Source organism: Pleurodeles waltl, chromosome 3_1, assembly GCF_031143425.1.
Source record: "Pleurodeles waltl isolate 20211129_DDA chromosome 3_1, aPleWal1.hap1.20221129, whole genome shotgun sequence".
Lineage (NCBI taxonomy): Eukaryota > Metazoa > Chordata > Amphibia > Caudata > Salamandridae > Pleurodeles > Pleurodeles waltl.
Genome location: NC_090440.1, coordinates 781028982 through 781101070, shown reverse-complemented (window position 1 = coordinate 781101070; position 72089 = coordinate 781028982).

Below are 72089 nucleotides of genomic sequence, written 5' to 3'. Positions count from 1 at the left end.
TCTGCTGTGCAATTGGACTGAGGGTGCCGAATAGTTTAGTCCCAGGCCCAAAAGGTTGAGCACACCAGTTGGAAACACATGGCCCGTCTAAAACAATTTGATCCCAGATGATCTGTGACACATAACACATCCCATATTGTCAGGAGGAGCAGTCTATCCCCAACTCAGTCACCTATGAAAGGGTCAGGCATGAATTTGCATTGTACTCACCCCCTTGTGGATGTTGTGCTTCCCTCAAACGCCCATCCAACTTTGGGTTGGCCACCGCCAAAATGTGGTCCAATAGGGTGGGTCATTGTTCGATGAGCATCCCGTTCTTGTTGGGAGGACAGCCCCAGCTGGGCCTCTGTGGTCCTCCAGGCCCAGTGTCTCAGGTCCTCCCATCACTTCCGACAGTGGGTGTTCCACCAGCTGTAGACCCACAGAGTCCAATCCTTCTTGGCGATAGCTCTCCAAATCCCATTCTTCTGATGGGTGTTCAACTTCATGGATGCAAATGACAAGACAGCATATTATGTCCACAAGTCCCATACAAAATGGCTGATCACATACATGTCAGAGCACTAAGCTAATAACATCCTATCTTGACCATCTTGTCAGGGACATGACTACAAACACTCCCCAAGAGGGTGTCCTACATACCCCTCAGCTCAGGCCCTGCATTGACCAGGCAGGCCAACTGTAACTTTTGTGGGACATGAGCTAGCCACATAACATTGACCAGGAACACAATGGAACATATCACACAAAGTGGCAAGTGACAGGTAACCCACTCAGCAAAGAACTTACACAAACATCCGCTATCTATGAATGCCACTCGCTGCATACAGTCTCTAGAAGTCACAGTCAGCCTAAAGACTAACCCATTGTGCTTGGACCACAATAAAGGGAGTGTTGAGCACACAAAGAGTCAAGACTGTCCATTTGTGGACATTTGCAGATACAGATGTAGCCACCTGCTACTTCAGGGGGTGGGGGTCTGTATGTCACTTCAAAATAACAACACACACTTCAACACATGTGTGTTCCCGAAACCTAGAGTCCCTTAACCTGTTGAGTGCGGGTGTGGGCCGCACTACCTTCCTGGTGCAGGTCACGACCAGTGGCTGACACCAGGGAGGGGGTTAGAAGATCCTCCGGTGGAGTGGAGGACTTTTTAAAATTTAAAACCCCATTGTGAGAAATGGAAGAGCTTCTGTGTCTCCCCCGCACCTCTACCTGCGCCTTCGCACGTGCTGGCGTCACAATCTGTTTTCCCCACCGGAGCAGGAATCGGAGTTAAGGGCGCTTCCTGCTCCAGTGGGAAAAACGGGCTGCCCCACCATTCGGGAAGGCCTTGTTTGAAAGGGGAGATTCTCCCCTTTCAAACAAGGGCTTCCTGAAATGGTTTACTGGCCCTCGATCGCAGTGCATCTGCGATCGAGGGCCAGAAAACCCCACTAGACACCAGGGATTTGACTAGGAGGGGTCAGCCCCCTCTGGAAATGGGCCACTTGATCCACTCCTAGTGCCTGCGTCAGGAGTGAATCACCCCAGGTTCAACAGTTGCCCTCAAGTAAGGACTAACATTGAGGGTTGTGTGATCCATTCCTGACACGGGCACTAGGCCTACCCACACAAGAGAGGTACCATTTTTATCGGGACACTTGGGGGACTGCTTGGAGGAAGGAAGTTTGTGGCTCCTCTCAGATTCCAGAACGTTTCATCACCGAAATGTGAGGAAAAGGTGTGTTTTTTGTCAAATGTTGAGGTTTGCAAAGATTCTGGGTAACAGAACCTGGTGAGAGCCCCACAAGTCACCCCATTCTCATTTCCCCTAGGTGTCTAGTATCTAAAACTATTTAGGTTTGCTACGTTTCCCTAGGTGCTGGCTGAGCGAGATGCCAAAATCCACAGCTTGGCACTTTGCAAAAAACAGCTCTGTTTTCTTTGGGAAAATGTGATGTGTCCACGTTGTGTTTTGGTAAGTTTTCCTAGGAACCAGCTGAGCTAGAGACCTAAATCCACAGCTAGGCACTTTCCAAAAAACACGTCAGTTTTCAGTGTAAAAATTTGATGTGTCCATGTTGCGTTTTGGGGCATTTACTGTTGGTAGTGACGGCCAGAGGTCTGTGAATGACACACAACAATAACAAAAAGGTTTTTTCATGAGTAAGAAAACAAATTAGCAAGTGATGAATTTGGGAAACAATAGGAAATAGTGACTATGTGTTCCATACATTAATCTGGTGAAGGGAAAAGGTAGATTGAAAACGAGTAAACAGTTTGTACCCATAAAGTTAGATGCATTAGAGCAGTGAGGAAATTGAAAGCTTTGAATGGTTTGAACAAGATGTAAATATCAGTATTGAAGAGATTACCATGGAGGAGAGAAAATAGAAAAAATGCTGTCAGAGACTCCCATGTAATTAAAAGAAAATATGGTGAGGAGCATCACCACACAATAACAAATTAGATCAGACATCCAGATGTACATCGATGCTTCAGTAAAAGAAATAACGTTTTTGACAAGCAAAACTAAAACCACCAAAAATTGGAATGAGTTGTAAAATTATTACGTCAAAAGGAACACAGGATTGGCACTTGAAATCAGTATGGGGATAGTGGTTTGTGCCTATCTAGACCAGAATGCACCAAGAAAGAAGGGGGGGTCGAAATGAAATAATCACCGGAAAAACATGATGAAATATAATTTGTGAATGCTTTGGGCAAAGTGCAAAACCAGTGCCTCAGTAACTAAGGACAAGAGGTGAAACAGGAAAAACAATTCGATATGGACAAACACTGTTTGAATCTTTTAAATGTAGGGTCACTGTCAATACAAAGTGGCACGTAATGAGCACCATGGTGTTTTAAACATTGAGGAAGGACTGTGTAATCATCTGTGAGCAAGGTCCAGAACAGACCGAAACATGTCAGAGGGTTTTACTTTTCGCTGCCCGAATGAAATAATGAAACACTAATAAAACAAGATTACTGTATCCTGTGTGACTTGAAGTTAGCTGTTGGGAACAATACAAAAGGAATATATATATATATATATATATGTATATGTATATATATATATATATATATATATATATATATATATATATATATGTATTCCAAAACAAACGTTTGATAACAAGTTATTATCAACTGTTTGTTTTGGAATTGTTTGGAGGAAAGGTCCATTCCTCATGACAGCACCAGCATGAATTATTATTGTAAAATTAAATCAACTCTACACATTTGCTGATGACACTCTTCTGGCTACAGTGGAAAGGGTGCGACGGGTGCAGTTGCACCCGTCGCGATTTTCAGTGTCTGCTATGCAGACACTGAAAATCATTAGGGGGCCCTGTTAGGGGGCCCCTGCAGTGCCCATGCCATTGGCTCCACGACACCCGTTACCGCCATCCTGTTTCTGGCGGTGAGAACCGCCAGGAACAGGATGGCGGTAAGGGGGTCGGAATCCCCATGGCGGCGCTGCAAGCAGCGCCGCCGTGGAGGATTCCCTAGGGCAGCGGGAAACCGGTGGGACACCGCCGGTTTCCCGTTTCTGACCGCGACTGTACCGCCGCGGTCAGAATGCCCATTGGAGCACCACCAGCCTGTTGGCGGTGCTCCCGTCATTTTAGCCCTGGCGGTTGTCGACCGCCAGGGTTAGAATGACCCCCTGAATCTTAGAGACCTTTTAAACTAAGTAACTGTGAATGGTCTGCTTCATGGAATATTTTACTGCATAACTCATCAATGTCCCTACTATCAGTATCTGTTAAAGTAATTGTAAGGAAATGCCTCCTTGGCATGGTTACCCCCTGACTTTTTGCCTTTGCTGATGCTAAGTTTTGATTTGAAAGTGTGCTGAGGCCTGCTAACCAGGCCCCAGCACCAGTGTTCTTTCCCTAACCTGTACTTTTGTTTCCACAATTGGCACACCATGGCATCCAGGTAAGTCCCTTGTAACTGGTACCCCTGGTACCAAGGGCCCTAATGCCAGGGAAGGTCTCTAAGGGCTGCAGCATATCTTGTGCCACCCTGGGGACCCGTCACTCAGTACAGACACCCTGCTTGCCAGCTTGTGTGTGCTAGTGAGGACAAAACGACTAAGTCGACATGGCACTCCCCTCAGGGTGCCATTCCAACCTCACACTGCCTATGTAGTATAGATAAGTCACCCCTCTAGCAGGCCTTACAGCCCTACGGCAGGGTGCACTATACCATAGGTGAGGGTATAAGTGCATGAGCACTATGCCCCTACAGTGTCTAAGCAAAACCTTAGACATTGTAAGTGCAGGGTAGCCATAAGAGTATATGGTCTGGGAGTCTGTCATGCACGAACTCCACAGCACCATAATGGCTACACTGAAAACTGTGAAGTTTGGTATCAAACTTCTCAGCACAATAAATGCACACTGATGTCAGTGTACATTTTATTGTAACATACACTCCACAGGGCACCTTAGAGATGCCCCCTGAAACCTTAACCGACTATCCGTGTAGGCTGACTAGTTTTAACAGCCAGCCACACCCCAGACATGTTGCTGGCCACATGGGGAGAGTGCCTTTGTCACTCTGTGGCTAGTAACAAAGCCTGTACTGGGTGGAGATGCTTATCACCTCCCCCTCCAGGAACTGTAACACCTGGCGGTGAGCCTCAAAGGCTCACCCCCTTTGTTACAGCACCCCAGGGCACTCCAGCTAGTGGAGTTGCCCGCCCCCTCGGGCCACGGCCCCACTTTTGGCAGCAAGGCCAGAGGAGATAATGAGAAAAACAACGAGGAGTCACTGGCCAGTCAGGACAGCCCCTAAGGTTTCCTGAGCTGAGGTGACTCTAACTTTTAGAAATCCTCCATCTTGCAGATGGAGGATTCCCCCAATAGGATTAGGGATGTGCCCCCCTCCCCTCAGGGAGGAGGCACAAAGAGGGTGTACCCACCCTCAGGGCTAGTAGCCATTGGCTACTAACCCCCCAGACCTAAACATGCCCTTAAATTTAGTACTTAAGGGCTCCCCAGAACCTAGGAACTCAGATTCCTGCAACCTAAGAAGAAGAGGACTGCTAAGCTGATAAACCCTGCAGAGAAGACGGAGACACCAAATGCTTTGGCCCCAGCTCTACCGGCCTGTCTCCCCACTTCTAAAGACACTGCTCCAGCGACGCTTTCCACAGGGGCCAGCGACCTCTGAAGCCTCAGAGGACTGCCCTGCATCTAGAAGGACCACGAACCCCCGAGGACAGCGGCTCTGTTCACCAAAGACTGCAACTTTGAAACAAAGAAGCAACTTTGCAACAACTTGCGTTTCCTGCCGGAAGCGTGAGACTTGACACTCTGCACCCGACGCCCCCGGCTCGACTTGTGGAGAACAATCACTTCAGGAAGGACTCCCGGGCAACTGCGAGACCGTGAGTAGCCAGAGTTGCCCCCCCTGAGCCCACACAGCAACGCCTGCAGAGGGAATCCCGAGGCTCCACCTGACCACATCTGCCTGCTTCTAAGATCCGACGCCTGGTAAAGACTCTGCACCCGCAGCCCCCAGGACCTGAAGGATCCGAACTCCAGTGCAGGAGTGACCCCCATGCGGCCCTCTCCCTTGCCCAGGTGGTGGCTACCCCGAGGAGCCCCCCCCCTTGCCTGCCTGCATCGCTGAAGAGACCCCTTGGTCTCCCATTGAAACCTATTGAGAACCTGACGCATGTTTGCACACTGCACCCAGCTGCCCCCGTGCTGCTGAGGGTGTACTTTCTGTGTGGACTTGTGTCCCCCCCGATGCCCCACAAAACCCCCCTGGTCTGCCCTCTGAAGACGCGGGTACTCACCTGCTGGCAGACTGGAACCAGGGCACCCCCTTCTCCATTGAAGCCTATGCGTTTTGGGCACCACTTTGACCTCTGCACCTGACCGGCCCTGAGCTGCTGGTGTGGTAACTTTGGGGTTGCTCTGAACCCCCAACGGTGGGCTACCTTGGACCCAAAGTTGAACCCCGTAGGTGGTTTACTTACCTGCAAAAACTAACAAACTCTTACTCCCCCCAGGAACTGTTGAAAATTGCACTGTCTAGTTTTAAAATAGCTATATGTGATTTATGTGAAAACTGTATATGCTTTTTTGCTAATTAAAAGTTCCTAAAGTACCTACCTGCAATACCTTTCATTTGAAGTATTACATGTAAATCTTGAACCTGTGGTTCTTAAAATAAACTAAGAAAATATATTTTTCTATACAAAAACCTATTGGCCTGGAATTGTCTCTGAGTGTGTGTTCCTCATTTATTGCCTGTGTGTGTACAACAAATGCTTAACACTACTCCTTTGATAAGCCTACTGCTCAACCACACTACCACAAAATAGAGCATTAGAATTATCTCTTTTTGCCACCATCGTACCTCTAAGGGGAACCCTTGGACTCTGTGCATACTATTCCTTACTTTGAAATAGTGCATACAGAGCCAACTTCCTACAGTAATTATTCAAAAAATGCAGATTCTTAAAACCAAGCTACAAAAAGAATTGGAACATTTAAAGAACACAAAATGTTACTCTGAAGTGGCACACATACTGCAGAGGATTGCAGAAGTAAAAAAAGATCACAGCAAGGAATGCTTTTAAAATTGAGTCTGCAAAAGTGAAAAGAGACATGTTAAGATTTCATATACCTCCTCTCCCAAATCACCACTTTATAAATCATTCTGTTTTTGGAGATTCACTTGTCAGTGTATGTCCAGTGGGTAAACAGCATAAAAAACCTGAAGATTTCTAAGACAAAAAAGAATGCACAGAATCAGTCAGCTACAACCTTTCCAGACATCAGATACAGTTATTGAGTTAACTGGAGGGCGGCTGTCACCAGGTGAATTAAACTTCTTGAGCAAAGGCCTCTATTTCTGTCCTTTACCTAAGGAGCATAATACAGTCAACATGAAAAGAGACCTAAAAACCTTTGAGAGAAGATGCAGACTTACAGAATACTTTAACAATAATTATAATGTTGATCTGCCAAGCTACCTTCCAGATCCTTTTAAGAAGTTTCGCCATCCCAAATCATGGACTCCTCTATGTGGTAGAAATCCTGTACTTGATACGTAAATTTTGTCCATTAACAAACTCATCAAAGAATCAACACCTAAAAGGATTTTTGACAACATTACCAGAGAGGAAAGAAAAGCTCTCCACCACCTTCAACAGAGAACAGATGTCATTATAAAATCGCAGACAAAGATGGTAACTGTATGTGATTATATCGAGGAGGGAATGAGACAACTGATGGATACCAACACTTACAAATCCTTAGAAACTGATCCCACAGAAGACTTGAACAAAGAAATCAGGAACATGGTTGCAGAGTAAAGGAGCTTAAACCTGATTGATGAAACAACAGCAGATATACTTGTTCACCCCAAACCAAGGCCTGGGAGATTTTATATGCTTCCCAAAATTCACAAAATAAACAATCCTGGCCGCCACATCATCTCTGGCAATGACACAGCCACTGAGAGACTATCTTTATTTGTCGACCTCCAACTCCAACCCATTGTCCAAGAACTTCCATCATTTGTTAAGGACACCAGTCACTTTCTTCAGATCATTGAAACATTAAATCAAACTAACACATTTGATGATGACACTCTTCTTGCTACATTTGATGTTACATCATTGTACACCAATATATCACATGATGATGGGCTTATGGCATTATCTGAAGCTCTTAATAAAAGAACTGTGAAAAAACCATCAACAAATGTGCTTACCAACTTTGCAAGAGTTATCCTTAAATCCAACAATTTCACCTTCAATGGTAAACACTATCTGCAGATACAAGGGACATCCATGGGCACTCGGATGGCTCCTTCCTATGCAAATATCTTCATGGACAAAATGGAGGACTATATACTTGCGAGTACTAACAACAAACCACTGGTATGGCTACGATACATTGATGACATATTTATAATATGGAATGCAGGAAGCAGAACACTGGAGCAATTTACACCTTTTATCAACAGTATCCATCCTACCATCAAATTCACTGGCAGTAATACTAAACAGAAGAGTCATCTCCCTTTTCTGGATGTGTTAACCACCATTCATGAACAAAAAATTATAACTGATCTGTACCACAAGCCTACAGATGCTCATTTGTATCTAAACTGGACTTCATGTCACCCATGCCACACTAAACTCAGCATCATCTACAGCCAAGCACTCAGAATAAGACGCATCTGCAGCAATGAAGACACTTGTAGAGACCATCTACAGGAGCTTGTTACATTACTTAAAAAGCGAGGCTATCCTCTGCATATTATTCTGCAACAAATTGACAAGTCTTTGCAGTTACCCAGGGAAGCACTTATTTGGAATACCAACAGAAGAAACAAAAGTGACAGAATACCATTTGTGGTTGACTATCATCCATCAGCTCCCAGCTACAGAAATATAATACAAACAACTTTGACCTTACTATACACTTGTGAAAAATTGCAAAAGATTTGTCCAAAACCGCCAGTCATTGCTTACCGCAGAGCTCCCAATTTACGATCGGTTATTGTGAGAGCTGAACTTAAGCAAACTGTAACAAATGCAGGTATTCATTGCTGTGATTCTAAAAGGTGCATCACATGTGAATATCTTTTACAAACATCATCAGTAACTAGCTCTGTTACAAGAAGGACCTATGGAATAAGACAGCATCTTACATGTCGATCAACACGCATTATTTATGTGATTCAGTGCCAATGCCAAAGCTGTAAAAAACAATATGTAGGCCAAACAGTGAATGACCTCGGTACACGATTCAGGAACCACAAATCATCAGTAATTAACAAGAAACTTGAACAGCCTGTAGCCAATCATTTTCACCTTGTGGACCATTTACTATCAGATTTGAAGATTTTCGCTGTGGGACATGTTCTAAAGGAAGAACTACTGCACATCAGAGATAACTTCTGGATGCACCGTTTACAATCACTGCATCCAGATGGACTGAACATCACTGACAATACCACATGATTTTTGCATATCTGAAGAGATCTTAGGACTGCATTGATTCCACTTTCCAATTGGAATCTTCACTCATGATGCTGTTTGAAAATCCAGCAGTGTCAGCTGTGCAGCCACTGCGCAAACCATCTTTTACTACCTGAGGAAGGCGGAAGCTGAAACGTTGTAGTAGAAATATATTTTTGTTCTTTGGTAAGATCATCTGTTTGATTCAGTACTTTCTTGGATATTACATTTTCTTGTGACTCATTGCATCCTTTGGGATCCAGATTTTTGCACTGGCTGGCTGTTGTTTTCTTGTGATCCTTCATGTTCTAGTGTACTGTTTTTGGGATTACAAACCTGTATCCTCCATGGATCCGACGCTCAAGCCAGAAGCAACCACCATGTCAAGAACAAATCTACATCCTAGATATGCACTGCTCATCCAGGAGAAAATCAGTAAGTGCCAATTTACAATAGCACATTTACAAATCTATAAGAAACTTAACATCTATTCCATGGGGTTGGAGATTAAGGCCCTGATTCCAAACGCCAAGCGGGAACCGCCAGAAGACCGTCCCGCGGTCAAAAGACCGTGGTGGTCATTCTGAGTTTCCCGCTGGGCTGGCGGGCGACCGCCAGAAGGCCGCCCGCCCGCCCAGCGGGAAACTCCTTCCCACGAGGATGCCGGCTCCGAATGGAGCCGGCGGAGTGGAAAGGGTGCGACGGGTGCAGTTGCACCCGTCGCGATTTTCAGTGTCTGCTATGCAGACACTGAAAATGATTAGGGGGCCCTGTTAGGGGGCCCCTGCAGTGCCCATGCCATTGGCTCCACGACACCCGTTACCGCCATCCTGTTTCTGGCGGTGAGAACCGCCAGGAACAGGATGGCGGTAAGGGGGTCGGAATCCCCATGGCGGCGCTGCAAGCAGCGCCGCCGTGGAGGATTCCCTAGGGCAGCCGGAAACGGGTGGGACACCGCCGGTTTCCCGTTTCTGACCGCGGCTGTACCGCCGCGGTCAGAATGCCCATTGGAGCACCGCCAGCCTGTTGGCGGTGCTCCCGTCATTTTAGCCCTGGCGGTTGTCGACCGCCAGGGTTAGAATGACCCCCTAAATCTTAGAGACCTTTTAAACTAAGTAACTGTGAATGGTCTGCTTCATGGAATATTTTACTGCATAACTCATCAATGTCCCTACTATCAGTATCTGTTAAAGTAATTGTAAGGAAATGCCTCCTTGGCATGGTTACCCCCTGACTTTTTGCCTTTGCTGATGCTAAGTTTTGATTTGAAAGTGTGCTGAGGCCTGCTAACCAGGCCCCAGCACCAGTGTTCTTTCCCTAACCTGTACTTTTGTTTCCACAATTGGCACACCCTGGCATCCAGGTAAGTCCCTTGTAACTGGTACCCCTGGTACCAAGGGCCCTGATGCCAGGGAAGGTCTCTAAGGGCTGCAGCATATCTTGTGCCACCCTGGGGACCCGTCACTCAGTACAGACACACTGCTTGCCAGCTTGTGTGTGCTAGTGAGGACAAAACGACTAAGTCGACATGGCACTCCCCTCAGGGTGCCATTCCAACCTCACACTGCCTATGTAGTATAGATAAGTCACCCCTCTAGCAGGCCTTACAGCCCTACGGCAGGGTGCACTATACCATAGGTGAGGGTATAAGTGCATGAGCACTATGCCCCTACAGTGTCTAAGCAAAACCTTAGACATTGTAAGTGCAGGGTAGCCATAAGAGTATATGGTCTGGGAGTCTGTCATGCACGAACTCCACAGCACCATAATGGCTACACTGAAAACTGTGAAGTTTGGTATCAAACTTCTCAGCACAATAAATGCACACTGATGCCAGTGTACATTTTATTGTAACATACACTCCACAGGGCACCTTAGAGATGCCCCCTGAAACCTTAACCGACTATCCGTGTAGGCTGACTAGTTTTAACAGCCAGCCACACCCCAGACATGTTGCTGGCCACATGGGGAGAGTGCCTTTGTCACTCTGTGGCTAGTAACAAAGCCTGTACTGGGTGGAGATGCTTATCACCTCCCCCTCCAGGAACTGTAACACCTGGCGGTGAGCCTCAAAGGCTCACCCCCTTTGTTACAGCACCCCAGGGCACTCCAGCTAGTGGAGTTGCCCGCCCCCTCGGGCCACGGCCCCACTTTTGGCAGCAAGGCCAGAGGAGATAATGAGAAAAACAACGAGGAGTCACTGGCCAGTCAGGACAGCCCCTAAGGTTTCCTGAGCTGAGGTGACTCTAACTTTTAGAAATCCTCCATCTTGCAGATGGAGGATTCCCCCAATAGGATTAGGGATGTGCCCCCCTCCCCTCAGGGAGGAGGCACAAAGAGGGTGTACCCACCCTCAGGGCTAGTAGCCATTGGCTACTAACTCCCCAGACCTAAACATGCCCTTAAATTTAGTACTTAAGGGCTCCCCAGAACCTAGGAACTCAGATTCCTGCAACCTAAGAAGAAGAGGACTGCTAAGCTGATAAACCCTGCAGAGAAGACGGAGACACCAACTGCTTTGGCCCCAGCTCTACCGGCCTGTCTCCCCACTTCTAAAGACACTGCTCCAGCGACGCTTTCCACAGGGACCAGCGACCTCTGAAGCCTCAGAGGACTGCCCTGCATCTAGAAGGACCACGAACCCCCGAGGACAGCGGCTCTGTTCACCAAAGACTGCAACTTTGAAACAAAGAAGCAACTTTGCAACAACTTGCGTTTCCTGCCGGAAGCGTGAGACTTGACACTCTGCACCCGACGCCCCCGGCTCGACTTGTGGAGAACAATCACTTCAGGAAGGACTCCCGGGCAACTGCGAGACCGTGAGTAGCCAGAGTTGCCCCCCCTGAGCCCACACAGCAACGCCTGCAGAGGGAATCCCGAGGCTCCACCTGACCGCATCTGCCTGCTTCTAAGATCCGACGCCTGGTAAAGACTCTGCACCCGCAGCCCCCAGGACCTGAAGGATCCGAACTCCAGTGCAGGAGTGACCCCCATGCGGCCCTCTCCCTTGCCCAGGTGGTGGCTACCCCGAGGAGCCCCCCCCCTTGCCTGCCTGCATCGCTGAAGAGACCCCTTGGTCTCCCATTGAAACCTATTGAGAACCTGACGCGTGTTTGCACACTGCACCCGGCTGCCCCCGTGCTGCTGAGGGTGTACTTTCTGTGTGGACTTGTGTCCCCCCCCAGTGCCCCACAAAACCCCCCTGGTCTGCCCTCTGAAGACGCGGGTACTCACCTGCTGGCAGACTGGAACCAGGGCACCCCTTCTCCATTGAAGCCTATGCGTTTTGGGCACCACTTTGACCTCTGCACCTGACCGGCCCTGAGCTGCTGGTGTGGTAACTTTGGGGTTGCTCTGAACCCCCAACGGTGGGCTACCTTGGACCCAAAGTTGAACCCCGTAGGTGGTTTACTTACCTGCAAAAACTAACAAACTCTTACTCCCCCCAGGAACTGTTGAAAATTGCACTGTGTCTAGTTTTAAAATAGCTATATGTGATTTATGTGAAAACTGTATATGCTTTTTTGCTAATTAAAAGTTCCTAAAGTACCTACCTGCAATACCTTTCATTTGAAGTATTACATGTAAATCTTGAACCTGTGGTTCTTAAAATAAACTAAGAAAATATATTTTTCTATACAAAAACCTATTGGCCTGGAATTGTCTCTGAGTGTGTGTTCCTCATTTATTGCCTGTGTGTGTACAACAAATGCTTAACACTACTCCTTTGATAAGCCTACTGCTCGACCACACTACCACAAAATAGAGCATTAGAATTATCTCTTTTTGCCACCATCGTACCTCTAAGGGGAACCCTTGGACTCTGTGCATACTATTCCTTACTTTGAAATAGTGCATACAGAGCCAACTTCCTACAGTAATTATTCAAAAAATGCAGATTCTTAAAACCAAGCTACAAAAAGAATTGGAACATTTAAAGAACACAAAATGTTACTCTGAAGTGGCACACATACTGCAGAGGATTGCAGAAGTAAAAAAAGATCACAGCAAGGAATGCTTTTAAAATTGAGTCTGCAAAAGTGAAAAGAGACATGTTAAGATTTCATATAATTCCTCTCCCAAATCACCACTTTATAAATCATTCTGTTTTTGGAGATTCACTTGTCAGTGTATGTCCAGTGGGTAAACAGCATAAAAAACCTGAAGATTTCTAAGACAAAAAAGACTGCACAAAATCAGTCAGCTACAACCTTTCCAGACATCAGATACAGTTATTGAGTTAACTGGAGGGCGGCTGTCACCAGGTGAATTAAACTTCTTGAGCAAAGGCCTCTATTTCTGTCCTTTACCTAAGGAGCATAATACAGTCAACATGAAAAGAGACCTAAAAACCTTTGAGAGAAGATGCAGACTTACAGAATACTTTAACAATAATTATAATGTTGATCTGCCAAGCTACCTTCCAGATCCTTTTAAGAAGTTTCGCCATCCCAAATCATGGACTCCTCAATGTGGTAGAAATCCTGTACTTGATACGTACATTTTGTCCATTAACAAACTCATCAAAGAATCAACACCTAAAAGGATTTTTGATAACATTACCAGAGAGGAAAGAAAAGCTCTCCACCACCTTCAACAGAGAACAGATGTCATTATAAAATCGCAGACAAAGATGGTACAGTGGTTGCCATGAAAGTATGTGATTATATCGAGGAGGGAATGAGACAACTGATGGATACCAACACTTACAAATCCTTAGAAACTGATCCCACAGAAGACTTGAACAAAGAAATCAAGAACATGGTTGCAGAGTAAAGGAGCTTAAACCTGATTGATGAAACAACAGCAGATATACTTGTTCACCCCAAACCAAGGCCTGGGAGATTTTATAAGCTTCCCAAAATTCACAAAATAAACAATCCTGGCCGCCACATCATCTCTGGCAATAACACAGCCACTGAGAGACTATCTTTATTTGTCGACCTCCAACTCCAATCCATTGTCCAAGAACTTCCATCATTTGTTAAGGACACCAGTCACTTTCTTCAGATCATTGAAACATTAAATCAAACTAACACATTTGATGATGACACTCTTCTTGCTACATTTGATGTTACGTCATTATACACCAATATACCACATGATGATGGGCTTATGGCATTATCTGAAGCTCTTAATAAAAGAACTGTGAAAAAACCATCCACAAATGTGCTTACCAACTTTGCAAGAGTTATCCTTAAATCCAACAATTTCACCTTCAATGGTAAACACTATCTGCAGATACATGGGATATCCATGGGCACTCTGATGGCTCCTTCCTCTGCAAATATCTTCATGGGCAAACTGGAGGACTATATACTTGCGAGTACTACCAACAAACCACTGGTATGGCTACAATACATTGATGACATATTTATAATATGGAATGCAGGAAGCAGAACACTGGAGCAATTTACAGCTTTTATCAACAGTATCCATCCTACCATCAAATTCACTGGCAGTAATACTAAACAGAAGAGTCACATCCCTTTTCTGGATGTGTTACTCACCATTCATGAATAAAAAATCATAACTGATCTGTACCACAAGCCTACAGATGCTCATTTGTATCTAAACTGGACTTCATGTCACCCATGCCACACTAAACTCAGCATCATCTACAGCCAAGCACTCAGAATAAGACGCATCTGCAGCAATGAAGACATTTGTAAAGACCATCTACAGGAGCTTGTTACATTACTTAAAAAGCGAGGCTATCCTCTGCATATTATTCTGCAACAAATTGACAAGTCTTTGCAGTTACCCAGGGAAGCACTTATTTGGAATACCAACAGAAGAAACAAAAGTGATAGAATACCATTTGTGGTTGACTATCATCCATCAGCTCCCAGCTACAGAAATATCATACAGACAACTTTTCCCTTACTATTCACTTGTGAAAAATTGCAAAAGCTTTTTCCAAAACCACCAGTCATTGCTTACCGCAGAGCTCCCAATTTACGATTGCTTATTGTGAGAGCTGAACTTAAGCAAGCTGTAACAAATGCAGGTGTTCATTGCTGTGATTCCAAAAGGTGCATCACATGTGAATATCTTTTACAAACATCATCAGTAACTAGCTCTGTTACAAGAAGGACCTATGGAATAAGACAGCATCTTACATGTCGATCAACACGCATTATTTATGTGATTCAGTGCCAATGCCAAAGCTGTAAAAAACAATATGTAGACCAAACAGTGAATGACCTCCGGACACGATTCAGGAACCACAAATCAGCAATAATTAACAAGAAACTTGACCAGCCTGTAGCCAATCATTTTAACCTTGTGGACCATTTACTATAAGATTTTTTGCTGTGGGACATGTTCTAAAGGAAGAACTACTGGACATCAGAGAAAACTTCTGCATGCACCGTTTACAATCACTGCATCCAAATGGACTGAATATCACTGACGATACCACTTGATTTCTGCATATCTGAAGAGTTCTCAGGACTGCATTGATTCCACATTCCAATTGGAATCTTCACTCATGATGCTTTTTGAAAATCCAGCAGTGTCAGCTGTGCAGCCACTGCGCAAACCATCTTTTACTACCTTGAGACCTTGAGAAATGCGGAAGCTAAAACGTTGCAGTAGAAATATATTTTTGTTCTTTGGTGAGATCATCTGTTTGAGTCACTTCTTTCTTGGATATTACATTTTCTTGTGACTCATTGCATCCTTTGGGATCCAGATTTGTGCACTGGTTGGCTGTTGTTTTCTTGTGATACTTCATCTTCTAGTGTACTGTTTTTGGGATTACAAACCTGTATCCTCCATGGAGCCGACGCTCAAGCCAGAAGCAACCGCCATGTCAAGAACAAATCTGCATCCTAGATATGCACTGCTCATCCAGGAGAAAATCAGTAAGTGCCAATTTACAATAGCACATTTACAAATCTATAAGAAACTTAACATCTATCCCCTGGGGTTGGAGATTAAATCTAAGAGACCTTTTAAACTAAGTAACTGTGAATGGTCTGCTTCATGGAATATTTTACTGCATAACTCATCAATGGCCCTACTATCAGTATCTGTTAAAGTAATTATTCAAAAAATGCAGATTCTTAAAACCAAGCTACAAAAAGAATTGGAACATTTAAAGAACACAAAACGTTATCCTGAAGTGGCACACATACTGCAGAGGATTGCAGAAGTAAAAAAGATCACAGCAAGGAATGCTTTTAAAATTGAGTCTGCAAAAGTGAAAAGAGGCATGTTAAGATTTCATATACCTCCTCTCCCAAATCACCACTTTATAAATCATTCTGTTTTTGGAGATTCACTTGTCAGTGTATTTCCAGTGGGTAAACAGCATAAAAAAACCAGAAGATTTCTAAGACAAAGAAAACTGCACAGAATCAGTCAGCTACAACCCTTCCAGACATCAGAGACAGTTATTGAGTTAACTGGAGGGCTGCTATCACCAGGTGAATTAAACGTCTTGAGCAAAGGCCTCTATTTCTGTCCGGTACCTAAGGAGCATAATACAGTCAACATGAAAAGAGACCTAAAAACCTTTGAGAGAAGATGCAGACTTACAGAATACTTTAACAATAATTCTAATGTTGATCTGCCAAGCTACCTTCCAGAACCTTTTAAGAAGTTTCGCCATCCCAAATCATGGACTCCTCAATGTGGTAGAAATCCTGTTCTTGATACGTACATTTTATCCATTAACAAACTCATCAAAGAATGAGCACCTAAAAGGATTTTTGATAACATTACCAGAGAGGAAAGAAAAGCTCTCCACCACCTTCAACAGAGAACAGATGTCATTATAAAACCGGTAGACAATCAATCAATCAATCAAGAAATGTACATAGCGCGCTACTCACCCGGAGGGTCTCAAGGCGCTGGGGTGAGGGGGACCGCTACTGCTCGAACAGCCAGGTCTTGAGTTGCTTCCTGAAGGAGAGGTGGTCTTGGGTCAGGCGGAGGTGGATGGGGAGGGAGTTCCAAGTCTTGGCTGCCAGGTAGGAAAAGGATCTTTCTCCCATGGTGGCTTTTCTAATGCGTGGCACGGCGGCGAGGGCGTGGCTGGTGGATCGTAGCTGGCGGGTGGGAGTGTAGAAGGTCAGGCGGTTGTTGAGGTACCTGGGGCCCAGGTCGTGGAGGGCCTTGTGTGCGTGGGTGAGGAGACGGAACGTGATTCTCTTGCTGACGGGGAGCCAGTGCAAGTCTCTCAGGTGTCCGGAGATGTGGCTGTGACAAAGGTGGTGCAGTGGTTGCCATGAAAGTATGTGATTATATCGAGGAGGGAATGAGACAACTGATGGATACCAAAACTTACAAACCCTTAGAAACTGATCCCACAGAAGACTTGAACAAAGAAACCAAGAACATGGTTGCAGAGTACAGGCGCTTAAACCTCATTGATGAAACAACAGCAGATATACTTGTTCACCCCAAAACAAGGCCTGGGAGATTTTATATGCTTCCCAAAATTCACAAAATGAACAATCCTGGCCGCCCCATCATCTCTGGCAATGACACAGCCACTGAGAGACTATCTTTATTTGTTGACGTCCACCTCCAACCCATTGTCCAAGAACTTCCATCATTTGTTAAGGACACCAGTCACTTTCTTTAGATCTTTGAAAAATTAAATCAAACTAACACATTTGATGATGACACTCTTCTGGCTACATTTGATGTTACATCATTATACACCAATATACCACATGATGATGGGCTTATGGCATTATCTGAAGCTCTTAATAAAAGAACTGTGAAAAAAACATCAACAAATGTGCTTACCAACTTTGCAAGAGTTATCCTTAAATCCAACAATTTCACCTTCAATGGTAAACACTGTCTGCAGATACAAGGGACATCCATGGGCACTCGGATGGCTCCTTCCTCTGCAAATATCTTCATGGGCAAACTGGAGGACTATATACTTGCGAGTACTAGCAACAAACCACTGGTATGGCTTTGATACATTGATGACATATTTATAATATGGAATGCAGGAAGCAGAACACTGGAGCAATTTACAGCTATTATCAACAGTATCCACCCTACCATCAAATTCACTGGCAGCAATACTAAACAGAAGAGTCATATCCCTTTTCTGGATGTGTTACTCACCATTCATGAACAAAAAATCATAACTGATCTGTACCACAAGCCTACAGATGCTCATTTGTATCTAAACTGGACTTCATGTCACCCATGCCACACTAAACTCAGCATCATCTACAGCCAAGCACTCAGAATAAGACGCATCTGCAGCAATGAAGACACTTGTAAAGACCATCTACAGGAGCTTGTTACATTACTTAAAAAGCGAGGCTATCCTCTGCATATCATTCTGCAACAAGTTGACAAGTCTTTGCAGTTACCCAGGGAAGCACTTATTTGGAATACCAACAGAAGAAACAAAAGTGACAGAATACCATTTGTGGTTGACTATCATCCATCAGCTCCCAGCTACAGAAATATAATACAAAGAACTTTTCCCTTACTATCCACTTGTGAAAAACTGCAAAAGCTTTTTCCAAAACTGCCAGTCATTGCTTACCGCAGAGCTCCCAATTTACGATCGGTTATTGTGAGAGCTGAACTTAAGCAAGCTGTAACAAATGCAGGTGTTCATTTCTGTGATTCTAAAAGGTGCATCACATGTGAATATCTTTTACAAACATCATCAGTAACTAGCTCTGTTACAAGAAGGACCTATGGAATAAGACAGCATCTTACATGTCGATCAACATGCATTATTTATGTGATTCAGTGCCAATGCCAAAGCTGTAAAAAACAATGGGCCAGATGTAGCAAAACGCCAATTTGCGACTTGCAAATTGCGAGTCCCTGCGACTCGCAATTTGCAAGTCGCAAATTGGTATGCAGTACGGTGTCTCAGACACCGACTGCGACTCGCTATGGGGTCGCAATGACCCACCTCATTAATATTCATGAGGTGGGTCGCAAATTGCGGCCCCATAGCGAGTCTAGGCACTCGCAAACATGGAGGCCTGCTGTCGTCAGCAGACCTCCATGTTCGTGACTGCTTTCAATAAAGCAGTTTTTTTTTTTTTTTTTAAGTGTAGCCCGTTTTCCTTAAAAAAGGAAAACGAGCTGCACTTAAAAAAAAAAAAAAAACCTTTAGTTTCGGTATTTTTTCAGGGCAGGGAGTGGTCCTTTGGACCACTCCCTGCCCTGAAAAAATATTTTTGGGTCCATTCACAAAGTGGAAGGGGTCCCATGGGGACCCCTTCCAATTTGCGAGTGGGTTACCATCCACTTGAAGTGGATGGTAACTGCGATACCATTTGCGACCGCGTACGCGGTCGCAAATGGTATTGCATACCACTCAGACTCGCAAATAGGAAGGGAACACCCCTTCCTATTTGCGATTCTGATATGCATATTGCGAGTCGGTACCGACTCGCAATATGCATTTCTGCATTGGGAAACGCGTTTAGCGAGTCGCAAACGGCAATTTTTGCCGTTTGCGACTCGCTAAACGTTTCCTACATCTGGCCCAATATGTAGGCCAAACAGTGAATGACCTCCGTACACGATTCAGGAACCACAAATCAGCAATAATTAACAAGAAACTTGACCAGCCTGTAGCCAATCATTTTAACCTTGTGGAGCATTTACTATCAGATTTTTTGCTGTGGGACATGTTCTAAAGGAAGAACTACTGGACATCAGAGAAAACTTCTGGATGCACCGTTTACAATCACTGCATCCAGATGGACTGAACATCACTGACAATACCACTTGATTTCTGCATATCTGAAGAGTTCTCAGGACTGCATTGATTCCACATTCCAATTGGAATCTTCACTCTGATGCTTTTTGAAAATCCAGCAGTGTCAGCTGTGCAGCCACTGTGCAAACCATCTTTTACTACCTGAGGAATGCGGAAGCTGAAACGTTGTAGTAGAAATATATTTTTGTTCTTTGGTAAGATCATCTGTTTGATTCACTACTTTCTTGGATATTACATTTTCTTGTGACTCATTGCATCCTTTGGGATCCAGATTTTTGCACTGGCTGGCTGTTGTTTTCTTGTGATCCTTCATGTTCTAGTGTACTGTTTTTGGGATTACAAACCTGTATCCTCCATGGATCCGACGCTCAAGCCAGAAGCAACCACCATGTCATGAACAAATCTACATCCTGGATATGCACTGCTCATCCAGGAAAAAATCAGAAAGTGACAATTTACAATAGCACATTTACAAATCTATAAGAAACTTAACATCTATCCCATGGGGTTGGAGATTAAATCTAAGCCACCTTTGAAACTAAGTAACTGTGAATGGTCTGCTTCATGGAATATTTTACTGCATAACTCATCAATGGCCCTACTATCAGTATATGTTAAAGTAATTATTCAAAAAATGCAGATTCTTAAAACCAAGCTACAAAAATAATTGGAACATTTAAAGAACACTAAAAGTGACGCTGAAGTGGCACACATACTGCAGAGGATTGCAGAAGTAAAAAAGATCACAGCCATGAATGCTTTTAAAATTAAGGGGGTCATGCAACGGGCGAGGTGCCGATCCCGGGTCCGAAGCTCCCGTCGGGGAAGAAACCCGATACCCCCGGGGCACGGAGGAGGATTCCCCTAGAATGACGTATGACGCGGAGGGCGTCATAAAGAGGAAATGAGAAGACGGACGAAGAGAGAGGTTGGAGGAAAAGGAGGAGCCGAGAACGCGGAGAAGCCGAGGAGAGGAAACCACCACCATCCAGGAGCCGGAGGAAGAGCGAGAAAACACTGTGGCAGGAGAGCAGAGCACGAAAAGAGAACCCACCTTCACCCAGGAGCTAAAGGGAGAGGAAGACACCGCCAGCAAAGTGATCGAGACGGAGGGAGAGACCCGGAAGGCGGGATGCCTCGAGGACAGGAAGAACCAGTGGGCGACCCCCAACCCGACCGAAGAGAAATCGGGGGACCACCTACTTGCCGGCCGCGCCCCTGGAGGGACGTGGCCCTCCCAGGTACGACTACACCCTGCCTGGCAGACTCTGTCAGGTTGGCTCACAGGGAAAAAAGGGGGGGGGGAGAAAAGGGAGGACGGGGAGGTTTCTTTAAAGGAAGGGCATAGACCTGCAGAGAGAGGGGAAACCCGTTTACTTAACCCACGGACTGGGACACCTCCGGAGAAACCCTAGAAAGAAGGGGTTGACCGGGACACAGGGGAGAGAAGGCACAATAAATAAATAGAGAAACCCACCACAACCAGCACCGCCACCCTACCTGTTTCACCACCTTTGAAACTAAGTAACTGTGAATGGTCTGCTTCATGGAATATTTTACTGCATAACTCATCAATGGCCCTACTATCAGTATATGTTAAAGTAATTATTCAAAAAATGCAGATTCTTAAAACCAAGCTACAAAAATAATTGGAACATTTAAAGAACACTAAAAGTGACGCTGAAGTGGCACACATACTGCAGAGGATTGCAGAAGTAAAAAAGATCACAGCCATGAATGCTTTTAAAATTAAGGGGGTCATTACAACATTGGCGGTAAAAGCCACTTAACACCGTGCAGAAGACCGCCAACACACCGCCGTGGCTGCGGAATTCCACCACAGCTATTATGACCCACATCTCGAAATCTGACAAAATTCAGACACCCACACAAGTCCGCCACACCAAAGGTCAGTGATAAACTGGCAAAAACAAAACCTCCACCGTCACACCAACAGAAATACGCCCACGCTATCACAACCCACGAATCCACGCGGCGGTCTTTCAGCCGCGTTATTCCGTTGGCGGTACACACCGCCGCGCTCAAAATACACACACTTCTACAAATCACCGCCACATTAGACAATTCCAAATACACACACCTGATACACATACACACACCACTCCCACACACCCAATACAATATAAAACACACACCCACTTCACCCACAAACCCCTACTACCAAAAATTCAGAAAGAAGGCCAGAGAGAGACACCACCATCCACAAACTAGCAGCCACAGGCATCAACACCATCACCCACACAACGTCCATGCACAAAACACTACACACCACTACATATCACCACACTTATCACCACACACACTGCCCCACACATCACCCACACCACCCCATGGCATGGCAAAGACACCCCAGGATCTCGGAGGAGGAGCTCAGGGTCATGGTGGAGGAAATCGTCCGGTTAGAGCCACAGCTATTCGGATTACAGGTGCAACACACCTCCATAGCTAGGAAGATGGAGCTATGGCGAAGAATAGTCGACAGGTTCAACACAGTATGACAGCACTCAAGAAATCGGGACGACATCAGGAACAGGTGGAACGACCTACGGGGGAAGGTGCGTTACGTGGTCTCAAGACACCACCTGGCGGTACAGTGGACTGGCGGCGGACCCCCACCTCCTCACCCACAACTAACAACATGGGAGGAGCAGGTCTTGGCGATTGTGCATCCTGAGGGCCTCGCAGTAGTCGGTGGAGGAATGGACTCTGGTAAGTCAAACCTTTAACTATCATATCCCCCACCCTACCTGCATGCTATCACAGACCCCCACCCTCGCCCCCTCCCCTATCACTCCAACTCCTCACAAATGTCCTAATAACACAAACCACACATCCCAACACCAAGCCCTGCATGCAACAACAAAGCATGGACACCCATCACTAAAGCATGCCCACTGCACATTCCCATAATACCCCCCTCAGCCATCATCACACAAGCCCCCACACAGGAATGCTAGCACTGGGGTACACGGTCACCCACCCATTGCACACCATGACACACACAGATGCAATAATCATGCTTTTACACCCCTGCAGGACCACTACCCAACATCACCAGACAGGAGGGTCCAGACATCTCCACCCCACCCACAGAAGAGGCCCACAGTGATGACAGCAGCTCTGTCCAACTGGATCCAGATGACCATCCTGGATCATCGTGGGCCTCAGGACAGTTGGTTCCCCTCACACAGGCACAGCCCACCACAGACCTTCCACCCTCTGGTAACACCAGCACAGCACCCACCCAGCAGGCCCATACCTCCGTGCCCAGGACACGTCAATCAGCTGTGTGTCCACCACTACAGGGAACCCAGGATAACCCAACAACAACAGGGACCTGGGGGCAGTGGCAGTGGGCACACGGTCCAGGGGACGGAGGCACAGGAACACAGGGGAACTGGGAGGGCTGCCATGCGACAGGGGACGGACAGGCCAAGGGAACCCACTCTCCACGATGCCCTCTCCTTCATCATTGGAGCCTACCACCACTCCCAGGAGACGATGGCAACGGTCCTAGCCAAGTTTCAGGAGACCCAGCGCATGCAGGAGGAACAGTATTTGGGCTTCAGGGAGGAACTCAGAACCATCAGCTCCGCCCTGGGCACCATCGTAGGGGTGCTGAAGGAAATACGTAACACCAGGAGGGACACTGTGGCACTACAAGGGGCCCCTGACACTAGCATGGACGATGAACTGCCCACCACCTCCGCCGGCGCTAGTGGACAGGAGGCACCGCCACAGGACCACCACACCAGCACCCCACCCACTGCAGACGGAGAACCACCCCGCAAGTGGACCCTGAGATCCAGGAACAAGACAGAGCATGATTCCAGGACCCCCGCCAAGAAATGAGGCCACCCTGATTGTCAAACCACTGTCCCACTTTGTAACCCTGTCTATATTGGAACTGCCCCAGCTCCACTTCCTATGCCCATATGGGCAATGCACCTGTGAGACTAATAAACTGGACTCTGCCATGGACATTCCTCCACCATCCCCCCTCACCATTTTACAACTCCCTCCAATATTGAGCACTTCAATAAACACCCTTGAAGCACAAAACAATCTGGAGTCAGTCTGTGATTTCGAAATTGTGTATTAGCAATGACAGTGACAAAATGCTTTTTCAAATGTAATGTCAACATACCAATGTCACACATCTCAAGTCCATGAGGTATCTAAGCAGATGACACACGTTGGAAACCACACCTGTGAAACCGTAAGGGGAAATGACAACTCAGTGACCATACACTGGTTGAAATTGACAATCAGGATAGAGGTAGAAGTGTTAAAGTACTTGTAGTAGGCAGGAATGTTTTCTCATCTGTGTGTCACTGGAAATATTGCCGGATGACTGAGTCCCTGTTGTCAATGTCTTCTTCCTCTGCTTCCTCCTCATCACTGTCCACAGGCTCCACAGCTGCCACAACACCACCATCTGGACCATCCTCCTGCAGAAAAGGCACCTCTCATCGCAAAGCCAAGTTGTGATGCATACAGCAGGCCACGATGATCTGGCACACCTTCTTTGGTGAGTAGAATAGGGAACCACCTGTCATATGGAGGCACCTGAACCTGGCCTTCAGGAGGCAGAAGGTGCATTCGATCACCCTCCCAGTCCGCCAATGGGCCTCATTGTGGCGTTCCTCTGCCCTGGTCCTGTGATTCCTCAGTGGGGTCAGTAGCCATGACAGGTTGGGGTAACCAGAGTCCCCTAATAGCCTAATAACACGGTGCCTCTGGAGTTGACCCATCACATAAGGGATGCTGCTATTCCGCATGATGTAGGCGTCATGCACTGAGCCAGGGAACATGACATTCACATGGGAGATGTACTGGTCTGCCAAACATACCATTTGTACATTCATGGAATGCTGTAGGACATGTTCTTAAGGAAGAACTACTGGACATCAGAGAAATCTTTTGGATGCACCGTTTACAATCACTGCATTCACTGCATCCAGATGGACTGAATATCACTGACAATACCACTTGATTTCTGCATATCTGAAGAGTTCTCAGGACTGCATTGATTCCACATTCCAATTGGAATCTTCACTCATGATGCTTTTTGAAAATCCAGCAGTGTCAGCTGTGCAGCCACTGCGCAAACCATCTTTTACTACCTTGAGAAATGCGGAAGCTAAAACGTTGCAGTAGAAATATATTTTTGTTCTTTGGTGAGATCATCTGTTTGAGTCACTTCTTTCTTGGATATTACATTTTCTTGTGACTCATTGCATCCTTTGGGATCCAGATTTGTGCACTGGTTGGCTGTTGTTTTCTTGTGATACTTCATCTTCTAGTGTACTGTTTTTGGGATTACAAACCTGTATCCTCCATGGAGCCGACGCTCAAGCCAGAAGCAACCGCCATGTCAAGAACAAATCTGCATCCTAGATATGCACTGCTCATCCAGGAGAAAATCAGTAAGTACCAATTTACAATAGCACATTTACAAATCTATAAGAAACTTAACATCTATCCCCTGGGGTTGGAGATTAAATCTAAGAGACCTTTTAAACTAAGTAACTGTGAATGGTCTGCTTCATGGAATATTTTACTGCATAACTCATCAATGGCCCTACTATCAGTATCTGTTAAAGTAATTATTCAAAAAATGCAGATTCTTAAAACCAAGCTACAAAAAGAATTGGAACATTTAAAGAACACAAAAAGTTATTCTGAAGTGGCACACATACTGCAGAGGATTGCAGAAGTAAAAAAGATCACAGCAAGGAATGCTTTTAAAATTGAGTCTGCAAAAGTGAAAAGAGGCATGTTAAGATTTCATATACCTCCTCTCCCAAATCACCACTTTATAAATCATTCTGATTTTGGAGATTCACTTGTCAGTGTATGTCCAGTGGGTAAACAGCATTAAAAAAAACAGAAGATTTCTAAAACAAAGAAAACTGCACAGAATCAGTCAGCTACAACCCTTCCAGACATCAGAGACAGTTATTGAGTTAACTGGAGGGCTGCTATCACCAGGTGAATTAAACGTCTTGAGCAAAGGCATCTATTTCTGTCCTGTACCTAAGGAGCATAATACAGTCAACATGAAAAGAGACCTAAAAACCTTTGAGAGAAGATGCAGACTTACAGAATACTTTAACAATAATTCTAATGTTGATCTGCCAAGCTACCTTCCAGAACCTTTTAAGAAGTTTCGCCATCCCAAATCATGGACTCCTCCATGTGGTAGAAATCCTGTTCTTGATACGTACATTTTATCCATTAACAAACTCATCAAAGAATGAGCACCTAAAAGGATTTTTGATAACATTACCAGAGAGGAAAGAAAAGCTCTCCACCACCTTCAACAGAGAACAGATGTCATTATAAAACCGGTAGACAATCAATCAATCAATCAAGAAATTTGTATAGCGCGCTACTCACCCAGAGGGTCTCAAGGCGCTGGGGGAAGGTGGACCGCTACTGCTCGAACAGCCAGGTCTTGAGTTGCTTCCTGAAGGAGAGGTGGTCTTGGGTCAGGCGGAGGTGGATGGGGAGGGAGTTCCAAGTCTTGGCTGCCAGGTAAGAAAAGGATCTTTCTCCCATGGTGGCTTTTCTAATGCGTGGCACGGCGGCGAGGGCGTGGCTGGTCGATCGTAGCTGGCAGGTGGGAGTGTAGAAGGTCAGGCGGTTGTTGAGGTACCTGGGGCCCAGGTCGTGGAGGACCTTGTGTGCGTGGGTGAGGAGACTGAACGTTATTCTCTTGCTGACGGGGAGCCAGTGCAAGTCTCTCAGGTATCCGGAGATGTGGCTGTGACAAAGGTGGTGCAGTGGTTGCCATGAAAGTATGTGATTATATCGAGGAGGGAATGAGACAACTGATGGATTCCAACACTTACAAACCCTTAGAAACTGATCCCACAGAAGACTTGAACAAAGAAACCAAGAACATGGTTGCAGAGTACAGGCGCTTAAACCTCATTGATGAAACAACAGCAGATATACTTGTTCACCCCAAACCAAGGCCTGGGAGATTTTATATGCTTCCCAAAATTCACAAAATGAACAATCCTGGCTGCCCCATCATCTCTGGCAATGACACAGCCTCTGAGAGACTATCTTTATTTGTTGACGTCCACCTCCAACCCATTGTCCAAGAACTTCCATCATTTGTTAAGGACACCAGTCACTTTCTTTAGATCTTTGAAAAATTAAATCAAACTAACACATTTGATGATGACACTCTTTTGGCTACATTTGATGTTACATCATTATACACCAATATACCACATGATGATGGGCTTATGGCATTATCTGAAGCTCTTAATAAAAGAACTGTGAAAGAAACATCAACAAATGTGCTTACCAACTTTGCAAGAGTTATCCTTAAATCCAACAATTTCACCTTCAATGGTAAACACTGTCTGCAGATACAAGGGACATCCATGGGCACTCGGATGGCTCCTTCCTCTGCAAATATCTTCATGGGCAAACTGGAGGACTATATACTTGCGAGTACTAGCAACAAACCACTGGTATGGCTACGATACATTGATGACATATTTATAATATGGAATACAGGAAGCAGAACACTGGAGCAATTTACAGCTATTAACAACAGTATCCACCCTACCATCAAATTCACTGGCAGCAATACTAAACAGAAGAGTCATATCCCTTTTCTGGATGTGTTACTCACCATTCATGAACAAAAAATCATAACTGATCTGTACCACAAGCCTACAGATGCTCATTTGTATCTAAACTGGACTTCATGTCACCCACGCCACACTAAACTCAGCATCATCTACAGCCAAGCACTCAGAATAAGACACATCTGCAGCAATGAAGACACTTGTAAAGACCATTTACAGGAGCTTGTTACATTACTTAAAAAGCGAGGCTATCCTCTGCATATCATTCTGCAACAAACTGACAAGTCTTTGCAGTTACCCAGGGAAGCACTTATTTGGAATACCAACAGAAGAAACAAAAGTGACAGAATACCATTTGTGGTTGACTATCATCCATCAGCTCCCAGCTACAGAAATATAATACTAATAACTTTTCCCTTACTATCCACTTGTGAAAAATTGCAAAAGCTTTTTCCAAAACCGCCAGTCATTGCTTACCGCAGAGCTCCCAATTTACGATCGGTTATTGTGAGAGCTGAACTTAAGCAAGCTGTAACAAATGCAGGTGTTCATTTCTGTGATTCTAAAAGGTGCATCACATGTGAATATCTTTTACAAACATCATCAGTAACTAGTTCTGTTACAAGAAGGACCTATGGAATAAGACAGCATCTTACATGTCGATCAACATGCATTATTTATGTGATTCAGTGCCAATGCCAAAGCTGTAAAAAACAATGGGCCAGATGTAGCAAAATGCCAATTTGCGACTTGCAAATTGCGAGTCCCTGCGACTCGCAATTTGCAAGTCACAAATTGGTATGCAGTACGGTGTCTCAGACACGGACTGCGACTCGCTATGGGGTCACAATGACCCACCACATTAATATTCATGAGGTGGGTCGCAAATTGCGGCCCCATAGCGAGTCTAGGCACTCGCAAACATGGAGGCCTGCTGTCGTCAGCAGACCTCCATGTTCGTGACTGCTTTCAATAAAGCAGTTTTTTTTTTTTTTTAAGTGTAGCCCATTTTCCTTAAAGGAAAACGAGCTGCACTTAAAAAAAAAAACGAAACCTTTAGTTTCGGTATTTTTTCAGGGCAGGGAGTGGTCCCTGGGACCACTCCCTGCCCTGAAAAAATATTTTTGGGTCCATTCACAAAGTGGAAGGGGTCCCATGGGGACCCCTTCCAATTTGCGAGTGGGTTACCATCCACTTGAAGTGGATGGTAACTGCGATACCATTTGCGACCGCGTACGCGTTCGCAAATGGTATTGCATACCACTCAGACTCGCAAATAGGAAGGGAACACCCCTTCCTATTTACGATTCTGAAATGCATATTGCGAGTCGGTACCGACTCGCAATATGCATTTCTGCATTGGGAAACACGTTTAGCGAGTCGCAAACGGCAATTTTTGCCGTTTGCGACTCGCTAAACGTTTCCTACATCTGGCCCAATATGTAGGCCAAACAGTGAATGACCTCCGTACACGATTCAGGAACCACAAATCAGCAATAATTAACAAGAAACTTGACCAGCCTGTAGCCAATCATTTTAACCTTGTGGAGCATTTACTATCAGATTTTTTGCTGTGGGACATGTTCTAAAGGAAGAACTACTGGACATCAGAGAAAACTTCTGGATGCACCGTTTACAATCACTGCATCCAGATGGACTGAACATCACTGACAATACCACTTGATTTCTGCATATCTGAAGAGTTCTCAGGACTGCATTGATTCCACATTCCAATTGGAATCTTCACTCTGATGCTTTTTGAAAATCCAGCAGTGTCAGCTGTGCAGCCACTGTGCAAACCATCTTTTACTACCTGAGGAATGCGGAAGCTGAAACGTTGTAGTAGAAATATATTTTTGTTCTTTGGTAAGATCATCTGTTTGATTCACTACTTTCTTGGATATTACATTTTCTTGTGACTCATTGCATCCTTTGGGATCCAGATTTTTGCACTGGCTGGCTGTTGTTTTCTTGTGATCCTTCATGTTCTAGTGTACTGTTTTTGGGATTACAAACCTGTATCCTCCATGGATCCGACGCTCAAGCCAGAAGCAACCACCATGTCATGAACAAATCTACATCCTGGATATGCACTGCTCATCCAGGAAAAAATCAGAAAGTGACAATTTACAATAGCACATTTACAAATCTATAAGAAACTTAACATCTATCCCATGGGGTTGGAGATTAAATCTAAGCCACCTTTGAAACTAAGTAACTGTGAATGGTCTGCTTCATGGAATATTTTACTGCATAACTCATCAATGGCCCTACTATCAGTATATGTTAAAGTAATTATTCAAAAAATGCAGATTCTTAAAACCAAGCTACAAAAATAATTGGAACATTTAAAGAACACTAAAAGTGACGCTGAAGTGGCACACATACTGCAGAGGATTGCAGAAGTAAAAAAGATCACAGCCATGAATGCTTTTAAAATTAAGGGGGTCATGCAACGGGCGAGGTGCCGATCCCGGGTCCGAAGCTCCCGTCGGGGAAGAAACCCGATACCCCCGGGGCACGGAGGAGGATTCCCCTAGAATGACGTATGACGCGGAGGGCGTCATAAAGAGGAAATGAGAAGACGGACGAAGAGAGAGGTTGGAGGAAAAGGAGGAGCCGAGAACGCGGAGAAGCCGAGGAGAGGAAACCACCACCATCCAGGAGCCGGAGGAAGAGCGAGAAAACACTGTGGCAGGAGAGCAGAGCACGAAAAGAGAACCCACCTTCACCCAGGAGCTAAAGGGAGAGGAAGACACCGCCAGCAAAGTGATCGAGACGGAGGGAGAGACCCGGAAGGCGGGATGCCTCGAGGACAGGAAGAACCAGTGGGCGACCCCCAACCCGACCGAAGAGAAATCGGGGGACCACCTACTTGCCGGCCGCGCCCCTGGAGGGACGTGGCCCTCCCAGGTACGACTACACCCTGCCTGGCAGACTCTGTCAGGTTGGCTCACAGGGAAAAAAGGGGGGGGGAGAAAAGGGAGGACGGGGAGGTTTCTTTAAAGGAAGGGCATAGACCTGCAGAGAGAGGGGAAACCCGTTTACTTAACCCACGGACTGGGACACCTCCGGAGAAACCCTAGAAAGAAGGGGTTGACCGGGACACAGGGGAGAGAAGGCACAATAAATAAATAGAGAAACCCACCACAACCAGCACCGCCACCCTACCTGTTTCACCACCCCTACTAACCCCTATCTGACCCCTTACCTTAGCCCTACTTCATTTTCACTTACCTGATTATTTTTATTTTCTTTTCTTTTGGGGAATACGGGCGACCGGAGGACGGGAAACCAGACCGCCTCAAGACGGAGCCAAGACACCACCAGAGCCTGGAAAGAGAAAAGAAAAGGGGCTTTGAGGAAATAGAAATTAGGGCTGATCTTGTGAAGAGGAACAAGAGAGGACTGGCCAAGATATAAATAAAACAGTATTATTCCCTCAAATAGCAGTGCCTGTCGTATTCTTCCAATATCTTGCATACGTCAGATAACGAACCCATTTACAGTGGTGTCAGAAGTGGGATATTGGAACAAGCGACAGGAGAATTCTAGAAGATGGAGGGTGCACCCACAATGGCCGACATGATGCAGCAACTGGCTGAGGGCCAACGCCATCTGCAAATTGTATGGGAGGAACAACAGAAGGCTGCCAAGGTGGAAAGGGAGGCTCTGCAAAATGCACTTAAAAGTCAGGCCACTATCATGGCCAACAATCAGTTGGTACATGACAACGCCATAAAAACTTTGACTGATACCATTGCCGCAACTAGGGTACATCCAAATGTACCGAGTTCCGTTTTGCAGAGATATCAGGAAGGCGAAGATCCCGACGCCTTCTTTACTAACTTTGAACGCGTTGCCCTTTCAGCCACCTGGCCGCAGGACAGATTGGGTCAATATATCGCTCCCTTGTTAACCGGGACACTTCAAGCAGCATATCAAGCGGTTAACCCAGAAGGAACAACGCCCTATCCGGACATCAAGAAGAGTATCCTAGAAAGGGTCGGTTTTGATACAGAACATTATCGGGTTCGCTTCCGGAAGGCCAAGTGGGGCCCCGCTGAGAACCCTCGAGCCTTATATTTCCGGGTCAAAGACCTAGGGCTCAAATGGCTTGGACCCATAGGGACGAATAGGGAAGACGTTATCGAGGCCGTCCTCCTAGAACAATATTTAGATGCCCTACCCACCAATACTCGCCATTGGATCAAGCAACACCCAAACCCCGACACGAATACTACTATTGAGCTGGCCTGCGCTTTCCACCGCTCCCTCGAATTCAAAACACCACTCCCGCGGTTGTTACCTCAACCTGTTAGGCAAAACCCGGGACAATCCGCAGCCACAGGGAAAAGGCTAATAGAGGAACCGGGAAGATTACGAGGGATGGAAAAGCCATATGGGCAGCAGCCCCAATGTTTTAGTTGTGGGGAATGGGGACACATTGCCCGCTTTTGTCCTTTGAAGGCCGGGAAACCCGAACCCATGGAAATAGGGGTTACGAGAGGCCGGGTATTCTACACCGGGGGGAAAGAAACTCAATACAAAAAGATAGTGTCCATTAATGGAAGGGATACGTTGGCGCTCATCGACTCCGGATGTAGCCAGTCCGTAATTAGAGAGGACCTAATTACTGAGCATAACCTTGATCCGGATTTCACGGTATCCATATGCTGCATTCATGGGGAAACAAGGGAATACCCCCTAATATGGACTACCCTTTTTTGGGAAGGAAAAGAGACCCCCATACGGCTGGGGGTAGTTGAAGGTTTGGTGGAAGAAGCCATCATAGGAACAGACTTTAAAGACTTTCCGATCCTCTTAGACAGCACACAGAGTAAGAATGACCTGGATGCCTGGTTGGGAAGCGCCCCTTTTTCTGAATTAACCATACCTACCCCGGTGATCCGCTATAAACCCACTAAAAGAGAGAAACGAGAAGCCAGGAAGTCCTATGAAAGAGGAGATATGAACCACGATAGTCTTAATGCACAGGTACTCGCCCTCGTTGGTCTTCCACCCTTCCGATGTAGTCAAAGAGACGATCCCAGTCTGATCCATGCCTGGAAAAGCGCCAAACCTCGAACCATAGAGGATAAGGGTCCCTCCTTTATAATAAATAGAAATCTGCTATATCGGATCACCAGTAACGAGAGAGGGGAAAAGAAACAATTATTGGTTCCCGAACCCTATAGGCAGCAGGTGTTGCACCTAGCCCATAGTCAGCCGGGGGGTGGTCATTATGGGAGAGAGAAAACCGAGGAGTACCTATTAAGGAAGTTCTATTGGCCTGGGGTTTTTTCTCATATCAGAAAGTTCTGTCAACAATGCCCTAGATGTCAGTTAATCGATCCCGGACCCCAGAAAAAAGCCCCCCTACATCCTCTGCCCATTATTGACGTACCTTTCTCTAGAATAGGAATGGATTTAGTCGGGCCACTTCTACCGTCTTCCAAGGGATACCGATATATCCTAGTATTGGTCGACTACGCCTCTAGATATCCGGAAGCTATCCCCCTGAACAGTATTAGCACCAAAAGTGTCGCCAACGCCATGATAAGTTTCTTCTCACGAATAGGGTTTCACCGAGAAATATTGACGGACCAAGGGACCCAGTTTATGTCCAACCTAATGGCTCAGATCTGTCAAATATTAGGGATACGACAGCTAAGGACAGCGGTTTATCATCCCCAGACAGACGGATTAGTAGAGAGGTATAATCGCACCCTGAAGACCCTCCTGAGAAAGACGATTTCCGAGTCAGGTAAAGATTGGGACAAGAAACTTCCTCTAGTGTTATATGCGGTCAGAACCCATGAACAAGCCTCTACAGGGCATAGTCCATTCGAACTGTTGTTTGGGCGACAGCCTAGAACCCTATTGGACATGGCAGCTGAACTATGGGAGGAAGACGAAAACGGGGAAAAGCCTCTCCTAGAGTACACTAGCGAGTTAAAGTCTCGACTACAAACAATATGGGAAGATGTGAGAGGGCATATGGAAAAAGCCCAGGAGAAACAGAAACGATACTATGATAGGAACACGCAAGTGCGATCTTTTGTAGAGGGAGACCGAGTATTAGTGCTTTTACCCAGTTCAGACAATAAACTCTTGGCAAAATGGCAAGGACCCTATAAAGTAATAGCAGCAGTAACTCCCGTTACCTATAAGCTACAACTAACAACTAATCCCAACCGATTTCAGATCTTTCATGTTAACTTACTAAAAAGATGGGAGGAATCACAGGTGGATCAAAATATGAACTGTTTAATTAATACAGTAAAAGAGCTAGAAATAGGGTGGTGCCCCACGGACCCCCCCCCCAAGGGGCGAGGTACCCCTCCGAAATGCAGAGTTAACAGTGCAACAGAACCAACAACTAAACCAACTCCTTAATAAGCAGCCCCACATGTTTTCCCCGATGCCAGGTAAAACAGATCTAATCCACCACCAGATTATAACCCAACCGGGAAAAATAATCCAGTTACGCCCCTATCGCATTCCCGAAGCAAGGAAGGTCATAGTTGGAGAGGAGGTAAAAAGGATGTTAGACATGGGTATTATAGAGCCGTCCCAAAGTCCCTGGTGCTCCCCGGTTGTATTAGTGCCAAAACCGGACGGATCTGTACGGTTCTGTATCGACTTTAGACAAGTCAATGCCGTGTCCCAATTTGACACGTATCCTCTTCCCAGGGTAGACGAACTTCTAGAACGGCTGGGTAAAGCTAAATACATGTCTACCCTGGACCTAACCAAGGGGTACTGGCAGATTCCTTTAGCTAAAGCAGATAAAGAAAAAACGGCGTTCTCCACCTCTTCCGGTTTATATCACTTTAACGTACTTCCCTTTGGACTACATGGGGCCCCCGCCACTTTTCAGAGACTGATCGATACTATATTGCGACCACATACCAGATACGCAGCCGCCTATCTGGATGACATCGTTATTCATAGCGAAACCTGGGAAGACCATTTATCCCATTTAGAACTGATCATTAAAGCACTGGCGGCGGCCGGATTGACCGCCAATCCTTCCAAGAGCCGACTGGCCTTCAATGAAATTCCCTATCTGGGGTATCATATTGGAAACGGGAATATCAGACCACAAATGAGTAAAATTGAAGCCATTTTACGCATAAGAGCACCCAGTACAAAAAAGGAGATCCGTTCCTTCCTCGGCCTAGTGGGATATTATCGTAGATTCATACCCCACTACTCTACAGTGGCCGCCCCTCTCACTGACCTGTTGAGGAAAGGTCAACCTAAGAACATCACAAGTTTAACTATTCTACAGTCCCATAGCTATCGTACCTTACAACGATGTCTAACCACGCAACCGGTATTAAAATGTCCTGAGTTCAGCCGTCCCTTCCACCTCCAAACGGACGCATCGGACGTAGGCCTGGGTGCAGTACCTTTTCAAAAAGATGAAAATGAGATAAGCCATCCAGTGGTCTTCATTAGTCGCAAGCTATTTCCACGGGAACAGAACTATCCCATAATAGAGCGTGAGTGCCTGGCCATTAAATGGGCTGTGGAAAGTCTTCAGTATTATCTCCTAGGGAGGTCCTTCCTTTTATACACCGACCACGCACCTCTTACCTGGCTCTCGAGGTATAAAGATACCAACGTTCGCATTTTAAGGTGGTTTATGGAGCTTCAACCTTTCTCCTTCCAGGTTTGTCATCTCCCTGGGGACCTTATGGGGCAAGCGGACTATCTGTCTCGATTTCCGGGACCTGGGGGGCTCGAACAGCCCCATCCAAGGGAGGGGATGTGTAACGGGCGAGGTGCCGATCCCGGGTCCGAAGCTCCCGTCGGGGAAGAAACCCGATACCCCCGGGGCACGGAGGAGGATTCCCCTAGAATGACGTATGACGCGGAGGGCGTCATAAAGAGGAAAAGAGAAGACGGACGAAGAGAGAGGTCGGAGGAAAAGGAGGAGCCGAGAACGCAGAGAAGCCGGTGAGAGGAAACCACCACCATCCAGGAGCCGGAGGAAGAGCGAGAAAACACCGTGGCAGGAGAGCAGAGCACGAAAAGAGAACCCACCTTCACCCAGGAGCTAAAGGGAGAGGAAGACACCGCCAGCAAAGTGATCGAGACGGAGGGAGAGACCCGGAAGGCGGGACGCCTCGAGGACAGGAAGAACCAGTGGGCGACCCCCAACCCGACCGAAGAGAAATCGGGGGACCACCTACTTGCCGGCCGCGCCCCTGGAGGGACGTGGCCCTCCCAGGTACGACTACACCCTGCCTGGCAGACTCTGTCAGGTTGGCTCACAGGGAAAAGAGGGGGGGGGGAGAAAAGGGAGGACGGGGAGGTTTCTTTAAAGGAAGGGCATAGACCTGCAGAGAGAGGGGAAACCCGTTTACTTAACCCACGGACTGGGACACCTCCGGAGAAACCCTAGAAAGAAGAGAAGGGGTTGACCGGGACACAGGGGAGAGAAGGCACAATAAATAAATAGAGAAACCCACCACAACCAGCACCGTCGCCCTACCTGTTTCACCACCCCTACTAACCCCTATCTGACCCCTTACCTTAGCCCTACTTCATTTTCACTTACCTGATTATTTTTATTTTCCTTTCTTTTGGGGAATACGGGCGACCGGAGGACGGGAAACCAGACCGCCTCAAGACGGAGCCAAGACACCACCAGAGCCTGGAAAGAGAAAAGAAAAGGGGCTTTGAGGAAATAGAAATTAGGGCTGATCTTGTGAAGAGGAACAAGAGAGGACTGGCCAAGATATAAATAAAACAGTATTATTCCCTCAAATAGCAGTGCCTGTCGTATTCTTCCAATATCTTGCATACGTCAGATAACAAACCCATTTACAGGTCATTACAGCATTGGCGGTAAAAGCCGCTTACCACCGTGCAGAAGACCGCCAACACACCGCCGTGGCTGCGGAATTCCACCACAGCTATTATGACCCACATCTCGAAATCTGACAAAATTCAGACACCCACACAAGTCCGCCACACCAAAGGTCAGTGATAAACTGGCGAAATCAAAACCTCCACCGTCACACCAACAGAAATACGCCCACGCTATCACGACCCACGAATCCACGCTGCGGTCTTTCAACCGCGTTATTCCGTTGGCGGTACACACCGACGCGCTCAAAATACACACACTTCTACAAAACACCGCCACATTGGACAATTCCAAATACACACACCTGATACACATACACACACCACTCCCACACACCCAATGCAATATAAAACACACACCCACATCAGCCAAAAAATTCAGAAAGAAGGCCAGAGAGAGACACCACCATCCACAAACTAGCAGCCACAGGCATCAACACCATCACCCACACAACGTCCATGCACAAAACACTACACACCACTACATATCACCACACTTATCACCACACACACTACCCCACACATCACCCACACCACCCCATGGCATGGCAAAGACACCCCAGGATCTCGAAGGAGGAGCTCAGGGTCATGGTGGAGGAAATCGTCCGGTTAGAGCCACAGCTATTCGGATTACAGGTGCAGCACACCTCCATAGCTAGGAAGATGGAGCTATGGCGAAGAATAGTCGACAGGTTCAATGCAGTATGACAGCACTCAAGAAATCGGGACGACATCAGGAACAGGTGGAACGACCTACGGGGGAAGGTGCGTTACGTGGTCTCAAGACACCACCTGGCGGTACAGTGGACTGGCGGCGGACCCCCACCTCCTCACCCACAACTAACAACATGGGAGGAGCAGGTCTTGGCGATTGTGCATCCTGAGGGCCTCGCAGTAGTCGGTGGAGGAATGGACTCTGGTAAGTCAAACCTTTAACTATCATATCCCCCACCCTACCTGCATGCTATCACAGACCCCCACCCTCGCCCCCTCCCCTATCACTCCAACTCCTCACAAATGTCCTAATAACACAAACCACACATCCCAACACCAAGCCCTGCATGCAACAACAAAGCATGGACACCCATCACTAAAGCATGCCCACTGCACATTCCCATAATACCCCCCTCAGCCATCATCACACAAGCCCCCACACAGGAATGCTAGCACTGGGGTACACGGTCACCCACCCATTGCACACCATGACACACACAGATGCAATAATCAGGCTTTTACACCCCTGCAGGACCACTACCCAACGTCACCAGACAGGAGGGTCCAGACATCTCCACCCCACCCACAGAAGAGGCCCACAGTGATGACAGCAGCTCTGTCCAACTGGATCCAGATGACCAGCCTGGACCATCGTGGGCCTCAGGACAGTTGGTTCCCCTCACACAGGCACAGCCCACCACAGACCTTCCACCCTCTGGTAACACCAGCACAGCACCCACCCAGCAGGCCCATACCTCCGTGCCCAGGACACGTCAATCAGCTGTGTGTCCACCACTACAGGGAACCCAGGATAACCCACCAACCCAACAACAACAGGGACCTGGGGGCAGTGGCAGTGGGCACACGGTCCAGGGGACGGAGGCACAGGAACACAGGGGAACTGGGAGGTCTGCCATGCGACAGGGGACGGACAGGCCAAGGGAACCCACTCTCCACGATGCCCTCTCCTCCATCATTGGAGCCTACCACCACTCCCAGGAGACGATGGCAACGGTCCTCGACAAGTTTCAGGAGACCCAGCGCATGCAGGAGGAACAGTATTTGGGCTTCAGGGAGGAACTCAGAACCATCAGCTCCGCCCTGGGCACCATCGTAGGGGTGCTGAAGGAAATACGTAACACCAGGAGGGACACTGTGCCACTACAAGGGGCCCCTGACACTAGCATGGACGATGAACTGCCCACACCTCTGCCGGCGCTAGTGGACAGGAGGCACCGCCACAGGACCACCACACCAGCACCCCACCCACTGCAGACGGAGAACCACCCCGCAAGTGGACCCTGAGATCCAGGAACAAGACAGAGCATGATTCCAGGACCCCCGCCAAGAAATGAGGGCACCCTGATTGTCAAACCACTGTCCCACTTTGTAATCCTGTCTATATTGGAACTGCCCCAGCTCCACTTCCTATGCCCATATGGGCAATGCACCTGTGAGACTAATAGACTGGACTCTGCCATGGACATTCCTACACCATCCCCCCTCACCATTTTACAACTCCCTCCAATATTGAGCACTTCAATAAACACCCTTGAAGCACAAAACTATCTGGAGTCAGTCTGTGATTTCGAAATTGTGTATTAGCAATGACAGTGACAAAATGCTTTTTCAAATGTAATGTCAACATACCAATGTCACACATCTCAAGTCCATGAGGAATCTAAGCAGATGACACACGTTGGAAACCACACCTGTGAAACCGTAAGGGGAAATGACAACTCAGTGACCATACACTGGTTGAAATTGACAATCAGGATAGCGGTAGAAGTGTTAAAGTACTTGTAGTAGGCAGGAATGTTTTCTCATCTGTGTGTCACTGGAAATATTGCTGGATGACTGAGTCCCTGTTGTCAATGTCTTCTTCCTCTGCTTCCTCCTCATCACTGTCCACAGGCTCCACAGCTGCCACAACACCACCATCTGGACCATCCTCCTGCAGAAAAGGCACCTCTCATCGCAAAGCCAAGTTGTGATGCATACAGCAGGCCACGATGATCTGGCACACCTTCTTTGGTGAGTAGAATAGGGAACCACCTGTCATATGGAGGCACCTGAACCTGGCCTTCAGGAGGCCGAAGGTTCATTCGATCACCCTCCTAGTCCGCCCATGGGCCTCATTGTAGCGTTCCTCTGCCCTGGTCCTGGGATTCCTCAGTGGGGTCAGTAGCCATGACAGGTTGGGGTAACCAGAGTCCCCTAATAGCCACACACGGTGCCTCTGGAGTTGACCCATCACATAAGGGAAGCTGCTATTCCGCATGAAGAAGGCGTCAAGCACTGAGCCAGGGAACATGGCATTCACATGGGAGATGTACTGGTCTGCCAAACATACCATTTGTACATTCATGGAATGATAACTCTTCCGGTACCTGTTCACTCCTGTGGGGGGGGGGACCAAAGCTACCTGGGTCCCATCAATGGCACCTATGATGTTGGGGATATGTCCCATGGCATAGAAGTCACCTTTCACTGTAGGCAAGTCCTCCACCTGAGGGAAAACGATATAGCTCTGCATGTGTTTCAGAAGGGCAGACAACACTCTGGACAACACGTTGGAAAATATAGGCTGGGACATCCCTGATGCCATGGCCACTGTTGTTTGAAATGACCCACTTGCAAGGAAATGGAGCACTAAAATGGAGCACTTGAGGGGGATTCCTGTGGGGTGGCGGATTGCTGACATCAGGTCAGGCTCCAACTGGGTACACAGATCCTGGATTGTGGCACGGTCAAACCTGTGGGTGATGATCAAATTTCTTTCCTCCATTGTCGACAGGTCCACCAGCGGTCTGTACACCGGAGGATGCCGCCATCTCCTCAAATGTCCCAGCGGACGGTGCCTATGAAGGACAACAGCGACCACAGAGTCAAGCAACTCAGAGGTATGTACAGACAGTCTATACAGAGCACCATTCATACACAAAATGTGGCCTGTATTTGTGTTGTGAGACAAGGCCTAGGTATGTGTGACCCAGTTTGTAATTAGGCAATGTGGGCCCCTGAAATGGAGGCTGCCTGACCTCTAAACTGGGACAATGGGATGTGAGGTAACTGCACTGGAGTTATCCACTGTCGCGGTAGGCAGACGAAGACCGCAGCGCAATGCAGCATTGGTTAACATTGGACCCTATGGGTCCCAGGAGCCAATGACGATGTACGCCGGCGGTGATGGTACGCACCGTTGCGGACGTGACCGCCGCGGACGTGACCGCCATTTTCTATCTGTTGAATCACTCGATACCTGATCTTCGACAGGAGAGGACCTACACTGCAAGTGCTGCTGTGACCTCGGTCTGGAAGAGACAATGGCTTGTGCGTCTGGGGAAAGGGCCCCTGCCTTCACTGCAAAGAAGTTGGAGAAGCTCGTCGACGGGGTCCTCCCCCAGTACACTACTCGACCGTCCTCCAGACCAACAGGTAAGTACACAGGGAGCATGTTGTATGGGCTATGCCTGTGTGGAGAGGGCTGTTTGTAAGAAGGAAGGGGGCAGAGTTCTGCGTGCATGAAGGACTGTGAATGCATGTGCCACATTGCAAGGGTAGGGATGTGGGCCACTCCCTTTGATGGTGCAGTTGGTAATGACTTCTCTTCTTCCCCTCTACATGTCATGTAAGTCAGCGCCAACCAGAAGAAGTATATTTGGCGTGCCATCGCCAAGGACGTCTGGACCCTGGGGTCCACCACAGACGGTGCACCCATTGCCGTAAAAGATGGGAGGACATTCGCCACTGGAGCAAGAAGACGGCGGAGGCTCAGCTGGGGATGGCCTTCCAACGTGGGAGGGGTGCCCGTCGAACCATGACCCCCCTGATGTTCAGGATCCTGGCAGTGGCCTACCCTGAGTTGGATGGGCACTTGAGGGCATCACAGCAGACATAAGGGGTGAGTACACTATCATTCAGCGTACTTTGCGCGCAGTGAAGTTGTCTGGGTGGGGGAGGAGGGCTGTGGGTTTCCCTCGGCCAGGACGAGTTCCGTAGGCAAGGCCCCTCCATAAGGCAGGCCATGTGGCACCCCACCCCACTTTGGTAGAGGGCCAAGTACAGGTATTCATGCCCCTGTGTCATCTATGTGTGCAGATATCGTCCATAGCCTTGTAGGCCATTTCCCAGGAATTGCATCTGTAGAGCCCAACAGCGCGACGTAGTGCAGGGGGCTGCTGTAACTGTATTGTCCGCCAACGGTAGCAGTTAGCAATGTACTCAACCTGTCTTTCTTCTGTCGTCCCCCCCCTTTTTGTGGTCTCCCTGTTCTTGTGTGCATTAGCATCATCAGGCAGAGGTACAGTGGCACCGGAGCACGAGGGAGCTGCATCCCACATGGCCATGGAGGGCCACACTACGGACTCAGAATACATCAGTGGGATGGAGGGCGAGAGGAGCACCACGGCGGTCACAGGATCTGCAACCAGCGACACGGACTCATCCTCTGATGGGAGCACCGCCCTCCCAGCAGCCCCTCAGCCTTCGCCCCGTGCCCGCTCACCCAGGAGGGTGGGCATCACCTTCGCCCCAGGCACCTCAGCCCCTGCCCCTGTCACCTCTGCTGCCCTCAGTGAGGAGGCCATTGACCTCCTCAGGTCCCTCACTGTTGGGCAGTCTACCATTTTGAATGCCATCCAGGGTGTAGAAAGGCAGTTGCAACACACAAATGCATTCCTGGAGGGCATTCATCCTGGTCAGGCTGCCCTTCATCGAACCGTTCAGACTCTGGCCTCAGCACTGATGGCAGCCATTGTCCCCGTCTCTAGCCTCCCCCCTCCAACTTCCTCCACCCAGACCCAATCCCCTATACCTCTGCCTATCCCAAGCACACCATCAGAGCAGCCTGCACACACCTCAACACACAAGAGAAGCTCAGGCAAACATAAGCACCACACATCCCACAGGCACTCACCCAAGCATCACACACATACAGACACACCAACATCCACTGCCTCCACTGTGTCCCCCTCCTCCTTGTCTTCTTCCTCCCTCCCAGTCTCGTCTACACTCACACCTGCATGCACTACCACTACAGCCACTCCGTCCCTCACCAGCACACCCACCACCACACCCCACTCACATGCACTCACTCACCACCCAACTACCATTTCCACGTCCCCTGTGTCCTCTCCCAGTGTGTCTGTGACGCCCCCTCTGAAGATACACAAATGCAGGCACACACCCACCCAACAGCCATCCACCTCATGACCATGCACCTGCACCCAAATCCACAAAAGTTACACCTCCTACAACCACCACCTCATGACCATGCACCTGCACCCAAATCCACAAAAGTTACACCTCCTACAACCACCACCTCTTCCTCCACTCCCAAACCCCCTCCAGCTACCTGTCCCAGTGTCTCAAAAAAACTTTTCCTGTCCACCCTTAAGCTGAAACGTTGTAGTAGAAATATATTTTTGTTCTTTGGTGAGATCATCTGAGTCACTTCTTTCTTGGATATATATATATATACACCAATGACGGCCAGTCACAGGGCATCCAATTTTATTGGCAAGAGGAACAGATGTGTTTTGGCACTCTGGGGGTCATTCCGACCCCGGCGGGCGGCGGGCACCGCCCGCCGGGCGGAAACCTCCAAAAGACCGCACTGCGGTCAAATGACCGCGGGGGTCATTACTACTTTCCCGCTGGGCCGGCGGGCGATCTCTAAAAGATCGCCCGCCGGCCCAGCGGGAAAGCCCCTGCAAAGAATGGAGCCGGCGGATTTGCAGGGGTGCGACGGGTGCAGTGGCAAAGCAGACACTGAAAATCTTTGTGGGGCCCTGTTAGGGGGCCCCTGCACTGCCCATGCCCCACGACACCCGTTCCCGCCAGCCTCTTCCTGGAGGATTCCCTGGGCCAGGGGAAAACCGGCGGGAAACCGCTGGTTCCCCTTTTCTGACCGCGGCTTTACCGCCGCGGTCAGAATGGCCCGGGAAGCACCGCCAGCCTGTTGGTGGTGCTTCCTCTGCCCTCCACCCTGGCCGTTTGAAACCGCCAGGGTCGGAATGAGGGCCTCTGCCTTTTCAATGTCAGTGTACCAAATTAACTTTCTAATTTTATGATAATCATACATGAAAATAAATGATGGACACTTAGGGCCTAATTACGATCTCAACGACATTGCAGACGAGACCGTCAATATTGTGGGGGTGAGGCTGTCTTCAAGGTGGCAGCATCCCTTCCTTCATATTACTATGTTTCCACGGGGCTGAGATCAATGCCGTCGCACACAATCACCCTCGGATTGCACACTATCTGCATAGCAGACAGTGTGCATTCCAATGGTGCTGGCAAGGGGGCTCCCCCAGCACTGTCTTTCCACCAGCTTTTCCATGGCTTTGCAATTGCCATAAAAAGGCTGGTTGAAAGTGAAGTCGTGATCAGCACGGTGGTGCTGCCATGGACACCGCCCTGGCTGACTACGACTTTCACTACCAACCCATCGGGATCCTTGATTCCAGCGGAGGTTACCATCTCCTAGCGGTCCGACCGCCAGTATCATAATCTGGCAGGTAAGACCGCCAGGAGTGCAATAGTCTGACCGCCTCCACAAGTTTGGAGGTCCATGGACTGCCAAACTGGTAATGGGCCCATAGTTCTAATGCTAAAGTGCACATGTCACAGAACATACATCTCTCTTTATCTCCTTATTCCAACCCACTGTTGTGACTTTCATTTCATTCACATTCGCCCAATTTGATTTTTGATTTAATTTGACCTATAAAGCAAGCATTTATGGATGTCCTATTCTCTCACTGTGAGCACCACAATCATGTTGGACAATCTTCATATACATATCAGAATTATCCTAGATCTCTGTAGTGCACTTATTTCTTCAATATTGGTTGTAACATAATCATAATTCGATCATCAAATATTCAATAAAATCTTATACCTAAAGTCCTCAACTGCATCCCGGGTATCTCAATTCCTTGCTATTCTCGCACAAACAATGGTCTTGCCTTTCCCACATCAATCGTTAATTCATATCCTTTGTGCTCAAAACAGGAAGGAGTGAGAGGGAGGTACTGAGGATGAAAGAAAATGGGGAACACTAAAAGCGAGGGGGAGAATAATACCTGACCTCTTGTTATTCACCAATTGCACCTCGAATGGGCTACTAAACTTCAGTAGACCTCTCCCACTCCTCATACTGCTAGTTTATAGCCCTTACCTCACCCTATATATATTTTAAAAAACCCAAGATTACAAGAATATTATAGTGAAGCTCACATTTTAAACGTACAAAACCATAGAAATTCACCTGTGATAGTTAGAGTTATCTATAACTTTTGTCATAAGATAACTACAACTCATGCCCTCACCATGCACTGCTAATTACCCCGCAACTTACGGCACTCACAAAGTAATTGATAACATTGCCTTTTAATATCAATGGAAAATTTGCAGTAACATTTTTGCTGAAAATGCTGTGTATGGTGGGAGCGCGAGTTATAGTAACCCTAGCTACTTAAAGTGAATTATTTTTAAATGTATATATATATATATATATATATATATATATATATATATATATATATATATAAAACACCCAAGAGGGGTGGAGCGCAAAACAAAACAAAACAGGTTGAACCCACCAATAATATATCGAAATTGACAATAGAGTAAATGATGGCGCTCACGCAGGCAAAGCAGTTACTGTTTATTCATCATCCAAGTGGCCTTGCTCACATCACATTGCTCATATGCATCATGGATGGTGACTAAAAACATGTGAACTCCTTTGACTGAGTGAGCTATATATATATATCACCTAGTGGTGGTTGCTACTACGTAGTTATAGTTAGGACCATTCTTCCATTGAAAAAGTGTTTTTTGAATTGCCTATATCTTTGGTGCCGTTTGACGAATCTTCACAAATTTTTCTGAAAAAAGTGCAACCATAATTCTTGTTACGTAAGTAAGTTTTGGGTTGGTCTGTGAAGCAGGGCTGAGAAAACAGGGGTGTCAAAAAAGTTGCATTTCCCATGTTAATTCCCAAAGGACCTTTAGACACAACTAGAGCCCGAACCGCTGGACGGAATTACACCAAATTTAGCAGAAAGTTAGCTTTCTGTATGGCGGTTGTGCTTTTGCTTATTTAGTGTAAAACTGTTTGTTAGTTTTTGAGAAATTTAGGGAAATCCAAATTTGTGCACCTCTGGCCGCTGCAACTTTGCAATTATTAGGCAAACAGAAATGTGTGAACTTTCGCAAATGCATGAGTGAAAAGAAGCAATGACCGCAACCTGACTAGAAAGTTATGGTCACCATTTGTTTCCATGGTACACGGTCCCCAGGGTTGAAAATCCTAATTGAAAGTGGCATAAGGGGTCAGGGTGACAGTTTGATATGGGTGCTTTTTAGGGGCAAATTATGGTTTTTAAATAATTTTGCTTCACCATGCAGGATATTTGTGGAAAATGGGAAATTTTTGTGAATTACTCACAAAATATTCACAAATATGAAAACATCTGAAAGAAAAAACAGACTCATTCATACACTAATTAATTCACTCATGCCTGCACTCACAGACTCATACACCCACTCAGACACTCATGCACCCGCTTTTAGACCCACTCAGCCACTCACACACCCATTGAGAGAGCCAGGCCCTGTGGCCACCCTGCCATGCGCACTGTCAAAGGCCATGCACGCCATGGGGTTGGGTGGCTGCAAGGGCTTGGCTGCAAGGCCTGGCTGCAGGCAAGGCCTTGCGACCAGTCCCCGCCGTGCTCTGTCAAAAGCTGTGTGCAGCGGGGGCTGGAATAACATATAATAATTAAAATAACTTCACATTAAAAAACCATAGAAATGTACTAAAAACACAAATGTTACAGGGAAGTAGGTTCTGAATTTACTCGTACAAAACCATGGAAATTCAGCAGTTATAGTTAGAGTTCTTTTAAGTGACTAAAACTCGTGCCCGAAGGCCACTATAACTCACGCCTTCACCACACACAGCTAATTACTCCACAAATTATATCATAAATGAGATTGTGTATGGCATCTTTGACATTACCACTGCAACATTTGCAATCAAATTATTCATAAGAGAACTGTGCATGGGAAGGGAGTGAGTTATAGTCCCTGTCCTGTACACCTACAATCAGCATTCCACATCAAGGCTACAAATGATCATGAAGTGGATCCACACCCTGGCCCTACCTGTCATGTCCATCATGGCTACTGCATTTACACGTGACTAATGACATACTACGAGGCATTTACACATGACTAATGACATACTATGAGGCATGAATGTATTTGTCTGACAACATGTGATGATGACAGTCCTTTCTGGGGCATCACAGTAAATGGCCAACCGTTGCGGAGATACAGTTATGACAACAGGACCCCATGGACATATATGTTAGAGATTCCAGACCTCATCCCATCTGCATGGATAGCACATGCCTACATCTAATGCAAAGTCATGTATCCTAGTGGGAATAGAGCACATGCAGACACATAGGCAACTGGAATGTTGGCTACACTGATGACACATCACCCATGAAAATGCACATTCTTCACTTATCAAGGGAAAGTAGTATGTTACAGCTGCCCAGATTTTGCCATGTAAGTCTTGTCACATGTATGATGGACACCCATGCATCACAGACTGCTGTGAGGCACCTGCACCCAACATGCAATGGAGAAAACTTGCACATGGTTTGCAAGTGTCAACCGACACATATCCCCAGACACATAGCAGTGGACAGTGAGCCACACCGTACCTACCTTTGGACTGTGACATTTGGGAGAAGTGATCTGTTGGTGGAAACTAATACCCACCAGAGTAGGTAAAGCAGAAGATTTGCACACTAAACACAGTCATATGTGCTCTCTGCTGTGCAATTTGACTGAGGGTGCCGAATAGTTTAGTCCCAGGCCCAAAAGGTGGAGCACACCAGTTGGAAACACATGGCCCGTCTAAACCAATTTGATCCCAGATGATCTGTGACACATGACATATCCCATATTGTCAGGAGGAGCAGTCTATCCCTAACTCAGTCACCTATCAAAGGGTCAGGCTTGAGTTTGCATTGTACTCACCCCCTTGTGGATGTTGTGCCCTCAAACGCCCATCCAACTTTGGGTTGGCCACCGCCAAAATGCTGTCCAATAGGGTGGGTCATTGTTCGATGAGCATCCCTTTCTTGTTCGGAGGACAGCTCCAGCTGGGTCTCTGTGGTCCTCCAGGCCCAGCATCTCAGGTCCTCCCACCTCTTCCGACAGTGGGCGTTCTACCAGCTGTAGACCCAGAGGGTCCACACCTTCTTGGCGATAGCTCTCCAAATCCCCTTCTTCTGATGGGTGTTGAACTTCATGGATGCAAATGACAAGACCTGGTTTCCGCCCGCCGGCCCAGCGGGGATCCCAGCCGCAACATGGGAGCCGGCGGTGTTGGGGCTGTGCGACAGGTGCTGTTGCACCCGTCACTCTTTTCACTGTGTGCATAGCAGACAGTGAAAAGCTCCATGGGGCCGTGGCAGGGGGCCCCACGATTCCCCTTTCCAACAGCTTTTTCATGGAGGTTCATATCGCCATGAAAAGGCTAGTGGGAGGGGGACTGGAAATCCCCTGGGCAGCGTTGCAGGCAGCGCTGCCCTGGGGGATTTAAACCAGCGGGACCAATGTTGGGGGAAACCGGCGGTGCGACCGGGGCGCTTCTGCCGCAGTCGTAACTCCCCTGAAAGCACCACCTGCCTGTTGGCGGTGTTGTAATGACCCCCATTATGTCCACAAGTCCCATACAAAATGGCTGATCACATACATGTCGGTGCACTAAGCTAATGACATCCTATCTTGACCTTCTTGTCCACCTGTGGCACATGCCATTGGAACCAGGGACATGACTACAAACACTCCCCAATAGGGTCTCCTACATACCCCTCAGCTCAGGCCCTGCATTGACCAGGCAGGCCAACTGTAACTTTTGTGGGACATGAGCTAGCCACATGACATTGACCAGGAACACAATGGAACATATCACACAAAGTGGCAAGTGACAGGTAACCCACTCAGCAAAGAACTTACACAAACATCCGCTATCTATGAATGCCACTCGCTGCATACAGTCTCTAGAAGTCACAGTCAGCCTAAAGACTGAACCATTGTGCTTGGACCACAATTAAGTGAGTGTTGAGCACACAAAGAGTCAAGACTGTCCATGTATGGACATTTGCAGATACAGATGCAGGCATCTGCTTCTTCAGGGGGTTGGGGGCATGTGTGTCACATCAAAATAACAATACACACTTCAGCACATGTGTGTTCCTGAAACCTAGAGTCCCTTAACCTTTGGATTGCGGGTGTGGGCCACACTACCTTCCTGGTGCAGGTCACGACTAGTGGGCAACACAAGGGCGACCTGTGGGGTGAAGGATTTTTTAAAATTTAAAACCCCTTTGGGAGACACGGAAGAGCTTCTGTGTCTCCCCCACCCCCGTGCCTTTGCACGTACTGACCTCACAATCTGTTTTCCCCACCGGAGAAGGAAGCGCAGGTAAGACCGCTTCCTGCAGGTAAGACCGATTCCTGCTCCAGTGTGGAAAAACGGCCGCCCCACCATTCAGGAAGGCCTTGTTTGAAAGGGGAGATTCTCCCCTTTTAAACAAGGGCTTCCTGAAATGGTTTACTGGCCCTCGATCGCAGTGCATCTGCGATAGAGGGCCAGAAAACCCCACTAGACACCAGGGATTTGACTGGGAGGGGTCTGCCCCCCTCTGGAAACGGGCCACTTAATCCACTCCTAGTGCCTGCGTCAGGAGTGGATCACCCCAGGGTCATCAGTTGCCCTCAAGTAAGGACTAACATTGAGGGTTGTATGATCCATTCCTGACACGGGCACTAGGCCTACCCACACAAGAAAGGTACCATTTTTATCAGGACACTTGGGGGACTGCTGGGAGGAAGGAAGTTTGTGGCTCCTCTCAGATTCCACAATGTTTCATCACCGAAATGTGAGGAAAGGATATCTTTTTTGTCAAATGTTTCAGTTTGCAAAGGATTCTGGGTAACAGAACCTGGTGAGAGCGCCACAAGTCACCCCATTCTCATTTCCCCTAGGTGTCTAGTATCTAAAACTATTTAGGTTTGCTATGTTTCACTAGGAGCTAGAGGCCAAAATCCACAGCTAAGCACTTTGCAAAAAACAGGTCAGTTTTCTTTGGGAAAATGTGATGTGTCCATGTTGTGTTTTGGTAGGTTTTCCTAGGTAACGGCTGAGCTAGAGACCTAAATCAACAGCTAGGCACTTTCCAAAAAACACATCTGTTTTCAGTGTAAAAATTTGATGTGTCCATGTTGCGTTTTGGGGCATTTCCTGTCGCAGGCACTGCACCTACCCACACAATTGACGTACCATTTTTATTGGGAGACTTGGGGGAATGCTGGGTGGAAGGACGTTTGTGGCTCCTCTCCGATTCCAAAACTTTCCATCACCGAAATGTGAGGAAAAAGTGTATTTTTTGTCAAATGTTGAGATTTGCAAGGGATTCTGGGTAACGGAACCTGGTGAGAGCCCCACAAGTCACCCCATATTGGATTCCCCTAGGTGTTTAGTTTTAAGAAATGTACAGGTTTGGTAGGTTTCCCTAGGTACCAGCTGAGCTAGAGGCCAAAATCCACAGCTAGGCACTTTGCAAAAAACAGCTCTGTTTTCTTTGGAAAAATGTGATGTGTCCACTTTGTGTTTTGGGGCATTTCCTGTCGCAGGCACTAAGCCTACCCACACAAGTGAGGTACTATTTGTATCGGGTGACTTGGGGGAACGCTAGGTGGAAGGAAATTTGTGGTTCCTCTCAGATTCCAGAACGTTATGTCATCGAAATGTGAGGAAAAAGTGTTTTTTAGCCATATTTTGAGGTTTGCAAAGGATTCTGGGTAACAGAACCTGACCTGGTGAGAACCCCATAAGTTACCCCATCTTGGATTCCCCTAGGTGTCTAGTTTTCAAAATGGTACAGGTTTGGTAGGTTTCCCTAGGTGCAGGCTGAGCTAGAGGCCAAAATCCACAGCTCGGCACTTTGCAAAAAAAAAGCTCTGTTTTCTTTGGGAAAATGTGATGTGTCCACGATGTGTTTTGGTAAGTTTTCCTAGGAACCGGCTGAGCTAGAGACCTAAATCCACAGCTAGGCACTTTCCAAAAAACACGTCAGTTTTCAATGTAACAATTTGATGTGTCCATGTTGCATTTTGGGGCATTTCCTGTTGTGGGCACTACACCTACCCACACAAGTGAGGTACCATTTTTATTGGGAGACTTGGGGGAAAGCTAGGTAGAAGGGAGTTTGTGGCTCCTCTCCGATTCCAGAACTTTGTAGCACCGAAATCTGAGGGAAAAATGTTGTTTTTGCTAAATTTTGAGGTTTGCAAGGGATTCTGGATAACAGAACCTGGTGACAGCCCCACAAGTCACCCCATCCTGGATTCCCGTAGGTGTCTAGTTTTAAGAAATGCACAGGTTTGGTAGGTTTCCCTAGGTGCCGGCTGAGCTAGAGGCCAAAATCCACAGCTAGGCACTTTCCAAAAAACACGTCAGATTTCAATGTAAAAATGTGATGTGTCCATGTTGCATAGGCCTACCCACACAAGTGAGGTACCATTTTTATCTTGAGACTTGGGGGAATACAGAATAACAGAACAAGTGTTATTGCCCCTTGTCCTTCTCTACATTTTTTCCTTCCAAATGTGAGGCAGTGTGTAAAAAAGAAGTCTATTTGAGAAATGCCCTGTAATTTACATGCTAGTATGGGGACCCCGGAATTCAGAGATGTGCAAATAACCACTGCTTCTCAGCACCTTATCTTGTGCCCATTTTGGAAATACAAAGGTTTCCTTGGTACCTATTTTTAACTCTTTATATTTCACCAAATTAATTGCTGTATACCTGGTATACAACAAAAACCCATTCCAAGGTGCAGGTCATTGGCCCTCGGTACCTAGGGTTTTTGATTAACTTATAAGCCCTATATATCCCCCAACCAGAAGAGTCCAGCTGATGTAACGATATATTGCTTTAAAAAATCTGCCATAGCAGGAATAATTTATAAAAGAAACCATGGACAGAAATGGCTCTTTTTCACCTCAATTTTTTTATTTTTTATTTTAGCTGTTACTTTCTACAGGAAAACCTTGAGGGATCCATACAAATGACCCCTTGCTGAATTCAGAAATTTGTCTACTTTTAAGAAATGTTTAGCTGTCTGGGATCCATAATTGGTTTTATACCCATTTCTGCACTAACTGGAAGGAGGCTAAAAGCATAAAAAATAGTAAAAATGGGGTATGTCCCAGTAAAATGCCAAAATTGTGAAAAATGTGGTTTTCTGATTCAAGTCTGCCTGTTTCTGAAAGCTGGGAAGATGATGATTTTAGCACCGCAAACCCTTTGTTAATGCCATTTTCAGGGAAAAAAACACATGCTTTCTTCTGCAGTCCTTTTTCCCATTTTTCTGAAAAAAATTTTTTTTTGCTGTATTTTGGCTAATTTTTTGGTCACCTCCAGGGGAACCCACAAACTCTGGGTTTCTTTAGAGTCCCTAGCATGTTCGATAAAAAGGACGCAAATTTGGCTAGGATAGCTTGTGTGGACAAAACGGTATGAATGCCTAAGCGCAAACTACCCCAAATAACCAAAAAAGGGCTCAGCAATGGCGGGTAAAAGGCTCAGCAGCTAAGGTGTTAAGAGAAACCTGGCCATGCAATGTACATGTACAGCTTTGTGCCCAAACCACAGAGTCCAAAATCGTGGTGTTAGAAAGTAAACATTATTAATAAAAATGTGTAACCAAAACAAAATGATTAACATGTATTAAAAGGCCTAAATAGAGAAATGTGTGTTAGAAAATAAAACATGCATGTTCAAAAAGGTGGCTGACATTGTGTCAGCCACCTCAAGTTCAATGTGGAATAAAAGGTGACTGTGAAAATGTTTTTTGATTATTTATAATTACACGTACTAACAAAGAAGGAATAATATTAATGTACTACAAAACTAATGGTTTGAAATTACTAGAAATGAGTTATTTTTCATGTATTAGCATTAGTAAAAAGGCCCACATTTTAGTATTTTTCCAGAAGCACAGTGGTAAAATGTCATGCTGGTTTTACTGAAATGCTTTGAAAACATTTATTAAAGCTCACAGTGGAAAGCTACTCCTTTATCTATCCTTCTTGTACTGTAATTCCTTGTGATAAATGTTGCAAGTTGACAATAAGCCTTAGTTTTTGAAAGGAAGTAACATTAGCTAAATTGTTAGACCTGACAGCTTTAGGGTGGTCACCCCTAGCTTTTTGCCTGCTTCCCTCCACTTTTTGGACACTGTTTTTGCTGGTTTTAGGACTCTGCGCACTTTACCACAGATAACCAGTGCTAAAGTGCATATGCTGTCTCCCTTAAAACATGGTGACATTGGTTCACACCCAATTGGCTTATTTAATCTACTTGTAAGTCCCCACTAAACTGTACTACACGTGCCAAGGGCCTATAGATAAAATGCTACTAGTGGTTCTGCAGCACTGACTGTGCCACCCACATAAGTAGCCCTTTAACCATGCCCCAGGCCTGCCATTGCATGCCCGTGTGTGCAGTTTCACTGCCACTTCGACTTGCCATTTAAAAGTACTTGACAAGCTTTAAACCCCTTTTTTTCTACACATAAGTCACCCCTAAGGTAGGCCCTAAGTAACCCACAGGTCAGGGTGCTATGTAGGAAAGAGGCAGGGCATGTACCTGTGTAGTTTATATGTCCTGGTGATGTAAAACCCCTAAATTCGTTTTACACTGCTGTGAGGCCTGCTCCTTTCAAAGGCTAATATTAGGGCTTCCCTCATTTACTGTTTGAGTGGTAGATTCTGATTTGAAAGGAGTAACAAGGTCATATATAGTATGGCCAGAATGGTAATACAAAATCCTGCTGACTGATGAAGCTGGATTTAATAGTACTGTTTAAGAAATGCCACTTTTAGAAAGTGAGCATTTCTCTGCACTGAAATCCTTCTGTGCCTTACAATCCATGTCTGGCTGGGTTAGTTGACAGCTCCCTTGTGCATTTCACTCAGAAAACCTCAAACACAGGATGCTCAGTCACACACTTCCTGGGCTGGGAGGGTGGAGGGCCTGACACATACATGTCAAAGGACAGTGGCCTGCTCTCACCTATTGGACTACCAAACCCTCTAGGACCCTGCCAGAAAGGATGGAACTGAAAATGGACCTTGTGGACTTCTAAGCCACTCTTTGAATTCTCCCCACTTCAAAGGCACATTTGGGTATTTAAGCATGGTCCCTGACCCTACCAACTCAGACACTTCCTGGGAAAGAAACTCTGCGCCAGAACCTGCAACCTGCCAAGAGAAGCTGCCTGGCTGCCCAAAGGACTCACATGATTGCTTTGCTGAAAAGGACTGCTGCCTTGCTGTTGCTCTGCTGCCTTGCTGCCCTCTGGCTCTGCTGAGAAGTGCACTCCAAGGGCTTGGATAGAGCTTGCCTCCTGTCCCTTGAAGTCTCAGGACCAAAAAGACTTCATCCTGCAAATAACTCCTTGTGCGGCACAGCCTGCCAGAAACGACACACAGCCTGCATCGCAATGAGAAATTCACTGCACGCTGAACTGTAACGACTCAGCCCGGCTCCCCAAGAGGAGATTGATGCAGTGCCAGCATTGCAACCGGAACTTTGATGCACAGCCCACTTGATCGATGCATAGCCGAGCAGGAACGACACAGGCTGACTTCCTGTGAGAAGAATCGATGCTGCTCCTACCGTGTGACAGAAATTTCCCTGCATCACTTACTGGATCGATGCAGCTCCTGTGACTTCGTCCTGCACGCCCAGGATTTCTCTGCATCATCCTCAGTGCATCCAAATAACCTAAAGAGGATCCAAGTCCGCGCATTGGAAATTGACGCAAGGCCCTGGCTGCGTGAAAAATATTGATGCATCGTCTGTGTGCACCCGGAGAAACCAACGCACACCTCCCCGTTTTTCACGCATCTCCTCCTCTGCGGCCCCTTGCAGATCATTTAGATGCAAATCAGGTACTTTGTGCTTGCAAGAGACACTTGTCGCTTTTAAGACTTAAAGACTCTTTTTTATCATTTTCTAAAGTGATATCTCAGCGTGTACTTATCAAATCTTGATCATTTTGACCTGCATTTAACCAGATAAATATTCTAAATTTTTCTAAACATTGAGTGGTGCACTTTTGTGGTGTTATACTGTGTGATTGCATGATGTATTGCACAAATACTTTACACATTGCCTTCTACGTTAAGCCTGACTGCCCAGTGCCAAGCTACCAGAGGGTGGGCACAGGATAATTTGGATTGTGTGTGACTTACCCTGACTAGAGTGAGGGTCCTTGCTTGGACAGGGGGTAACCTGACTTCCAACCAAAGACCCAATTTCTAACATACATGTTGTGTCTCTGCTGCTGTTTTAAAAAATGTAATTATTACACGGAAACTGCCATCCAGAGAGGAGAGGAGTGTAAGAAGATGAAAGAAAGATACAACTGCAACTGAAGCCCAGGTGAAAGTTTATTGGCTGCGCACTAACCCAGCTCATAGTCTTGTCCAATAGAAGCCTAGCTAGTACCTTTTGGGACTTTAGTTTTAGGTGATGAAAGTCAGATTCCCTTTAGTTCCGTTCAGAGTCAGTTGCAGGTTAGCTTTCTGTTCAGTCAGATGCTGTTCAGCTCTTGCCAGTGGCAGTTCTTTGCAGCTCTTATGTTGAGCTACGTATGATTTTAACAGTTCAGTTACATTAGGCCCAACATTACTGAACTGTTTTCCATGTTCCTGATGCTGATCTCTGAAGACCTGGTATTCCTGTGTTCCACTGATGAAGGCTCTGCAAGCTTCTGTCTCATTTAGGAGAGGTATAACCAATGTGCATTTGTTTTTCCTTTGCAGGTTTTTCCCTTTAGAAATCCAACCGCATTTTTCTTACCGCCATGTTTAGATATTTTCCAAATACATTTTTGTCTTATTTTAATTTTTGCATGTGTCAAAGCCCAGCCCACACATGCTTTTCAAATTAAAATATGGTAGTTAGGATTTCTGATCCAATCATAAATTTAAATGTTTATTAATTGGTTGTGATTGATTCAATTGCACAACTAAATGAAGTTTGCTGCTTTTTACCAAATAATTCTTTTGTTATTAGGCTGAGATTCTTCAGGTGTTTTGGACAGCTTGTGTTGTTTCTATATTGCTAACATTTGGTTTTGTGCATCATTTACGTGACCTTAGTATTGTCAATTTAACCCGTTGGGTGCCTGGGACGTAACGGATACATCCTGGGCAGCATCGCTCAGGTGCCCAGGACGTAACCGTTACGTCCTGCATACGGCCTTTGGGGGAAGCGCTAGCACTCCCCCCGAGGGGCTCCCTCATACCCCCTCAGGGCAGGGCTGAAGGGCCATTGTGTCCCCTTACACCCACATCCCCACGCCTCCACCCCATCTAATGACATCACGTGCTGACATCATTAGAGGCCGTCCCGATGCTCTGGAAGCCATTTGCTTCCAGCACGTCGAGGGAGGAAGAGGTGAGTTTCTCTTCCGGATGGTGGGATTACTAAAAATGAGGCATCGGGGTAAAGGAAAGGGTTCCCTCAATGTCTCTTTCAGCATTCCTGCTGCACGATCGCAATGCGATTGGGCAGCAGGAATGCCCACTAGGCACCAGGGATTTTGTTTATGTTTGTATTTTTTATGTTTTATGTGTTGGGGAGTGGCCCCTTGGGCAAAGGTTGCCTCCCTGAGGGGGCAAAATGTTTTTCGCCATTTCTGTTCCCTTTGTGGTCAGATCGGCAGATTATTTTTAAGCCAATCTGCCCCCGGGGGAAAAAGCCACATTGACACCAGGGATGTTTTGCGCTTTGTTTTTTTTGTGGGGGGGCGGCCCCTTGGGCAAGGGTCGCCCCTCCCGACAGGGGGCAAAACACTCTTGGGCAGTTCTGTCCCCCTCCGGGCAGATCTGCCTATTTTTTATGCTCATCTGCCCCAAGTGGGGCAGAATCCACTCAGTGCCAGGGATCTAGTGTGTGTGTGTGCTTTGTGTGGGGGGTGACTCCTTGGACAAGGGTCCCCGCCCAAAAGTGGCAATATATTAGCTGCCATTTATGCCCCCCTTGGGATACGATCAGCCTATTTTTTTAAGCCCATCTGCCCCCAATAGGGGCAGAAGCCAAAAAGACTCCAGGGACTTTTGTTTTGTTTCCTTTGTATTTTTGTGTTGGGGGATGCCCCCTTTGTCAAGGGTCACCCCACCAAAGGGGGCAATGCATTGTTGGGCAGATCTGCCCCCATCAGCCTATTTTTTGTTAGGCCCATCTGCCCCGGGGGCATAATACACTTTGCACCAGGGATCTTGTGTGTGTGTGCTTTGTGTGGGGGGTGGCCCCTTGGGCAAGGGATTCAGCACAGTACTGGTGGCCAATTTGGCCTAGTTTTTAAGGCCCATCTGCCCCCAAGGGGGGCAAAGACCACTAGACACCAGGGAAAATTTCTACATGTTTGGTGGGGGGGTGTAGTATCTGTATTTGCGATTATAACAGTTTATGGGCCTGATTACAACTTTGGAGGACGGTGTTAATCCTGTCCAAATGTGACGTATATACCACCTACCGTATTACGAGTTCCATAGGATATAATGGACTCGTAATACGGTAGGTGGTATTTCTGTCACATTTGGGACGGATTAACACCGTCCTCCAAAGTTGTAATCAGGCCCTTTGTCTCCTTTTTCTTCCAGCTCAAAGCTTTTGCTTCCTTTGTTGTGGCTAGTTGCATTTTTGGCAGTGGTTGACTTGTGGTTTGCGTAGTTGCACATTTTAGGTAAGACAATAAATTTACTCCAAAGGAGTATTGTTGCCATGCATGAATGACAAGTTTTTTAGTGGTGTACTAAATGCAGGATTGTGTGTGAAATTGTCCTTAAATTTATGCACAATGATATTTGTCTAATTTGCTTTTCTTTTTTCTTTTTAGTGGAATATCATTGGTGATTGCTGTTTCTGTGCAGAGTAGTTACTGGTGAGTGTAGCTTTTTCAAGCAAGTGAGTGGTATAGTTTTTGAATACATAGGCCCTGATTCTAAGCTTGGCAGGCGGCGGGAGCCGCCCGCCAAGCGGGAACCGCCAGAAGACCGTACCGCGGTCAAAAGACCGCGGCGGTCATTCTGGGTTTCCACTGGGCTGGCGGGCGACCGCCAAAAGGCCGCCCGCCAGCCCAGCGGGAAACACCCTTCCCACGAGGAAGCCGGCTCAGAATGGAGCCGGCGGAGTGGGAAGGTGCGACGGGTGCAGTTACACCCGTCGCGAATTTCAGTGTCTGCAAAGCAGACACTGAAATTCTTTGTGGGGCCCTCTTACGGGGGCCCTGCAGTGCCCATGCCATTGGCATGGGCACTGCAGGGGCCCCCAGGGGCCCCACGACACCCCATACCGCCATCCTGTTCCTGGCGGGTGAACCGCCAGGAACTGGATGGCGGTATGGGGTGCCAGAATCCCCATGGCGGCGCAGCAAGCTGCGCCGCCATGGCGGATTCCCATGGGCGGCGGAAAGTCGGCGATACACCGCCGGCTTTCCGCTTCTGGCCGCGGCTGTACCGCCGCGGTCAGAATGCCCGGCGGAGCACCGCCAGCCTGTTGGCGGTTCTACCGCCGACCCCGGCCCTGGCGGTATTTACCGCCAGGGTCAGAATGACCCCCATAACTCTTTGTGATAAAGCCACACTTTGTTTATTACTTATTTCAGACAGTGCTGGTTGTTGTTGGTGCATTTGTCAAGTTACGTTTCTTAGAAAGAATCATGTATAGTCGCAGGGTGACCTCTCAGCAGGTTGTTAGTATGCTATTTGAGTCGTCTTCTGATCATGATTATGAGACTGACTCTGCATCTGAGGCAGACAAGGAAGAGAGAGATTCTGGCAGTGAGTTGTCTGCCGGAGAGTAGTCTTCTGATGAGGAAGCCACTCTTAGTGCAGATGAAGGGCCTATTTTAGAGGAGGACACTGATGTGCCAATGGTGCAGCAGCCAGCATCTGAAAGGCTTCCCATTGGAAGACCTGAACTCTGGGTTGCCCCAAACACAGAGCACCCACAGTTGCCTGCCTTTACTGGTCTCCCAGGGTGTAGAGTAGATACAGAAAAGTTTTTGCCTGTCAATTTCCTTGAGTTCTTCATGGACAATGTATTTTTGGAAGAGATTGTTGAGCAGACTAATTTGTATGCAGAGCACTATTTGAGGAACAACACTGCCAGACTTAGGCCTCAGTCTAGAGCTACTCAGTGGATTCCCACAAATCTGCAAGAGATGAAAAAGTTCTTAGGTTTGACTTTTTTGATGGGGTTGATAAGAAAGCCATCACTGGCTTCTTTTTGGTCTACTAGTCCCTTGATGACAACGGCTATATTTCCCGCAACCATGACGCGTAATCGGTATTTGCCTCTTCTTCGAATGCTGCATTTTGCTGACAATTCTTTAGCCTTGCCACAAGATCACCCTGATTGTGACCATCTTTTTAAGATTAGGCCTGTTCTTGATCACTTTGTAGATCGGTTTTCAGAGGACTATATTCCAGGCAAAGAAATAAGGTGGTCATTCTGACCTCGGCGGTAAAAGGCGCCTACCGCGGGTCAGAAATCCTCCATAATTCCGCCGCGGTCGCGGTAACCCGCCACGGTCATTCTGACCCGCAGCAGCCAAACCTCCGAAAATCCGACAGCCACAACAGACCGCCAGACCAGCGGTCGGCGGAAAAGTGGAGGCGACCAAACCTCCACCGTCACGCCAACAGAAATACGCCCATGCCATTACGACCCACGAATCCACGCGGCGGTCTTTCAAACGCGGTTTTCCATTGGCGGTACACACCGCCGCGGTCAGAATACACACAAACGAACAAAACTCAGCCACATTGGCCGATTTGAATTCCACACACCTGATACACATACACACACCACACCCACACACACAATACAATATAAAAAACACACCCACATCACCCACAAACCCCTACGACCATAAATTAGTCACGAAGGCCAGAGAGACAGCACAGATTAGACAATCCTACCACACAGAGGCACACAACACCATCACCCACACAATATCCACACACAAAACAACACACACCACCACACTCAACACACTTAACTACACATACTCCACCCCACACATCATACACACCACTCCATGGCACCCCAAAGACACCCCCGCTTCTCAGACGAAGAACTCAGGGTCATGGTGGAGGAAATCGTTCGGGTAGAGCCCCAGCTATTCGGCACACAGGTCCAATACACCAGCATTGCCCGGAGGACGGAGCTATGGCAGAGGATTGTCGACAGGGTCAACGCTGTGGGACAGCACCCCAGAAATCGGGAAGACATCAGGAAGCGATGGAACGACCTACGGGGGAAGGTGCATTCCATGGTATCCAGGCACAACATCGCCGTGCAGAAGACTGGCGGAGGACCCCCACCTCAACCCCCACAATTTACAACATGGGAGGAGGAAGTCTTGAACATCCTGCATCCTGACGGCCTCGCAGGAGTCGGCGGAGGAATGGATACTGGTAAGTTGAAGCTTCACTACTGCTTCCCCCCCACCTGCATGCCAAATCATACCCCAACCCTCACCCCCATCCTCGAACCCCACCCTCACCCCCACCCCCATCCTCACCCCCACCCTCACCCCCACCACCATCCTCACCCCCACCACCATCCTCACCCCCACCCCCAGCACACCTATTCCCTGCCAATGTCTCACCATCACAACCCACACATCCCAAAACCTAGGCCTGCATGCGTCCACTAAGCATGGACACCCATCACCAAAGCATGCCCAATGCATATACACATCCCCCCCACAAGCCACCCTCACCAAGCCCCCACACACGAATGCCAGCACTTGGGGACACGGGAACCCACAGATACACCCATATGCCACACATTGAAACTATAACCATACCTCTATACCCCTGCAGGACCCGACCGTCAACACACCGCCACGGAGGGCCCAGAATTCTCCACACCACCCACCCAAGAGGCCGTCAGCGATGACAGCAGCTCTGTCGACCTGGACACTGATGACCAGCCCGGACCATCGGGGACCTCTGGACAGTCGGTTCCCCTCACACAGGCACAGGCCACTACAGACCCAAACCCCTCTGGGAACACCAGCACAGCTCCCACCCAGCGGGCCCATGCCTCTGTCTCCAGGGCACGTCAATCTGCGGTGTGTCTACCACTACAGGGCACCCAGGATAACCCACCACCCCAACAACAACAGGGACCTGGGGGCAGTGGTAGTGGGCACACCGGCCAGGGGGCAGAGGCCCAGGGAAACAGGGCAACTCGGAGGGCAGCTGTGCGACAGGGGGGGGACGGGCCCAGGGAACCCACTATCCACGAGACCCTCACCACCATCATGGGAGCATACAACCGCTCCCAGGAGACGATGGCGACGGTACTGGCCCGGTTCCAGGAGATCCAGGTACTGCAGGAGGAACACTATCGGGGGTACAGGGAGGACATCAGAGCCCTCACCTCCACCCTAGTTACCATGGTAGGGCTGCTGCAGGACCTCATCAACACCAGGACGGACACTCAACAACAACAAAGGGCCCCTGCCACTAGCCTGGACCAAGAACAGCCAACCACCTCCGCCGGCGCTAGTGGACAGGAGGCCCCCGCACAACAGCAGCCCACCAGACCCCCACCTCCTGCAGGAGAAGAACCACCCCGCAAGAGGGCCCTGAGATCTCGCAAGAAGACAGAGTAGGATGTCAAGACCCCCGCCAGCAAAGGATACCACCTGATGTCAGCCCACTGTCCCACATTGTCACCCTGTCCATCCTTGAACTGCCCATGCTCCATCTCTCCACAGGCCTCTGGACAATGCACCTGTGTGACTGTTACTCTGGACATTCCTTCACCATAGCCCCCACCCACTTGAAACCACCCATCCCATTTTGAGCACTGAAATAAACACCCATTTTGCACAAAACTATCTGGAGTCTGGCTGTGATTTCAAAATATTGTAATTGACATGACAGTGCAAATATGTCCTTGTACATAGTGAAGTCAACAAACAGCTGCCACAAAGCTGTAGTCCATGGGGAAACGAAGCACAGGACTCGTAGTGGGGACCCCAGATCTGAAATAGGGAGGGAAAAGCCACAACTCAGTCATCATACACTGGGGCAAATAGACAGGCAGCAGAGATGCAGGAGAGTAGTTCACATTTACTAAATTATGTTTGAATTGTTACCTGTGTCCTATTGGAAGTACTGTTCAATGATTCTGTCCCTGTTGTCTGTTTCAGCCCCGTCGTCTTCCTCCTCGTCACTCTCCACAGGTTCCACAGCTGCCACTACACCACCGTCTCGACCATCCTCCTGCAGGAAAGGCACCTGGCGGCGCAAAGCCAGGTTGTGAAGCATGCAGCAGGCCACGATGATGTGACACACCTTCTTAGGTGAGTACATTAGGGATCCACCTGTCATATGCAGGCACCTAAACCTGGCCTTTAGGAGGCCAAAGGTGCGTTCGATCACCCTCCTAGTACGCCCATGGGCCTCATTGTACCGTTCCTCTGCCCTGGTCCGGGGATTCCTTACTGGGGTCAGTAGCCACGAGAGGTTGGGGTACCCAGAGTCCCCCAATAGCCATACACGGTGTCTCTCTAGCTGTTCCATCACGTAAGGGATGCTGCTATTCCTCAGGATGTAGGCGTCATGCACTGACCCAGGGAACTTGGCATTTACATGCGAGATGTACTGGTCAGCCAAACACACCACCTGGATGTTCATGGAATGGTAACTTTTTCTGTTCCTGTACACCTGCTCCCTGTCTCTTGGGGGAACCAAAGCCACATGGGTCCCATCAATGGCACCAATGACGTTGGGAATATGTCCAAGGGCGTAGAAATCACCCTTCACTGTAGCCAATTCGCCCACCTCAGGGAAAATGATGTAGCTCCTCACGTATTTCATCAGGGCAGACAACACTCTGGATAACACCTTCGAAAACATGGGCTGAGACATCCCAGAAGCAATTCCCACTGTTGTCTGAAATGACCCACTTGCCAAGAAATGCAGTACTGACAGGACCTTCACCAGAGGGGGAATCCCTGTGGGTTGGCGGATGGGGGACATCAGTTCGGGCTCCAGCTGGGCACACAGTTCATGTATAGTGGCACGGTCAAGCCGGTAGGTCAGGATAATGTGGCGTTCTTCCATTGTCGACAGGTCCACCAGCGGTCGGTACACGGGAGGATTCATCCGTCTCCTCGCCAAACCCAGCGGACGGTGCCTAGGAAGGACAACATGGAGCACACAGTCAAGCAACCCACAGGTACGTACTCACAGCTTGCACAGTAAACGATTCTCTATGCAGTGAATGGCGTGTCTGAGTGGCTATGCAAGGCCTAGGCCTGTGTGACGCAGTTGAAATTGAGCCATGTGGACCCTCGAAATGGTGGCTGCCTGACCTGTGAAGTGTGACAATGGGATGTGAGGTCAATGCGCTGGCGGTGGCGGTACGCACCGCCGCGGTACGCACCGCCGCGGGCGTGACCGCCATTTTCTATCTACTTATCCACTTGCGACTTGAACTTTCACAGGAGAGGACCTATACTGCAAGTGTTGCTGTTACCTCGGTCTGGAAGGGACAATGGCTGCTGCGACTGGGGAAAGGGCCCCTGCCTGCACTGGAGAGGAGTTGGAGAAACTTGTGGATGGGGTCCTCCCCCAGTATGCGCTACTCTACGGTCCTCCAGACCAACAAGTGAGTTTAATTCAATATGGATTTGGGGCCACTGGCTGGCTTGGGGGCATGGCGGGGGGCCTGGCGGGGATGGGGGGCATGTTGGGCCTGGCGGGGGGCATGGCGGGGGGCCTGGCGGGGATGGGGGGCATGTTGGGCCTGGCGGGGGCATGGCGGGGGGCCTGGCGGGGATGGGGGGCATGTTGGGCCTGGCGGGGATGGTGGGCGTTGGGCCACTGGCAACGAAAATGCAGACAAACTTGAACGTGGTATTTCTCCCTCCCTGTACGTGTCACATAGGTCCGCGCCCATGAGAAGATCGGGATTTGGCGTGCCATCGCCAAGGAAGTCCGGACCCTGGGGGTCCACCATCGACGGGGCACCCACTGCCGCAAGAGGTGGGAGGTCATCCGCCGCGGGACCAAGAAGACCGCCGAGTCTCTGCTGGGGATGGCCTCCCAACGTAGGCGGGGTGCCTGCCGTCAACTGACCCCCCTGATGTTCCGGATCCTGGCGGTGGCCTACCCTGATTTGGATGGGCGCGTGAGGGCAGCACAGCAGACACAAGGGGGTGAGTACAAGCATTATCTACTCTGTTGTCGCGCAGTGGAGGTGTCTGGGTGGGGGAGGAGGGCTGGGGGTCCCCCTAGGCCAGGGCGAGATCTGTAGGCTGGGCACCCCCGTAAGCCCCTGTGTCCCCAGCCACCACCCTCAGTAGTGTGTCAGTACAGCCATCCCTGGGCCGTGTCATCCATGGGTGCAGTTGTCAACTCTAGGCGTGTAGGGCATGTTCCACGGAATGCGTAGCGGACCCCAAGTGCGCAACTTAGTGCAGGGGGCATCTGTGTCTGTCATGTCCGCTAACTGTACCGGTGATCCATGTACTCAAAATCTCTTTATTTCTCTCTCCCCCCCCCTTTTTGTTTGTCTTTCTGTGCTTGTGTGCATCAGCATCATCAGGCGGAGGAGAAGTGGCATCGGGGCAGGAGGGAGCTGCATCTCACATGGCCCAGGAGGGCCATGCCACAGAGTCTGACTGGACCAGTGAGACGGAGGGCGAGGGGAGCTCCACAACGGGGACGACTGGACCCTGCAGCGACACGGACACGTCCTCGGAAGGGAGCTCCCTTGCGGGGGTGGCACCATCCGTGCCCCCCGCCATTACAGGTACAGCCGCCACCCAGCGCACCATCTCCGCCCTCCCAGCAGCCCCTCAGCGTTCGCCCCGTGCCCTCTCTGCCAGGAAGCCGGGCATCTCCTTCGCCCCAGGCACCTCAGGCCCTGCCCCTGTTACCCCCGCTGCCCTCAGTGAGGAGGTCAATGACCTCCTCCGAACGCTCATTGTTGGGCAGACTACCCTTTTGAATGCCATCCAGGGGGTGGAGAGGGAGGTTCATCGCAGCAATGCGTACCTGGAGGGCATTCATTCGGGTCAGGCTGCCCATCAGCGATCGTTCCAGGCTCTGGCCTCAGCACTGACGGCAGCCATTGTCCCTGTCTCCTGCCTCCCTCTACTAACTCCCTCCTCCCAGTCTCCTGTTCCTCTGCCTGTCCCACCCACACCATCAGACCAGCCTGCACACACCTCAACACCCAAGAGCAGCTCATCCAAACACAAGCACCACAGATCACGCAGACATTCACACAAGCAACATTCCGATGCAGACATGCCAACAGTCACTTCCACCTCTGTGACCCCCACCTCCTCGTCTCCCTCCTCCCTCCCTGTGACGTCTACACTCACACCTTCATTCACCTCACCATCAGCCAGTGTTTCCATCACCAGCACACCCTCCAGTCCAGTCCGCACACGTGCAGTCACCACCCCCACTGCCATTTACACGTCCCCTGTGTCCTCTCCCACTGTGTGTGTCACCCCCTCTTCCACACCACACAAACGCAGCCACCCACCCACCCAACAGCCATCCACCTCACGACAGCCTCCCGCTCCTGCACCCAAAGACAGCAAACTTGTCTCGCCTACAACCACATCCTCTCCCTCCACTCCCATACCCACTGTACCTACCACTATCCATTGTCCCAAGAAAATCTATCTCTCTACTGCTACCTTCTTTCCTGACCCTGAGCCCCCCCCTCCTTCTCGTCGGGGTAAAAAGAGCACCTCAGCCACCACCAGCCCTGCAGCCCCCTTGACAAGGGTGCAGGGGTATTGGAGCCCACCAGCCCGCAGGTCTGGATCTTCGCCCAGCAGCAAGGGGACAGCCAGCCCACCCCCTGGGAAGAGGAGCAGAAGGCGGAAGGGCCGCCGCCGGAGCCCGGATTCGATATCCCCCCAGGACACTAGCCAGCCACCGTCAACAGCCACAGCTCCAAAGGGAGGAAAGGGCCACAGACTCCCGACTAAGGAGGGCAAGGGCAGCAAGGCGGAGAAGTCAGGCAGCAGGCCTGCTGCCCATGGAGGACCCGTCACAGCTGCCCCGGGAGAGCCCACCACCCCCATAACCGCTGCCCCGGGAGGAACCGGCACAGCTGCCCCGGGAGAGCCCACCACCCCCATAGCCGCTGCCCAGGGAGGACCCAGCCCAGCTGGCCAGGAGGGCCCCACCACCCACAGCCCAGGTGGGCATTGAAGGAGCACCATCCCCGCTGCCCAGGAGGGCACCACCAGGCAATGAGCAGTTGGCCATAGAATGGCCGCCGTCTCCAGCACTGCTCCGCTGGGGACCGCCGTCTCAAGAACCGCTGAAATGGGCCCTTCAAGGCAAGAACCGCTGAACTGGGCCCTTCAAGGCAAGGACCGCTGAACTGGGCCCCGCCGTCTCCAGCACCGCTCCGCTGGGGACCGCCGTCTCAAGAACCGCTGAACTGGGCCCTTCAAGGCAAGAACCGCTGAACTGGGCCCTTCAAGGCAAGAACCGCTGAACTGGGCCCTTCAAGGCAAGAACCGCTGAACTGGGCCCCGCCGTCTCCAGCACCGCTCCGCTGGGGTCCGCCGTCTCAAGAACCGCTGAACTGGGCCCTTCAAGGCAAGAACCGCTGAACTGGGCCCTTCAAGGCAAGAACCGCTGAACTGGGCCCTTCAAGGCAAGGACCGCTGAACTGGGCCCCGCCGTCTCCAGCACCGCTCCGCTGGGGACCGCCGTCTCAAGAACCGCTGAACTGGGCCCTTCAAGGCAAGAACCGCTGAACTGGGCCCTTCAAGGCAAGGACCGCTGAACTGGGCCCCGCCGTCTCCAGCACCGCTCCGCTGGGGACCGCCGTCTCAAGAACCGCTGAACTGGGCCCTTCAAGGCAAGAACCGCTGAACTGGGCCCTTCAAGGCAAGGACCGCTGAACTGGGCCCGCCGTCTCCAGCACCGCTCCGCTGGGGACCGCCGTCTCAAGAACCGCTGAACTGGGCCCTTCAAGGCAAGAACCGCTGAACTGGGCCCTTCAAGGCAAGAACCGCTGAACTGGGCCCCGCCGTCTCCAGCACCGCTCCGCTGGGGACCGCCGTCTCAAGAACCGCTGAACTGGGCCCTTCAAGGAAAGAACCGCTGAACTGGGCCCTTCAAGGCAAGGATCGCTGAACTGGGCCCCGCCGTCTCCAGCACCGCTCCGCTGGGGACCGCCGTCTCAAGAACCGCTGAACTGGGCCCTTCAAGGCAAGAACCGCTGAACTGGGCCCTTCAAGGCAAGGACCGCTGAACTGGGCCCCGCCGTCTCCAGCACCGCTCCGCTGGGGACCGCCGTCTCAAGAACCGCTGAACTGGGCCCTTCAAGGCAAGAACCGCTGAACTGGGCCCTTCAAGGCAAGAACCGCTGAACTGGGCCCTTCAAGGCAAGGACCGCTGAACTGGGCCCCGCCGTCTCCAGCACCGCTCCGCTGGGGACCGCCGTCTCAAGAACCGCTGAACTGGGCCCTTCAAGGCAAGAACCGCTGAACTGGGCCCTTCAAGGCAAGGACCGCTGAACTGGGCCCCGCCGTCTCCAGCACCGCTCCGCTGGGGACCGCCGTCTCAAGAACCGCTGAACTGGGCCCTTCAAGGCAAGAACCGCTGAACTGGGCCCTTCAAGGCAAGGACCGCTGAACTGGTCCCTTCCAGGCAGGAACCGCTGGCCCTTTGGCAGACGTGGCAGGGCAGGATCTGTCTCGGGCAGGGCTGCAGGATGTCCTCTGGCCAACATGCCTCCTCCAGTGGCAGTGGAGTCTGTTATGGACTGTATGGACTGTGGCTTTGCTCTCCCCAGGATGGCCCAGTGGGCAGGCCACCCACTGTATGAACTGTATGGACTGTGGCTTTGCTCTCCCCAGGATGGCCCAGTGGGCAGGCCACCCACTGTATGGACTGTATGGACTGTGGCTTTGCTCTCCCCAGGATGGCCCAGTGGGCAGGCCACCCACTGTATGGACTGTATGGACTGTTGCTTTGCTCTCCCCAGGATGGCCCAGTGGGCAGGCCACCCACTGTATGGACTGTATGGACTGTGGCTTTGCTCTCCCCAGGATGGCCCAGTGGGCAGGCCACCCACTGTATGGACTGTGGCTTTGCTCTCCCCAGGATGGCCCAGTGGGCAGGCCACCCACTGTATGGACTGTATGGACTGTGGCTTTGCTCTCCCCAGGATGGCCCAGTGGGCAGGCCACCCACTGTATGGACTGTATGGACTGTGGCTTTGCTCTCCCCAGGATGGCCCTGTGGTCATGGAGTCCCCTCGTGGATCTGGCGTCGTGTACTCAAGTGGCTGAGGTGCCCCCCCTTCCCTTCCCCCTGAGGTGCCTGTCCTTTTTTCTTTCTGATGCCCCTGCAGTGTTCTCTCCGTGGAGTTCTTGTCGTGGGACTGGGCCTTGCCCCTTTGCTCAGGACCCCTGTGGTCCACGGACAGTGGTTGGACTACATTTAGTAGCTGTATATATTTTGTACATAGTTTATTTATTTATTGGTATTACTGCTGTCCATATTTCAATATATCTGCCCGTTTAAGATCTCTTCTTTTGGTCTTTGCATTATTTCGGAGGGGGGGGTTTGTGGGTTGTGACAGTGATCTGTGGGAATGCATTGATGTGTGTGTTGTAGTGGGTGTGGGTGGGTGGGTGTGTGCCGGTAATCTTTTCCCTCCCCTGTGTCGTAGGTGCAGTACTCACCGATGTCTTCCGCGCCGCCGGGCGTGCTCCTGGTACAGGAGCAGGTATAGGAGTGCGGGGATGACCTGCAACTCGAGTTCCATACTGCCGGAATCTCGCGTGGAGTATGTGGAGGTGAGCGTTTTCCCGTTCGTAGTCTGTTTCCGCCGTGTTTTTATCGGCGGTGCTCCCGCCCCGGAAAAGGTGGCGGATTGGTGGGTCGTGATAGGGTGGGCGGTACATTGTCTGCCGCCTGGCTGTTGGCGGGGACCGCCGCGCTGTTTGTTTGTTCCGCCGTGGCGGTCGGAGTGTTAATGCGGCGGGCTGTGTTGGCGGTTCCCGCCAGGGTCAGAATTGCATATTTTGGACCGCCGGCCTGTTGGCGGGTTGGCCGCCGCTTTATCACCGACCGCCAGGGTCAGAATGAGGGCCTAAGTGTGGACTAGTCTTTGGTCCTGTTCAAGGGTTTTTAGGCAGTACATTCCTAGCAAGAGGGCACAGTATGGAATTAAATTGTATATGCTGTCTGAAAGTAGTACAGGATATGTTTATAATTTCTGGGTCTACAATGGTAGGGATTCTAGTACTGACCCCCCTTGGTTGTCCACCCACTTTTGGAATCAGTGAGAAAATTGTGTGGGAACTTGGTAGACAACTGTTTAACAAAGGTCACCATTTTAAGTAGATAACTTCTACACTGGAGTTCAGTTGTTCAAGGAATTGTTCAGAGTGGACACTGTTGCCTGTGGCACAATCTGAAGCTGCTGAAGTGCTCAAACCTGTGTGCATTTTAGACTACAATAAGCACATGGGTAGTGTTGATAGAGTAGATCAGAGGTTGGAACCCTACACTGCTGTTCGTAAGTCTATATAAAATGTTGGTGATTCATTTTTTTAATCTAGCAACTTTTAATTCTTTTATTGTGTTTAAAGGACTGTTCCCCTGTGTCAAGGATGACATTTGTCAAATTTCAGGAGTCAGTGATATAGAGCCTTGTTGTGGTGGTTCATGCAAGAGTTCCTAGAATAGCAGTGGTGGAGGATGTGGCTAGATTAAAAGATCACCACTTTCCTGATCAGTTTCCTCCCACTCCCAAAAAAGACTTTCCTGCTAAGAAATGTAGAGTCTGTGCCCAGAGAGGTATCCGGCGGGAGACTCGGATGTACTGCCCTGATTACCCTTCAAAGCCTGGGCTGTGTGTGGCCGGCTGTTTCAGGAGTTCCACACCAGAAAGAACTTATGGGAAATACCGCGAGCGTAAATTGCCTGTTTTACATTTTCATATGTTCAGTTTCACGGTTGGCATTACTGTCATGTATGTAGTTAGATCTTTTGTGTTTGTAGTTTTGTACTTATAATTAGTTAGTGGTTTCTTTGTTGTTTAAATAAAAAGTGATGGTTGTGTGCGTGGAGTGGTGCTTGGCTGGCTGTGAAATAAAAAGTGACTGTGAAAATGTATTTTGATTAATTATAACTACATGTCCTGATAAAACATGAATTATAATAATATACTACAAAACTAATGGTTTGAAATTAGTAGAAATGTTTTATTCTTCATGTACTAGCATTAGTAAAAAGGCCAGCGTTTTAGTATTTTTCCAGAAGCACAGTGCTAAAATGGTATGCTGATTTTACTTAAATGCTTTAAATGTTTTTTTAATTAAAGGTCACAATGGAAAGCCACTCCTTTCTCATCCTTCTTATACTGTACTTCCTTGTGATGAATGTTGCAAGTTAACAGTGAGCCTTAGTTTTTGAAAGGAAGCAACTTTAGCTAAATGTTGTGCTCTATGCTGCTGTGTTTCAAAATGTAATTATTACACGGAAACTGCCATTCAGAGAAAAAGTGAGGCTAATGGAGCAAACAGTGCAAAGGAGAGACAAGATGGATCCACAAAGCCAGGAGAGACCCCAGGGAGATCCCAGACAACCAGGAACTAGCCAGGAGGACATTGACAAGACTCAGGGGAGAGACAAGAAAAAGACAAAGGGTGTCATTACGACCTCAGCGGTCTTTTCTCAAGACCACCGATGTACCGCCGTGCTGAAGACCGCCAGTGGTGGCGGTTTTCCGCGCTGCATATTATGACCGCTGGCAGCCCGCCGTCCTTTTTCGTACAAAAAGCCGCCAGCAGCTCTACTGGCGGATGGCGGGAAAGTGGAGGTTGGTCAACCTCCACCGCCACGTCAACAGAACACTGCCCACTGAATCACGTCCCATGATTCGTTGTGGCGGTGACCTGGTGATGGTATTCTGGTGGCGGAGCTGCCCCCATGGATCCCGTTCTCTCCCGGAGGATCTACGGACAAGGTAAGTCGATCGTCTGGTAGGGAAGGGGGTGGGAGGTGTTGTGTGTTGTGTGCGTGCATGGGGGTGTGCGTGTGAGAGTGTTGAGGGGGTGAGTGAGTGATTGTATGCGTGCGGGGTGTTGTGTGTATGGGAAATGTGTGTGGGTCGGACGGTGAGCATGTCTGTTTGTATGTGTGCGGGTATGTGTTGTCGGGGTGTATGTGTGCGTGTAGGGGTGTGTATATGTGCATGTTTGGGATCGGGGTGGGGAGGGGGGTTGTGCCACCTTTGGGGGTGGTAGGGGGTGGGGGAGGATTCGTGGTGGGTAGCGGGGGTGGGGGAGACCCCTATCAGTGCCAGGGAAGGAATTCCCTGGCACTGATAGTGCCTACCACGATGGATCTCATGGCGGTTCCCAACCACCCGAGATCCATGGCGGTATGCAGGGTCCAGATACTAGACCGCCCGGGCTGGAGACCGCAGTCTCCAGCCCAGCGGTCTTCACCGCTATGGCGGTCGGAATGGTGATGACTGGCATGACTGCAAGTGGAGGACAAAGGAAAAAATGGCAAGGAACAGGAAGGCAGCACTGCAGACCGGATGTCCAGCACCACAAGAGGACATGGATGAGATGGAAGAGATGGATGCAGCAGTCATCCTGGAAGCAATTGTCACTTTTATTGCAGGACAGCGCAGAATACCAGGAAACAACACATATGCAGGGTAAGCTGCATGGGGGACAAATATGCCAAAATGTCAAGTGCAAGAAGATGGAGGCACATAGCTTCTACACAATGCATGTTAGCCCTGCAAATCAGGCAGTGGAAAGGGCAAAGAGGCACGGCATGGGACCCCCTGCAGGTCTGTGCAGGGGCATCCAGGGGCACAGCACAACACAACACCAACAACCTTTGCCTGGGGGTACACCGCCATGCCAAGGCTGGTGGAAAAGCTGAAGCAGACCAGGAGGGTAGCGTTGAACGTAAAACTGGTCCGGTGTCACGGGACAGCTGGTATTGCCAGATTTTAAACTGCAGGAAACTGCACAGTCCCAGCCACTGGCCCAAGGGGAATTTCCATTAACAACAATTGCCACTACCACCTGTGCAGTTGGTGCTGATCATTTAGGAAATGGAAGTTAGGTCCCATAGAACAAACACTCTTGAAATGAGGGTTCAGTATGACTACGTGATCAATCCCCATCAATCCCTGTCCAAGTGCAACTCATGTCAACTGGTCATGTCCATAGACTCAATAACCATCAGGCACTGTCACATACATAATGATGTACACAGCAGTAATCTCATACCGATGCTGGCCATCCCTGGGTTTACCCCTGTGCCTGTGTCACATTAGCTGCAATGCCACCAGGCAGCATCTCAGGTATCACAGTGCAAAGACGACTGCATTGAGGGGGAGTACATAAGTGTGTAAGAAGACAAACATACCCGCACAGTCACAAGAGGAAATGGAACTCTGCCAGGTCCATCAGTGCAAGGCAATGTAGCACACATACGCAAACATCAACATGAGTAACTATCAATGGTAACAAGTGCATTGCCTTCTCGCAATGCCATGCATGGGGTGGTACTAGGCCTCAGCACCGCATAAGTGTTTGTGAAACATGAAAGGCTGGGACAGGACCATATTGTCATGTGTGGTGCAGTGGCATCAGCACAGCAACACCCATTGCAAGGCCTCACCAAGCAAATGGAAGCATGGGGAGGGATGATGAGGACAAGAAGGTGGCAAGTCACAAATTGGACAGAATCCACACCTAGGAGATGTGACACAGACAATTGTGCAAACTGCTCTTCCCTACATGTGATATGTAGGTGGGGAATAGGGCTGAGAGACTGCAAACATTATGTACAGGAACAATGCATGGGTACAAAGATGACAATCTGCTAACAATAGGATGTCAGTGACGTCACATATCAACTGCCACAACACAGACACACTAATTGTACAATATCTCATTGCAGAGGACGATGC